This window comes from Procambarus clarkii, chromosome 18 (assembly GCF_040958095.1).
Source record: "Procambarus clarkii isolate CNS0578487 chromosome 18, FALCON_Pclarkii_2.0, whole genome shotgun sequence".
NCBI classification, from domain to species: Eukaryota; Metazoa; Arthropoda; class Malacostraca; order Decapoda; family Cambaridae; genus Procambarus; species Procambarus clarkii.
In genome coordinates, this window is record NC_091167.1 from 31,090,664 (window position 1) to 31,162,752 (window position 72,089).

The window sequence follows — 72,089 nt, forward strand, 5'->3', positions numbered from 1 at the left end:
TAATATATTATAATATTAAATTATATTTGAGAAAAATTCATATTTTGATTGAACAACATGTTAAAATTTATAATTCTTAAATTTTAAATTCTTTGGGTCGAACCCAAAGACTTATGTCTTTGGGTTCGACCGCTGGATGGAATAAACTTGATCTGAGGACGGGTTACCCAGGAACTACAAATACAAATAGTCACCAACAGGACCAGAACGATTAACCTAACCTACGCCTTACTATACATAACATTTTAATGCATAATAATAATATTAATTTACAAATGAGAACAAAAATAATTGTACCGTCCAGCATGTTGAAATTGTTGAATGAATCTTGGTGGAGGGGGGGGGGAGCAGCCGCCGCACTAATAAACCTGACCTGAGAATAAGTTCTATTGCAATTACAAATAATCGCCAACAGAACCAAAATACGTAACCTAACCTGACCTACTCCTAACTGTACATGGAACTGTAATATCTAATAGTTTAAATTGTAATAATAATTGCAATAACATTTGTAATGTTATATGTTATATATGAGGAAAACCTATTTTTAAAACACAATACGCTAAAATTCATGGTTGCGTCTTAGGAAGGGGATGGGGGGGGGGAACGATTAACACTTTAACGAGAATATTCTGAGGTCATGTTCAACTATTATATATCCTATTCACATTTGTATTAATAACCTATATAGAAGAAAATGTTGATTGATGATTACAAACAGCAATAAAATAGACAAATGAGGCACTTCGATGAGCACTATCATTAATCCCTCAGTGCTTTAGAAGCAGCCAGGGGGAAGTATTCAATTCCAGCTGGGTTAGTTACTTCTGGAATCTTTCCTCATGAAGGCTGTTCATAGCATAGTGGTTTAAGAGAGAGAGAAATAGAGACAGATAGACGTGCAGACCTACAATGACAAAAAAAACGTGTTTACACGGCAAAATCCTCCTAATCACAAACATAACAAATTAAAAAATACGATAAAAGCAATTCAACACACAATCCTAGTGCTGTGCTGTAATGAGAACTCTGCATCCCACATTCCCATTAATTATCCCCCTTTCTCTCTCTCTCTCTCTTCCCCATCCCCATTACCCCCCCTCCCCCCTTCCGTAACGCCTCTCTGCTCGAGTGGTAGTAACGCATAAACACAAACTGGAATTGGGGGGGTGTCCTGGTAATTAAAACTGGTCCTGCTAATTGCTGTCAAATTTGATTAACAACAATAAAGGCCCCAATGGGAACAATCCAATTAATCCCTCCGGTAATGGACTCTAGGACCACTGCAGGTCTCATGGTACAGTGGGGGGAGGGTAGGAAGAAGTATGGATTAAGTTATTTAATTGATTTACATTGTTCAAGATATCCTAAAATTAATCAACTCTTCTTTTTCACTTTATATTCAAATTTTGGACTCGAAAATTATATATATATATATATATATATATATATATATATATATATATATATATATATATATATATATATATATATATATATATATATATATATATATATATATATATATATATATATATATATATAAACCGTCCATTTTAGTAATTGTACGACAACCAATTTCATCTTATTTTCTCTTGAAAAACAGATACATCACTGACATAATCAAACGTGCATGATCTTTTAACTTATTCAGTACATTCTGAATATCTAAATCACAAATTTACACGTTCAGCCAAATCTTCTTCATTCTGATTCATTATCAGATTCAACACCGAGTTCTAAACATATTTATCACTACACTGGCATAACTAAACCTCACATTTATCTCGAATATCTGTTTCCAGTGCCGGTGTGCAACTGCTCCTTCGTGTGTATGCTCAAGCCTTGCATATCTATGAATATATAACAGTAGTTTGTTATGATAAACAACACAGAATTAATATCAGACTGAACGCTAGTCATATAAATCCCCAAGTGAAATGCAAACGTCCGGTGTGTGTGTGTGTGTGTGTGTGTGTGTGTGTGTGTGTGTGTGTGTGTGTGTGTGTGTGTGTGTGTGTGTGTGTGTGTGTGTGTGTGTGTGTGTGTGTGTGTGTGTGAGTATGTATGTGTTTGTGTGTGAGTGAGTCGCTGGCGTAATGCATTTCCCTTTCCAAAGGATATTTCGATTAGATCAACGGAGAAAATTGTTACGTGAAATAAGTAATTGTTACTGTCAAAGCTGTAGCATTTCAGGAACTGTAAGAATGGGTGAAACAGTGGAACTGATGAGATGAAAGGCTCGAGTTTGTTTGTGTTGGAGTCAGTTTTAAGAGAGGGAGAGACAAGCAGACAGGTAGAGAGATGGACAGAAAGACATAGACAAAGAGAAAAACTGACAGGCAGTCTAGAAGTGAGGGACATACGTCCAGAATCATCAGACTCATATTATGATGGTCGTCTATACCTTAATGAGGCGTCATGACAGGCTGAGGCAGCAAGAGATAGGTGCAGTTTCAATAAATATGATAACGCAGAATTAACTGATGAGGTCATCCTTGTTTTATCTCGAAATTAGCTGATCAAAACTTAAATTCCATATATTCATTCTGGTTTGTGCAATAGATTGATCTCAATGTCAGGGTGCTTACAAAAGTAAATTCCCAACAGAAAATCCTCATTCCCTACTGATGTAATTTCGAACTCACCGTAATTGTGAAGACCTTAACCAGCACCTCACACAAAGGGGGATTTGATGAACTCTTAAAATAGTTTTGGACCTTGAAATTTGTGTTACCATCCCTTTATCTCTATTCTGCTATGTACAACTCTCCTCTACTGTACGCTCCCCTCAGCACCCATCTCTCCTCAGCTACACTTCTTCACTCACCTCTCTTCTTCTGCACGCTCCTGCACGCTTCTTTCCTCTCCTGCACGCACCTCTCTTCTCCCGCACGCTTCTCCCCAAAATTGCTGCTCCGGTAAAAACATCCCCACACTTTACTCCACTCAATGAGACTTAATGAGAACGTAATTTAGAAACTTGGAATGTATCTCTTCTCTTTTTTGCCAGGTGCACCTTGAAGCTAATTAGAAATTCCCTCGCCCGCCTCAACGTGTTAATTGCAGGTGAAACTCTGCAGTGATTAATAAGGAGCGCGAGTTTGTTGGTCGTGATTAATTCACCAATAAGGAGAGTGACTCGAGTTTCAATAGGTTGGTGATGCGGATGGCATGAGAGGGACCCCTGTTGCTTGTAGTGATGATGGGGCGATTGTTGTGAGGGGATTGTGGCTGTGATAGGGCTGTTGTGCTGGATTGTTGAAGAGAGAGATTGGTGTGAGGGTCATTGTGGTGGTGATTGCCGGTTTTGAGGATTTTTTTTTAAATGACAGGTTGCTGTGAGGGGGTTTTGGCAGTGATAGAGTAGTTGTGATGATGTGTGGCATTAATATGTAGTTGTTTGGAATTGTGGCAGTGGTGAAGAGTTTCTTACCCAGTTGTGCTCATCTAATTGTGCCTCGTAGCTAATGAGCTTGATGATCATTTTCAAATTCATTTGTTGCAATACTTTGTTCAATTTGCCTCTGAAACTCTGAAAACTTCGATGATTCCAGTACCTCTCGTTCAAGGTCATTCCACTTGTTTGTCACATTCACTGCAAACATATACTTTCTTACTTTTCTTTGACACATCTATGTTTTCAAGTTCTAATTGAGTTTATTCGTTCTGTTGTCTCTAAACTGGAGGAGACTGTCACTCTTAACTTTGTCCATTTACCTCTGTATTTTTTTTTAAGTTGTGATAATATCGCTTTTTGTCTTGTCTCTCTTAATATCCTGAGTTTCGCTTATTTCTATATTGTTGTAAATTTTTTAACCTTCTCCATTTTTTCCTTCAACATTACCTGGTGAGGGAACCATGCTGGTGATGAATTCTCCTTCTAGTTCTCGTCTGACATAAACCGTGTTTAATAATATAAACGATTCATAGATCAGGTTCTTGGGAACGTTATCTTGAGGTTATCTTGAGATGATTTCGAGGCTTTAGTGTCCCCGCGGCCCGGTCCTCGACCAGGCCTCCACCCCCAGGAAGCAGCCCGTGACAGCTGACTAACACCCAGGTACCTATTTTACTGCTAGGTAACAGGGGCATAGGGTGAAAGAAACTTTGCCCATTGTTTCTCGCCGACACCTGGGATCGAACCCAGGACCACAGGATCACAAGTCCAGTGTGCTGTCCGCTCGGCCGACCGGCTCCCTACGTAGATTCATTTTCTCTTGAAAACCATCATAATAATTTCTTGTATTGCATATGCAGCTGATGATATTCCGTTACTGTGTGCAGCAACGGAATATCATCAGCTGCATGTAATGCAGTGAGTTGAATTTAGCGTTACATTTACTTTCATTTAGTATCTTGACTCCTACTTTGCAGACTGTACTTTCTTACAGATATCTTCACCTAAGCTTCATTACTTTATAATATGGGGGGATGAAATTCCAATAGTCATTTTGTCTACACATTCCTGCAGCTTCTCCAGGTTCTCCATCAGCTTTATGGAGTCCTCTTGGTTCTAGCCTGTCTTATCTGCATACATTAACACTCATGATTCCAACCCCACCAAGAAGTCATATATGAAAATAAGTAACAAAAGTGACCTGAGAATCAAGTAACAACTCCTTAGCCACGATATTGTGACTCGTCGTCTGCATGCGAGAATCGAATATTGCCATTTACTTCCAAACGAAGAATTTTGGTTATTGTGCTGTGGGTGTGATGTTTTTTAAATAGCTAAACACGCTTATAGGGAGATTCTTATTTTTCTGTATTGCAATAAGATGTCGAAGCAGAAGCATGTGATGACATGGAAAGAAAACCTACGACTCAATTAATCAAACCAAAAGCGAGACAAATATAATTAACTGTATGAGGAAACAGGTACGTGGATCTGAGTGCGTGAGGAACTAACCGATTGTTGTAGAGGAACTTACCTTGTGGAGGTGCTGACGACGAGTTTGTATTGATCTCTTATGATTCGTGACCCAATAAGTGCAATATGCTTGTATTTTAGATATAGTTCGAGTGTTTTATAATATACTGACACGATAGATACGTGAATTCCAGAGGAAATTTCTTTGTCGATAAATGTGAGTTGACTTAATAAAAAGTGGTATCAATATGTTTATAAAAAAGAAAAATCTGTTAACATCTCGCCACTCTGATGTCTTCCCCCCCCCCCCCCCCCCCCTTAAAGTTACTCGCTGTTTCCTGTTGCTTAGATACTTCCTTATCCACTGGAGCACCTTACCTTTTACTACAGCCTGCTGCTCCAACTTTTGTAGCGGCTTTTTATGGGGACTGTGTCAAAGGCTTTCTGACTGTCTAAGAATATGCAGTCTATCCACCCTTCTCTTTCAATAATAATTTTTGTCGCCTAGTCATAGATTTCTATTAAGCCCGTGGGGCACGATTTACCATCCCTGAACCCATGCTGGTGGTGTGTTTCAAAGGAAGGGAATACATGAATTGTATTCCCTCGAGATGTTGTACGAGCCTTTTCCTCGCGATCTTTTCCATCACCTTGCATGGTATACAAGTTAGGAAAACTGGCCTGTAGTTCAGCGCCTTTTGCCTGTCACCCTTTTTGTATATTGGGACTACATTAGCTGTCTTCCAGGTATCCGGTTTCCAACGAGCTGCTATACACCATAGAGAATGGCACACTTAGTGCTTCTGCACACTCTTTTAGTATTCACGGTGAGATTGTGCCAGCAGCCGTTGTCACGTTCAGCTCCAACAGATTCCTTTTGACCTCATCACTGGTCAGCTGAAATTCCTCTAAAATTACACACAGAAATCACAATAGCGTGATGCACCAAATGAACAACTCCACAAGGGCCGTGACAAGGATTCGAACCTACGTCCGAGAGCATCCCAGACGCTGACTTAATCTACTGACCACGACACCAGATACTCAAGATACTCAAATGTCAATACACTGTGGTCACTCATTCCCAGGGGGGGGGGCTTCAAATTTGATTTCCCTGATTTCTGACTTATTCAAGGAGAATAGTGTATGTGTGTGTGTGTGTGTGTGTGTGTGTGTGTGTGTGTGTGTGTGTGTGTGTGTGTGTGTGTGTGTGTGTGTGTGTGTGTGTGTGTGTGTGTGTGTATGTTTGCATTAATATTTTTCCTGCTCATGTCTTTGTGTTTGTAATATCGATATTTACCAATGTTTCAGCGCGAAACACGTTTATTTTCCTGCAACTGTGTTAGAAATATTGTTAGAACGCTTGGAAAAACGTCGAGTCTGATATCAAGAGAAAAAAAACACTATTTTTAAGCCTTTTTGAACGCCGGAAATCGTGTTGTGATGGACGACCATTCAGAGCCCGGCATTTCAATTTCATTATCACATAGGAGCATTAGTTACGGAACATCGTTACGCCTTAACAACAACGTCACGTTACTAGAGCAACCACGTCTTCTCGTCGGATATGACGCATTTTAAACGCAATCGACTAATCCGTTATAGAAGCAACGAATTAAACTAAAGCACCGTAATATTGACGTATCCTATGCATCGGCCTCGATTGGTTAGGATGGTTAGACGCTTCTGGTTAGGACAATCGAAAAGACGGCCATTGTTAGAGATCCCTCAGTGACTGAGCTTATACGTGAGTGATCACAGCATACCATCCGACACTGTGGTGATTTAACATCAATTACACAATGTAAACCTCAATAACGAGATATATCTGTTAGAGTATCTATGGTGCAGGACGTCGTGCGTCTGAGGCGACGCAGGACGCTGGTTCATGCCACCGTCCTCATCCAAACATTTTGTCTTAACATAAATTCCATTACATTATTGTTGTGATGCTCTATGATAAGTTAATAATTCTTTGCCTATTCTTATTACAAAAAACAACGGACACATGAACCTTCTTGAAGCTGCGGTGATTGGGTCACGTGAATATCTTAGCCAATCTGGAACACGTGGTTATGTGATTTGTTTTAATGGGATGGAAAGTAACAAATTAGGCGAGGTAGCCCATCATAGATGCATACGCTGCGCTCAAATTACCAGGATTGGTTTAGAAACACCGAGGGGTCTATTCGAATCTCAGATTGGAATAGATTGGGAAATGGGTAGTAGTCCATCACAAGAACACTGATTGTTACATAAGAGTATTCACTTGGACAGCAGCACAGAGGCACTTGGAATTGATAGGGTAGATAAGGACATGCTATTTAACACAAGGGGCACACGCACAAGGGGACACAGGTGGAAACTGAGTGCCCAAATGAGCCACAGAGATATTAGAAAGAAATTTTTAATTGTCAGAGTGGTTGACAAATGGAATGCATTAGGCAGTGATGTGGTGGAGGCTGACTCCATACACAGTTTCAAGTGTAGATATGATAGAGCCTAATAGACTCAGTAACCTGTACACAAGTTGATTGACAGTTGAGAGGCAGAACCAAAGAGCCAGAACTCAACCCCCGCAAGCACAAATAGATGAGTACTTAGGAGACAGAGATAATAACTCGCCAGAGAGAAATATGTGGTTCCGTGAGACTGTTGAGAGTGCAAAGTGCATAACAGCCAGAGGAAAGGGGAAGATACGCCTCCTCCTCCTACTCCTCCTTGAGGAAAGGCCGTTTCTCTACCTTTATATCATCTGAGGAAGAGAGTATGAATAAGACTTTGCAGACATTTATCTTACAGACCAAGGCATATATATATAAATGTTTGTTGTTGACTCCTATCCTTTCCTAAAGTCCTTACAACACTAAAGGCCGAAGGAAATTATTACAAAACTCTTTCTCATCTTCCTCAAGGAGATGGGAATTTCGATGCCCTCACCGCAATGAGAAATGGTCTAGCACACAATTCTTGCAACGCAGCCGGCCCCGAAATATCATTTTCCACAACTGTGGGCAACTGTCACCCTAAAGCTGTACATTATTACACCCTCATAAGCACTGCATACACACACACACACACACACACACACACACACACACACACACACACACACACACACACACACACACACACACACACACACACACACACACACACACACACACACACACACACACACACACACACACACACACACACACACACACACACACACACACACACACACACAAAAACACACATGCACACACACACACACACACACATCACAAGCAGTGATGGCCGAGTGGTTAAGGCGTCTGACTAGAAATCAGATGGGATCTTCCCGCGTAGGTTCGAATCCTACTCACTGCGAAAACGTATTTTTTTTTTTCAAAGTGTTATATGACAGAGTGTTGGGAAGACGGGACACCACGAGCGTAGCTCTCATCCTGTAACTACACTTAGGTAATTACTCTTAGGTAATTACACACACACACACACACACACACACACACACACACACACAGGTCCGAGCAGACACCGTTGGGGAGTCTAAGTACAAAGGGTCCGGGTTTGATTCCTGGCCATTGCTGAAACAAATGGGTAGAGTTTCTTTCACCTGACAACTATGTTCATCTAGCAGTAAAGAGATATCTGGGCAGCTGGTAATGGCTGAAGACTAGATGAACAGACGCATCGGGTGAATATAAACTATCCAATTATTTTTGCCTCGACTGGGAATCAAACCCGGTCCCATTGAATTACGAATCCCGAGCGCCGTCTGCTCGGCGCGATGACCTGTGTGTATATGTATGTGTATGTGTGAGAAGTGTATATATAGTAGATATGATAGTCACAATTTGATCGATATTCATTACTAGAAAGGCGGGGTCCAAGAGCTAACAGCTTGATCTTGTACGCACAAACAGTAAATACAAATAGAAAAACTCATCACAGTTGCTCAATAAGCAAATTATTTACTCCAATGGAAGAAAAATGTAATTCCATAGAATCATGTTTTGCTTTAATACTCGATGGCCAAGTTTATCTCCGACAATAAGCTCAAGAAGATAATAAATATTGTTTGCCAAATAGAACTGACAATTTCCGGCAACAACTGTAACCCGGGAAGGCAACACTTACAACACAGGCAACACAACACGTATTTTATTTATCTAACCGGTTTGAAAATATTTACAAAATAGGCACCTGGTAGTTAGCTTATTTAATTGAAATAAAATTTTCTTACAAGCACAACTTATAGTGGGTTTATTTCAACGTTAAATCTTGTTGCGATGAAAAGTAAATGAGTCTACTTGTCACCTCGTCAGCCGCTGCTTCACTACTGGAGTATACCTGGAGTGTACCTGGAGTGTGCCTGGAGTGTGCCTGGGGTGTATACCTCGAGAGTGTACCCAGAGTGGTTTCTGGGAGTTCTTCTACTCTACAAGCCTGGCCTAGTGGCAAGCTTCATATGCTAGTCCAGCAGACTGTTGCGAGCACCCTGCCGCAGCCTCAACATATCAACAGCAACCCAGTTGGGAAGATTTTGTCTTGAAGACGTCACCTTTGGTTTGTGCAATCACCAGTTGAAAGCTGATATGACATTACCCTCCACCGACAGGTATAGGCGACCCCGCTGGCATATTGTATAAAGTCTGCAGACTGTATAGAATATACAAGAATTGTCGACCCTTCTTGTGTGCCCTGATGTTAGTAAATATTAGTTGCAGCCAGGATAAAATATAATTTCACTTTGTCAGGGTCATTGTAGTTTTAAAAGTTAAGTATCGTTGGAACTTCGTTAAGTATGGGACTTGCTTTTACACGTTTTCATCACACACACGTGGGGGCCTCGTAGCCTGGTGTGGGGGCCTCGTAGCCTGGTGGATAGCGCGCAGGATTCGTAATTCTGTGGCGCGGGTTCGATTCCCGCACGAGGCAGAAACAAATGGGCAAAGTTTCTTTCACCCTGAATGCCCCTGTTACCTAGCAGTAAATAGGTACCTGGGAGTTAGTCAGCTGTCACGGGCTGTTTCCTGGGGTGTGTGTGTGTGGTGTGGGGAAAAAAAAAAAAAAGTAGTTAGTAAACAGTTGATTGACAGTTGAGAGGCGGGCCGAAAGAGCAAAGCTCAACCCCCGTAAAAACACAACTAGTAAACACACACACACATACACACACACACACACACACAATTACAAGTACAAATAAAAAACCTAGGTGTGTATAGGTGTGTGTGTGTGAGTGTTAGATAGAGAGAGATAAAAAAATCGTTGTAGTAGATATGGTTGAGAAAAAATAAAATAGATCTAGAGTCAGTATATTACACAACCGACGGTGAGAAAACTTGATTCATGCCACTTTAAATACTCTGTCTTTCTTTAATTGCTCTGGCTTTATAGCACAGCGAAAATTTTAATCCTAATATGATGCCTATGCCTTCGCTAAACAGCAAAAAAACCTCACTGAGTCTTAGTAAGTCTCTCCTCATGACACAGCGATTAAATCATCTATTTTCTATACTTCTGGCTACGTTTTCTCCATAACTCTGTCTTCATAACACAGTGAATCTTGCATCATAACTCATAACTCATCACTCTGCCTTTATGACGTAGTGAGCACACCATCCTGCCTTCTTTGTCTCAAAAATATTATCAGTTGCATATTCCCCAGCAACGTCTTTAGTGCAATTCAAGATGTAATTAGAATAGGTCGTAATTATGCAAGGGATTCAAGCCGCTGGCTTGAAACACCAAGAGAAGTTTGAACCATTTTTTCAAGATTTTCAGTGACGATCGTCACAGCTTTTATTATTTTTCTAATTTTTCGTTGTGACGAATAATGAGAGAGAGAGAGAGAGAGAGAGAGAGAGAGAGAGAGAGAGAGAGAGAGAGAGAGAGAGAGAGAGAGAGAGAGAGAGAGAGAGAGAGAGAGAGAGAGAGAGAGACAGAGAGAGACAGAGAGAGAGAGAGAGAGAGAGAGAGAGAGAGGAGACGACACGAGAAGAGACTGAATGGAGACAGTATTAGAGGTTGAAGTAGGGAGAGGTAGGAGAATGAAGAGCTTCAAAACATTGGGGGACACTAGAGAACAAATTTTAAATAATGATTGCAATAAAACTACGAACGATCAAAGTATTTCAGAACCGTCGTCATGGGCTATCAATTATTTTAATATCTTGTTCAAACTGATATTCTGTTACATAAAAAGAATTCAGAGTTGCAATAAAACAAATGAAAGTTGCAAATATATATATATCAAATTATTATTCTCCTTTCAAATAAAATCCAATCAATGTAATTTAATTGTTTTGCAATAACAAATTGGGTGCAACAACCTGTGCACTTTTATCCATTCTGTGTCTTCACAGTGACGGATAACTGTTTATAAACAAACCTGAAACCATCTAACTCCGAGAAGAAAAACAGAAGAACCTGAGTAAGTACAAAATCGGACCCCCCTCCCCCCTCTCCCATCCAGAGGAGTTCATTTCTAATTTCATAGATGAATATTAACACTCTCTAAGTTGCTATATCTTTCCAGAGAAGGTTTTCCCAATTACTACAGTCGTCGATTCCTGGTCCATGAACTCCTTAGCGATTTCTTTATCACTAATTAGTCAGGAGAGTATAGTGTAAATTTATCATTCAATATATTATGAAGGAACAGTTTATGTGTCTTTCAATCAGTCTGCTGACTTTGGTACAGAATCTTTCGATTTTGTCTTCTCTTACTATGACTCTTTGCTTTCTTCCTGAAAGGTATTCTTTCGCCCACTTTGCTACTTTTCCCGATACAACAACCTATTTTTTCGAGTTTGCATACGAATTGCATGTGAGGAAAAGCGTCAAAAGCTCTCTGACAATCCAAGAAAATGAAGTCTGCCTAGACCTATCTGTCCTGTATGAGTTTTGTAATTTTGCTATGGAACTCTGATAAGTTGGTAAATCAAGATTTTTCTTTGCTGAGTCCATGTTGATTCTTGGAAACACTTTTTTAAATAATTGGTGACCCTTCTTTTAATTAGTCTTCTGCCAATGCAATTCTTTATATTCAGCTCCATCTGAGCTGAATCACTTCGGTTGGTTCGACTAGATCCAACCTTCCTTTCTTACAAGGGGTTTGATCTCACCCTTCCCCTATTGCTTAATCCTTATCCTGCCTCAGTTGTGTGGACATGATTATAACCTGCCTCTGTTGTTGAGCCTGAGTCAGGACTTTATCTACATTGCATCCACTTTTTAGGTGCAGATTAACAGATAATTACATAATCAGCATCCTCACAACGTTTAATTGCTATCTCAATATCGCGTAATTAAGCACTAATTTGCATGCATATTGACCCCCCCTTGCGTTCTCCGATAATTAGTACTAATGGGTGTAAATCGGACACCAATGTATGCAGGACACTAGGGACCCACAAGTACACTGGTCGCCAATACGCCAACGAGGTCTGTTTGCGTATTGGCGCAAATATATATATATATATATATATATATATATATATATATATATATATATATATATATATATATATATATATATATATATATATATATATATATATATATATATATATATATATATATATGTCGTACCTAGTAGCCAGAACGCACTTCTCAGCCTACTATGCAAGGTAACGGATATGTATATGCGTTACAGGCATATATATATATATATATATATATATATATATATATATATATATATATATATATATATATATATATATATATATATATATGACTGTAACGAGTTTCTCTCAGTGTCCAACGACAGACCTTCACCAAGGATACCACCCCACAACAGTGGCGGTGATATCTATTTACTTCTAGTTGAACAGGCACATTAGATGAAAAGAGTCGAACCAAACCATTTCTGTCCCGTCAAGGACAGAACCTGCGATCCCCAATTGTGATAGATGGGGAGTCAGACCATTAGCCATCCAACGACTAGAAAGACTGGATTCAGAGTTACCAACTGTATCCTGCTGGCGCGAGAAGCAAAAAAACTTGTAGTGACAAATAGTGGTCAGCATCAGCTGTATCAATGGAAAGATAATTTAGAATTGACAGGTTCTTACTTCTGGGAGCCCTCGGACGGAAGAGAATGTTGCAATATATAGTTTGTATAAGGGTTCCTATCGGGCCTTCCACCTGGCGAGTGCTCGCCCACACAATCTTGCAAGACTTGCATCTCAGGCAATGGAGTTAGTCGAGTTTTTTAGTAGTGGTGACGATGAATGAGTCGAGTGTGCGAACTAGTTTGTCTCTCCTGCACTCACAAATCAACAAAAATATTAAAAAAACAAAAATATCCAACCTATACTGAACAAAAATTATGTTAGTTATTGCAAATGTTGGTTAAGGTTTACAGCAGGCAGATGTAATTTGTTGAGCTTGTACCTAATAAGAGGTCAAGGTTTGTACTAATGGAATATTCCAAATAACTTACCCAAACCAGGAACAGTAACTATACAAGCAAACCACGTCTTTTCCAGGACAAAATAAGCAATGCTAGGCCTAATATATGCCATCATAAATCGAATTTAGTCCACATATATGCTATACTTGACCAATTAAAATTTAGGTCCGCCTATTTCCTTCTTTGACGTACCCTCGACAAAATTAAAAGTATGAAACTTAAACCTTCATTGGATGTTTTAGTCTATATTTCAAGGTCCAGGCAGTACTGGATATAAATGCTATAAATTTTGGATGGCAAATTGAATTTCCAAATTGAAATCGGTACGGTTAGCCGCTGCCTTTCAGATTATCTCGTGGTCTGCCACATGCGCTTAAAAAGAGAATCGTCACTTTGTCGCCGCATTAAAAAAGTTGTTCTGTCTTCCAGCGACGCGAGGTGCAGTTCATGCATCCTTTCCTCATAACTCATGGCTCTTAGTTATGCCCACACACACACACACACACACACACACACACACACACACACACACACACACACACACACACACACACACACACACACACACAAACACACACACACAACACACACACAGGAAGCAGCCCGTAACAGGTGTCTAACTCCCAGGTACCTATTAACTGCTAGGTAACAGGTGCATCAGGGTGAAAGAAACTGCCCCTCTCTTTCCGCCGGCGCTGGGAATCAAATCCCGGTCCACATGACTACGTATCCAGCGTGCTGTCCACTCAGCCACCAGCGCCCATACACACCAGTGTGTGTAGGGGTGTGTGTGTGTGTGGTGTGTGTGACGAGAAAGAGATATAAGTTTATTTATATTCCAATCTCTTGTATATGTGTAATTTATTAACAAATTATACATACAGTAACAAAGCTATTTATCCTTTTTTTCCCCTGTTTTGCATATTAGGCAAATGCTATGCGCGCTTTCCCGTGATTACTGGAACATATTAACCACACAGCTCCCTCACACATTGAAAAATGTAGTACCCGGAGAGATCCTATAAAGTTTTATTGGATTTGTAAAAAAAGGATTATTCTGAGAGCAAAAATAAAACACTTTCCCAATATTTTTGAATTTATCGATAAAATTGAGATATAATGTTTGAGGAAACACCTCTGCAACAAGAGTACATGCGCTGTAAGCAGACTATGATGGTTAGTTACATAGATAAGAGGACATGATTCTTGACTCGGAAATCTTTAAAAAACAGGCGTCACAAGTCACATATTATCTAGTAGGCAGTGCATTAGACGACCGAAAGCTGGAAATGCGAGATCCATAAGCTAATTTAATTAAGGAAAAATTTTTCTCTACGTGGTTATAGGATTTCTCCAACAAAGTTTACTAAAATCGAGCAAGGGACAGAAGGATGGCCAGCTCTATCATTCCTACATTGTCAGAAGCCATTTGATACTGACTCACACTAGACTCTTGCTAGAGAAAACTTTTGGTGTCTAAAAAAGTGCTAAATTTTGTAAGAGAAGACTGACTACAATTAAATCAAAGAGTTAAGGTGATAGTGAAGTAATTTGAGAAGAGGTAACTAGCTTTTTTGTATTAATATTATTTTCTTCCACAGACGTGGCTCACACATTTACAATGCTAACCAGCATACGTACATTTTCTTCTGGCCTCCGTGGACTGGGTTAGAGATCTGTTAAACATATAGCAGTTATCACGAGAGAACAACTCATCCTTGACACAATATATGTATACTAGAGGAACTGACATGCCCCTCAAATATATCTTGACTCACTCTGACGGTGGTCTGAAAATGGTTACAAGAATGTAAAATTAGTCAAATGCAAATCTGTGAAGATAGCAACAAGAGAAGACATGTCCAGTGGAATAGGATGAAGTGAAGAAAGATTATTGAATAAGAAAAGGAAAAATACCCGATACGTCTAAAAGCACTCAATAGTAGAATAACATAAGCAGAATATGGCAAAGTTACTAGATTCCATGTGGGTTCTCAAGTGGGACAATGATTCATTCAGGGCCCCTATTTACACACTGCATGAGATCCTCTCGTTAGCATGCAGTCCCAATTTGGAACCATGTCCTTCACGTATCTTAGCACATATAGCGACTGTTGAGTATATCAAACCAATAAACACTGGACTGTTGTACACATAAAAGGTCGACATAGAGTTAATAGAGTTAATAGACTCTATTTTATACATAGAGCTTCAGAGTTAATAAAGAGCCAGACAAGGAGACATAACCATGCGGAGTTTTATACATGTATATACTTAATTAGGCTTAAGAATACGTGTATTATTTTTTATTATTTAAACCAAGGAAAGGATAGAATTGGCTATATGTTAGGTGGTTACAGCTTTTGTAAGGCCTCTCAGAACTCTAATGGTAAAAAAATGGTTGCGTAACATGAGACCATATTTTATACATATACTCCACAGTCGCCAGAGGTATTGTAATTTTCGCAGGATGAGTAGGAAAAGGATGAGGACAAAACTACAATAAGTCCAGAGATATGCAAGAAGGTTCGTTCCCTGAGCTGAGAGAAGTTAACAAATTAGACAAGCGGTGCTCGAGCCAAGAACAGCAGAAAGATGGGCCATAGACGATAGCAAGAGAAAGAGAAGGAGCAAAAAGAAGTAGAAGGAAAGAGAGAGAGAGAGAGAGAGAGAGAGAGAGAGAGAGAGAGAGAGAGAGAGAGAGAGAGAGAGAGAGAGAGAGAGAGAGAGAGAGAGAGAGAGAGAGAGAGAGAGAGAGACATCAGGGTGGGGAAGAGGGAGAGACAGGCTCTCTCGCTCTGTTGAGTACGAATGCGGTCCATCTCCTTAAAGCTGAGTTGTCTTTTGCACAAATAAGCAATGAGAATTTACCTTCAACTCCACATATTTTAATATATATATATATATATATATATATATATATATATATATATATATATATATATATATATATATATATATATATATATATATATATATAATCCTCGCTATGTTCTCTAATAGCAAAGGATGCATGTTGCCTAAGAGGCAGACCTGTCCAGCAAGACATCCCTATATGCTCACAGAAGCGGTGTTTTGGGTTTCGTGAATTATTTCCCGCATTTCTAACGTTTCACTTCGAACACTTACACATATAAACAACCTCAGATCTGAGTTCAAAGGTTCGTGGATCTTTACGTTTTAAGTAATTTCCAATAGTGTCATTGTTAGTAAACATGAACTGGAAACTTACTTGTGGATAGGTATGACCTTACCTTGAGGTTACCTTGAGGTGCTTCCGGGGCTTAGCGGCCCGGTCGTCGACCAGGCCTCCTGGTTGCCGGACTGATCAACCAGGCTCTTGGACGCGGCTGCTCGCAACTTGACGTATGAGTCACAGTCTGGTTGATCAGGTAACCATGACGTAGAATATTCATAAGTTCTTTTCAAATATAATAACTTATTGTACCTAAAATATGGACATTTGACATACTGTATGTCTTCAAGGACTGTGTGAACCTCAATAGTTTGTCTAAATTTGGTAGTTAAGGATCTCCTCAAAATTCTATAAAATATCTTGCTAGGAAACTCATTGCAAAAAAGAATTAATGCAAAAACTTAATTTCAATATCAAAAAATTTATATTCTGAACAAAGATTAAATAGTCTATTTATTAGAGTCTTAATTGTATTCACTTTACTTAGTTCTGGACAAAAACTACGATAATGTACACCCAATCCTGTGAATGTTGGTTTAAGTTAAATTGGCGTAACAAATTGACCTCCAGTATTAGTAACTAATGTACCTAGAAAAGAAATTCGAGAGTTATCCTCGATTTCGTAAGTAAATGTCAAGTTGGAATGTTTAGAATTCAAATACGCAACAAATCTTTCAACATGTGAACGATCATTACAAATAAGAAAGGAATCATCATCATACTGAGGGTAAAAAAATTGATTTGAACTCCACTGGATAACTATCTGTCCACATTTGCTCGAAATTACATAAAAAAAGCATTAGCCTAAGTTAGGCCCAGTGTTGACCCCATTATGACCCTGTCTATTTGTTTAAATACTTTACCATCAAAAAAAAGAAAACATAATCCTATGTTGGAATATCTAGTAACTTACTAAGTTGCCTCTCGTTTAATCTAACATAACATGAATCTTCTCATGATAAATAATAAAGAATCAATTGAGAAGTTTCTCCAAGTGGAACATTTGTAAATAACGACTCGACGTCCACATCCGCCATGACGACAGACTTATTAAACTCAAGTGTCCCAAACTCCCTAACAAACCGAGACGCATTCACAATCATATAAATATTTGTAGTAGAAAATAATATAATTGGCACTAAACATTTGGCTAATTTATAAATAAACGTGCCAATAGAAGAGACTATAGATCTAACTGGACAGCCCTGTCTATGAATTTTCCATCTCCCTCACCCATCCCACATTCACCGATCCCACACTCACCCATCCAACCCTCACCCATTCCACACTCACCCATCCAACCCTCACCCATTCCACACCCACCCATCCAACCCTCACCCATTCCACATTCACAAGTCTTGCACGCATTTAATACATACGAGGCGCCCGCAGTGATCATTTGCGGTGCGTTTAGCAGGCCACACCAGGACCCAGGAGCGTCTCCCTCGAGCACTTGAGGTCGTCGTCAGGAGAAGAGCGTGCCTCATGAGGCCGCCAGGGAACACGCCTGTCATCCTCTGCCAAGATCTATGAGCCTAATGACCTTCATTTATCAAACACCGCGCGGAGAGGGATAGAAGGAAGGAAGGGAGAAGGATGTTAGAGGTGGAGGGGTAAGAGAGAGAGAGAGAGAGAGAGAGAGAGAGAGAGAGAGAGAGAGAGAGAGAGAGAGAGAGAGAGAGAGAGAGAGAGAGAGAGAGAGAGAGAGGGAGAGAGGGAGAGAGGGAAAGAGCGAGAGAGAGAGAGAGAGAGAGAGAGAGAGAGAGAGAGAGAGAGAGAGAGAGAGAGAGAGAGAGAGAGAGAGAGAGAGAGAGAGAGAGAGAGAGAGAGAGAGAGAGAGAGAGAGAGGGAGAGGGAGAGAGAGAGAGAGAGAGAGAGAGAGAGAGAGAGAGAGAGAGAGAGAGAGAGAGAGAGAGAGAGAGAGAGAGAGAGAGAGAGAGAGAGAGAGAGAGAGCGAGAGAGAGAGAGAGAGAGAGAGAGAGAGAGAGAGAGAGAGAGAGAGAGAGAGAGAGAGAGAGAGAGAGAGAGAGAGAGAGAGAGAGAGAGAGAGAGGAGTGGCTGGTTTTGTTAATCTTGTGTTATTAACTTGGTATTATCTAGGGCTCAGATAAGGCGTCGTTCGCTTAATTAATCATCTCGCTCACATCGCTTGCTTCTCTCAAGAATGTTGCAACCGGAAACAGCTGCCAGCGACGAAGTGCAGTATTTTAGTGAACGTGACACCTTTCCCTTCGTGAAAGTGACATCTTCATCTATGTAAAAGTGACACCATTATTTACATGAAAGTGACTCCATTCTCCACTTGAATGTGGAATCCTTTGCCAAGTACGTGGCATTCTTATCTATGTGAAAATGACATCATTATCCAAGTGGAAGGTGTATCTTCACCCATGTGAAAGTGGTTCTCGCTTTCTGGAGAAAATGGCATTGCTGGTCATAATTAGGTCATTTTCTCTTTTATCTTTATGTTTGCGAATGACTTTTTACAAATTACTCACACGCCTAAACACAAGTATTAAATATTAGTATATGTATCAGCACACATGTATAGTCGCTTTTAATCATTTCAGTGAAAACACTCAGACGGTAGTATTATAGAGATTGTTGAAATTTTCAGAGATTTTCAGAGAACAGAGATATTCTCTTCTTTAAACCAAATAATCAAGTCAGCAAAATTATACTTGATCGATGACGTTTGCCATTTTGTTTATAACGGCAGTCCTTCTCACTTCAAAGGTTCTCTCAGCCCCTCACAATTACCCAAAAGCTTCAAAGATGAATGAGGTTGATCACCGTTCTTAAGTAAATACGAGTTAAGTGAGTTTCAGTATCATTCCAGCAGTAAATCCGTGCTAAGCGAGCTTCAATATCGCTCCTTCCGTGTATGAATTTTGTCAATCAGCCGTGTCTGGCCAATACGTCAGTTATCCTACACACAGGCGGCTTCATGACGCCCATCTGAGAACTGAAGTTATGACGTTTGGACAGAAAAGTTTGATTCATTTATCTCCTGGTCTTACGGTCGATTGCTATTATTAGAGAGTAAAAACTTAAACATAAACAAACATACAGGAAACGAGAAGATTTTTGGATTCATAGTTAGGCAAGGTCAAGTAATTATCAGGAGAAAGTGCTAAGCCATTACGAATGGATATATAGCAATTGGAAGGGACATGAGGAAAAGGATTTTGGATAGGACGAACTGGGGGGCAAGGATGGGTGTCCAACAACTTTTATGATCGGTGATTTGAACTCCGACCAGCAAGAAGCGAGACCTTCGTTGTACCATTATAATCCAACATTAAGGCGAATGATGATGAGGGCGTTGAAGGAGGTTGAAGATAGGTAGAATGCTCCCATGGAGATATTGTAAGGCCCCTAGGGCACTCATTTGAACTTTGGAGTGACTCTTGGATAATTCTGGGATCTTTAGAGGAGTAGCGTGAACATTCCTGGGGAACTTTTGAACGGACTCCAGGACACTCATGGAATCTTTGAAAAGCCGACTCATAGATTCTCCCTGGTAACCTTGGCGCGACTCATGAAGACTCACAAGAAAGTTTGGAGGGTGATATGGACATCCCAGGTAATGATTTCTTTGGAATGATTCAAGAAGACTTCAAAAAACTTTGCAGAAACACTAGTTCACTCACAGGAAGTTTGGAGGTACTTCCAGGGAACCTTGGAGGGACTCATGAACACTCCCACAGACATATTTGAGGTACTATGGGACATTCTTTCAAGAAAATCGTCTTCCGGAAAATTAAACATCAATTTCAGGCAGACGATTGATTACCAAAAGTTCAAAATGTAATATTTCCCCGCCGGTGTTTGTAGCACCGGCATAAATGAACGACCGAGAAAAACAACTCGAACGTAATGTCAGCAGGAGAGGGAGGAGAGGGAGAGGAAGAAAGATGAGGAGAATTTGTAGGAAGAAGAAGAGGAGGAGGAGATAGAGGAGCAGGAGGCAGAGGAAGAGGAATAGAATAATGAAATTATCATTATTTGTTGATACTTCTCGCCTACGATCATCTAGTATGGGAACATTCAGCGTTGGGATGACAGTAGGGCAGACGACCAGAGATGAAAAATATATACCTTCAAAATAATGTATATTTTTTTAATTTTCCTTTTCCGCAGCTATTGTTTGGGCGTGTGAGGCGGTGAACACCGGGGAGCATCCCTCCATTAGTCAGGCAATTTAATCAAGGGCGGCATTAAATCTCATTTCAGGCTTTGGACGGAAAATAGATCAGAGAATCCCTGTTACAGCGTCACGCTCAGAGCCGCTCCACCAGCCTCCTCCGAGCACTTTTATGCTACCTCCCTATGACGCTCTCCTGCTGAGCGACCAGCTGCGAGGGGTCTTCTCATCTCCCGCATGCTCACACACGCTCATTAATGCTTTTCGCGGAGCTTCGTCGCTTCCCCCGCGCTCTTGATACGTGAAATTAATTGACGCGTTTCTTCCAAACGCGATTATTATGGAGTCAGTTATGTACGCTAGGGTATAGATGAGCCGGAAGAGCCACAGCCAGTACCATCACAATCACTATAATTAGCCCTAATTACGAATCAATACCACGACTGCCTCGAGCTACCACTACCACCACTATTTCTACCACCACCACTACCATCAACTCGTAATTCCAACGACCACTACTCCTACCACCAACATCACCAACATATTTCCAGCTGTTATATCGACTTCCACTATCCCCATTGGAAATGCTACTAGCCCCCCTCCAACCACCATACCAACCACAACAATTACATACGTCACCCTACAACCATCACTCTCTTCATCAGAACAAAACGGATTAAGCTAAGATGATAGCTTCAGGAAACTAGATCTCAGAACACTAGAGGACAGAAGAAACATATTGGACATGCTCACAACATACAACATATCATATATGCAATTAGACTTACTTTAAGGTAATAGAAAAAGCAGCCACAGTGACAATGGGGACGAGCTAGGATTCTGATACTTGATGATGATGATCAATCATAAAGAAATTGACTGGATGATGAGACTCCATGTCTTCTCACCCTCACAAGGGCGATGAGACGTGGAGAGCAAAACTATTGGACACAGCGGATAAGCACTTCTTAAAACAGCATATCGCAAAGCAAACAATAGTAAGAGCTAAGAAGACTAAGGGAAGAGGATCCTCAAGCCACACTAGACTTGTGTACAAAAGATGAGGTAGATACTGAGAGGATAGGTCATGAGGTTTGACTAGAAGCTAGTGAATACTGAATTATCGCGCTCGAATACCTAATAGTCATTAAACAGACCAGGACACATGCTCAGGAAGATGAGAGACGACAGACGCGAGGACTACAGTAAGGGCAGGAGTTTTCGAAGTAAGATCGAATGAGGATGAGAACTGAAGGGCAAGACAACAAATGGAAACTATTTCTCATGAATGTGCAGATGAAATGGAGCTGTGGTCATCCCTCACTATAGAAGGAGGTAGACGAGAAAAGTAGTTTACTATGCAGTACAGATAAACAAAAGAGAGGGGCAAAAAAGCACGGCAAAATTACAGAAAACATAAAAGAGAGGAAAATAGATATGCACTATTGAGAGTCAGAAATGAATGCACCAGAGTCAGGAGGGAAGGTGAGAGACAATTCGAAAATGACATTGCAGCAAAACCTAAGGACCAACCAAAGTCGTTTTACAGCCAAATAAAGAGAAAAACTACGGTAAGACGCCATGCCATCAGGTTCAAGGCGGAAAATGACAGTGAAGTGTGTGAGGACCTGAACAAAACATTTCAAGATGTCTTTACAAAGGAATCAACGTGGAGACCAGAGCTGAGGGATGGTAAACCAAAGGAAACACTGGATTACACAGAAGTAACTGTAGAAGAGATTAAAAATCACCTGAAGAAACCAGATGCAACAAAATCAATTGGGCCAGACTTAATATATCTCTGGATGCTGAAGGAGGCTGTAGAAGTGGAGCTATGTCAACCTCTAACTGCAGCTTTCAATAAAACATTCGAAACAGGATTTCTCCTAGAATTTCGGAAGCAGGCAAATGGAAGAGCCTGACATTCAAGAAGGGTCAGGCAGAATGCAGTAAATTACAGCCCTGTGTCTTCTGACAAGAGAAATCCCGCCATCAGGTTAAAGGCGGAAAATGAAAATAACTTTCTCTAGCACATGCAAAGTGCTGGAGAAAGTAATCAGGTCAAGAATAATGACCTCGAGAGAGAAAACTTTGTAACAAATCCTCATCGTGGTTTTGGAAGAGGCAGGTTGTGCTTGACAAACTTAATTGAGGTCTATAACAAGGTTACTAATATAAGGTTACTAAGACAAGGTTACTATGACATGGTTACCTATAGAGCGTCGGTCTCACACGCCTGTGATCCATGGTTCGAGTCCCACACAGCCCAGGTGAATGGAATGTATTTCCACGGAAGTGTGCGTGAAGGTTACGAAAATTAGACAAGAAAAAGAAGACTGAGTAGATTGCATTTTCCTAGACTGTCAAGAAGTATTTGATACTGTTCCTCATGAGAGATATCTGTACAAGATGGAGATTCGAGTTTGGATAAATGGGAAGACCGTAAACTGGATAAGTGAGTACCTGAGGGTTAAAAAGCAAAAAATCAGTCAGAGGTGAGGTCTCCAGCAGGAAGATAGTTAGAAGTGAGGTCCCCATATCTCGGTTCTGGGATCACTACTTTTTCTAATTTATGTTCGTGATCTACCCGAGGGTGTGAACTCCTATATGACAATGTTTGCAGATGATGCAAAGATAAATATGAATGCAGACGATGAGTCACAATAACGTGGCTGAAGATATGATAACCAAACCACACTCCAAAAGATGAGAAGACGACTCCTCATCTTCTGGTGTGTGGTTTGGTCATGATAAATAGGAATGTAAAAACCGAAGAAGGCTGCAGAATGTTACCGGAGGGCCTTGCCAAACTCAAGGGATGAACAAAATATGGTTGCTGGACTTAAACCCCAATAAGTGTAAGGTGATAAGGATGAGGATGGAAGGAAAGAGACTAGACGGTGCCTGCACCATAAATGCAAGACAACTACAGGAATCGGAGGGATAACCAGATTTGTAAATGGATAAAATTCCAGCACTAACAGCCAGAGGCATACATGCAGGGTGACCTCAGAAGCATACAGAACGCTGGAGAACATTAGAATATTAGCCAGATACGACAGAGAATCCGAACGTCAAGTGAGTTAAATTACAAGACAACAGTTTCAACAACGGTTCTTTGAAAGGTATAAAGAGCTAGACCTCACTTCTCCTTTGTCATTGTTTGGTAAGTACCACCACTACCACCCTTCACAGCCACAACCACCTATACCATCACCCCTCCACTACAGCCCCCTCCACTTCTATCAAACTTAATACTAATTTAGATAGTAATTATTCTTGATATTTTATCAGCTGGAACGGAAGTTAAGTGTTCGAATACCTTCCGAATGTAAACAATATTAAATAATGATGTTGGGTAGATTTGAACTGGTAGTCCACATGAATTATTAAATAATTACCTTTTCACTTCCCACCCGTGACCACCAATCGAGCTGTCGCTTCCAATACCCAGATAATATTTTTGTATCAACCCTTTATATCCACCTATACTCCTCATATTATCCTCATTACTCTCTCTCTCTCTCTCTCTCTCTCTCTCTCTCTCTCTCTCTCTCTCTCTCTCTCTCTCTCTCTCTCTCTCTCTCTCTCTCTCTCTCTCTCTCTCTCTCTCTCTCTCTCTCTCCCTTCCTTCTTCCCTCCCTCTTGTTCTCTCTCATCTCTTTTCACTACCCAACTGCGTCTGTTAAGGTTAAAAACGCTAGCTGAGCTGAAGGAGGTTGTGTGTGTGTGCGGCCGCATGGTACATCAGAGACAAGGAGAGTGTTATTCGAGTCCTTCCTCTCCTGTCTCATAACCCCCACACAGCTGAAGAAGGAGCAGGCAGACAGTGCACACGAGGAGGGGACACGTGGAGGAGGACGATGATGAAGCAGAGAAGTAGGGGAACGGTAAGAAAGATCGAAGGAGGGAATAGACACAAAATGAGGGAGATAATCAAGAACAAAGCAGAATGGTGTTAAGGAAAAAATGAAATATGATATGTAAATGCCACTGAAGACTGCCAGAGGCGCCGATGTAAATTATTAATTAAAACAATACAGCAAGATACAGAAATATAGAAGGGTGCATTGGAGACATAAATAAAAAATATTGTGGATGAATTATTGTAACAAAGACACTGTTTACTGACAGTAATTATGAGTCCTACTGAAGTCAGATCAATGTTGCATGAATTGTATGTTTGGAGAGATTTTGGTCCTGAATAACACAAGTATCTATTGATGTAGAATCCTGATGGTGTGTACATTTCCATAACTTCAAGGTATGAATAGTTAATTATACCTTGGTTCTTCATCCAATGGTCTTCTCATTATTCAAATTTTGTGATAAAAACTGTGCTAATATCTGTCTCGCCACTATAATTGTAAACTTTACGTCGTTTCTCCAAAATATTATGACCTTTGAGTTGGTAAACTAAATGCTACTCACTTTATGCCAAAAATACAAATTTTACGTACGCCTGCTTTACTCCAGTCAGTAGTGTAATGATTTGTATAAAATATTACGAATAAAGTTTCTGATTCGGATTCGGATTTGGAAAACTAGAAAAGAAAACGGGATGTAGAGTGAAAACAGGGAAAACTGAAGCAGAATATCACGAGCCATTAATTATGGCGCAAAAAAAAAAAGTACAGTGCTTGAAACATAGACCAGCTATATAAACACGAGGACGATATGACATAGAAATAGATAGAAATACGTGTAAGTATATGACTCCTTGCGTCCTTGCAAGGGTGCAAGGAAGCCATCTGAGCAGACAGTCCGAGGAGTCCGTATTGGCACAGCTCTCACAGCAAATCCAATTTGTTACGGTTGTTCTCAGGAGCCATCTGAGAGGCAACGAGAGCCTCACAGATGGCTCAGGTGGGATCAGCAAGGTTAATGGGGCTTCACAGCTGGCGCTGATGGCTCCGAATGTCTCCACGTGAAGCAATGTATTCCGAGCTGCCTCTTACAAACCCATAGTGGGACTTGTGCGGGAGAATAAACTGTTGTAGTGTGTCTTCCTCACCACTGGAAGAAGGTAATGCTTCATCCACCACGCCTGGAAGAGGGTGAGGCTTCATCCACCACGCCTGGAAGAGGGTGAGGCTTCATCCACCTCGCCTGGAAGAGGGTGAAGCCTTAGCTACCACAAGTGAAAGAAGGTAAGGCTTCATCCAATACGATTGGAAGAAGATTATATATAATACGATTATAAATATTTATAATGCGATTATATATTTTCCAGCTTCATTCACCACAGCTGGAAAGAGTTAGGCTTCAACCACCACGGATGCAATACGATTTATTCACCATTAATGGAAAAAGTGAGCCTTTATCTTCCACTGTTTCATCCTCGACAGCAGTCGTTTGTATATTTCAACATACTGACTGCCTGTACAATACTTGTGGCTGGTATTACGTTACAGGTGGCTGACTGGATGAACATTATACCTGGCTGACTGTCCATTTCAGCTGGTTAGGTTATTGTACATTTCAACTGGCGGGCAGTACATTACAATTGGCAAGGTGACTGTATTACAACTAGCTGGCAATAAGTTACAACTGTCTCATTGATTGTAAATTGCAACTGGTTTACAGTGCATTACAACTGGTTAGGTAACAGTACATTACAACTCGCTGGTTCGCTGTTTATTACTACTGGTTATAGGTGACTGTCCACTGGGTGTTATTTATTACAAATGTCTGCCAGTATTACAATTGAGTGGTTGAGTGTATATTAGAACTGTCTTCCTGACTCTTCACATCAACTGGTCTTATATTACTGTCATACCTGGCCTGGCTGCCTCGCGGCTGCGTGCCATAAAACAAGATGCAACGCGAATTGCAAGGGACGCGTCAGTCGTTTACCAGAATACGACAGCGAACAGACTGCAAAATTAGGCCAAACCCTTGGAAAAATTAAGAGAAAAAATTCGACTGATATTACAGTAATTGTGTGGTATTATATTTTTACAAGTTAGGTGCAGTTGAAATAGTAGAAGGCCTAAACGAGCCAGAGTAAAGATACTACCGAGCTCAAACTCGTAGAGCCTTCCAACAGTTTAAAATCGAAACGATGGAAGAAAATCCATCCAGAAATAAAACGTTCGGATGTTTATATTTCTCATGGGAACACTGGCCTCAAAATTGGATTGCCACCCTCCCCCACCCTCCGCTACAACGAAAAAAATTAATATTGAAAAAAAAATTCAAACCAATTTGAAACTATAAAAATAGAGAACACGAATTTACTTCTGGGTCGAGAGAAGTCGTCAGAAGACGTAGAAATACCTGTTGCAAGTTTGTTATACATTGCAACCATTGTTCATGCTTTATTGTTCTTCTCTAGTAAATATGACCGAAAAAGTAAGATTAATAATTCTAATACGAATTTTCTCAATATTTCTTATGTTTCTTTTTACTGTCGATGGTAATTGAAAAATCAATTCTCCAAAATTCATATTTATTTCTAGTCTGACGACACTTGAACGCGTTTCGTAATAACTTATTACATTTTCAAAGACTTTAGTTTACACACACAACTTTAACCTGCAAACACTAAACAGAGTTTTACTATGCTATCATTTAAACAGCTTTCGTCATATATACTCGCATTTGGGTGAGGTGATATATATATATATATATATATATATATATATATATATATATATATATATATATATATATATATATATATATATATATATATATATATATATATATATATATATATATATATATGTTGTTGAATATGACCGAAAAGGTAAGATTAATAATTCTAACGCGAGGTGTTCTTTATTCTTAACGAATAAATTCATATTTTACACGAGAAATAATTCTAACACAAACATTAGGTGTTTGTCTCCTCACCCAAAACTTTTGTACCATGTTACCTCATCCAATAGAATATAAATACGAATAATTTGTGTGTAAATTAAGTCTTTGAAAATGTAATACGAATTACGAAACGCGTTCAGGCGTCAGAGAATTAAAAAATGAGTTTCGGAGATTTGTTATTTTTATTACCATCGACAGTGAAGAAAAACATAAGAAATATTGAGAAGATTCGTGTTAGAATTATTAATCTTACCTTTTCGGTCATATTCAACAACATATGTGTCAACCACAATAGATAGATAGATAGATAGATAGATAGATAGAGAGATAGATAGATAGATAGATAGATAGATAGATAGATAGATAGATAGATAGATAGATAGATAGATAGATAGATAGATAGATAGATAGATAGATAGATAAAGCCACAAAAATCGATATAGAGATAACAACAAAATATAAAAAAGATATTCTAAGATACAATTTTACCCTGAAAGAGGTCGCAGCAACTTCATCCTTGTTTGACTTGTCTTGGTTCAGCCTAATTACAAGTTGGTAGCTTTAATCAGTGCTCCATCCCCGCCTCTTGAACACACCGAACCTCTCAGCAACAAGAATACTGTACACGTCGAGAGACATACGGCGGCGTCAGTGTTTTATCTTAATACTAGATGGGGTACCCGGCCGTACCCGGGTAGCACCCGGTGAGCTGGATCGACCCGGAACCATTCCACCAGAAACAGATCTAAGAAAAATATGAAATCCATGATCCAAGAAAATTCCCATACCAATAATCAATGGGAACATATGTGGCATTCCGACAGATGTAAACACAGCCCTTTCTTTAATTCTCAGTGGCTCTCTGTCATTGTGTATTTCTGTCTGTCTCTGTCTATCTGTCTGTCTCTCTCTCTCTCTCTCTCTCTCTCTCTCTCTCTCTCTCTCTCTCTCTCTCTCTCTCTCTCTGTCTATCTGTCTGTCTCTCTCTCTCTCTCTCTCTCTCTCTCTCTCTCTCTCTCTCTCTCTCTCTCTCTCTCTCTCTCTCTCTCTCTCTCTCTCTCTCTCTCTCTCTTTCTCTCTCTCTCTCTCTCTCTCTCTCTTTCTCTCTCAACTCTATCCGTATCTCTGTCTTTGTTTTTGTCTCCATTCAATTCTCTCTCTCTGTCTATAATTCTATCTGTCTGTGTACATATCTTTCACTCTGTATTTCTCTCTGTTTCTGTGTCTCTCTCTGCCTCTGAATGTGCTAAATGTGTCTCTATGTCTCTGTCTTTCCCACTGGAGGCACCAAAGTCGATCAAAGTAGGATGACGACATCATGTTCACATTTTTACAACATTTTAGAGGTAAAATATGATAGTCAAAAATATCAAATTTTGCTGACATCATTATATGATGTGTTTACACTATTCTAGATCGAAGTAAAAGAAAAAACAAAATCAAGTAATGATACACCACAAATGTGGTGTATCATTACAGTTAAAGATAGTTAGAGTATTACAAATTTTCCAATGCAAAACACATCACAAAGATAAATCGATTTCTATATATTCTTTCACGCTAATTCACTCAAATATAACATGTAATAAAAATAACTGAACGCTTCACTGTCAATTCCAATACATAATTCATCTCTCCGAGTAGTGTGACTTTTTCAACAGTATCTTGGAAGTGAGGTGAATTTCGCGCGTTCAAAGGATTTTTTACCAGCTAGGGAAAAAACTATTACTTTGTTCTTGATGCGTTTGGTATCCACTGGGGATAGTTAAATGGGTTTTCATTATAAAACCCACACAACTTCGTTTTCATTTGAGTTAATTTGTTAGATTAGGCAATATATAAAAATAATATTCAAAGAGGATACAACTTATGTTATTCTGAAAAAAAGATAAATGAACTGAACAATTGAATTCTAGAGGATAAGGAAAGATATCACTACCTTAATGAAAAGTATGTAAACATATTGGTTAATTCTGATAATGTTAAAAGTCTGAAATTTACCTGTCGACTGCTATCGGCGAGTACAGGCCTGGATATTAGAGTATTATCCAGTTTCTCAATGAAAAATAAATGAACTTATGTGTTGGATTGTCATGTCCCACAAACTTGCAAAACTTATTCATTTGATCGTCAGCCAGATAGCCATCCGGTACCTGGGTGCGGTTAAGGCACTCACAGATGGCTCAGATGGGAACAGTTAGGTTAATGGGACCTCACAGCTGGAGGTGATGGCTCCGAGTGTCTATGAGTCATATGGGGACCACTATGAGTCATATGTCATATCGGGACCACTCAACTCACTGCGGTCTCATTGAAGAAGTTTTGACTTGCAGAAAAGGTAAGTCTATCTCACACGCCGAGTGTGAGATTGACTCATATTGAGTCGGTGTTCACCACCATGCCAGTTTATGAGACTAATGAAATGATAATGGACTTCACTCGCCACCAGTTTGTACTTCTGTTGTTATCGCAGGGAACTGCTTGAAGCATGTACCTAAGAGCCACCTTTCTTGAGGCCTAGCAGCCTCATAAACAAATAAGTTGATGGTGTCGCTATGGGTTTACATTTCACTGTCCTATTTGTGTAATATCAGTGGTTACTTGTAGACAGAATTCTTTGTTAATCTCACCCTTAGGAAGGATGTCTTACTGTTTGTCTTTTATTGAAATCTTCTTGCAGTTACCTGCTATGTAATGGAAGGTTATTGCCAGATGGATGACTCCATCCTGGATACCAGGATCACGTCAGCCCAGAGCAACGACGGGATGTTGACAATATTCACCAGGCTGGACAGCCTGGGTTTTGTCTGGGTCTTGGAGGATCTCTGACCAAGCAATCATGGGAGACGAAGAAAGAAGAGAAATGATGCGGTCCTTTTTGATGCGGCCAGTGAAACATTTGTTCGTTAGGGTGTTCAGAGTAGTGCCTTATGTGGACAGTACAGGGCAGGATGTAAATTTTGTTTATGAAATTGTTATTGAGGATGAATACCCTTAGATTTATATTTTTTTGTAAACATTAACGACAAGTGTCTTATATGATTTGGTGCCAGCATTCTTAGTACATGTTATCTTTGTTGTCGACTGCGTATTTGCGTGTTTTATGTTAGCAGTTTATATATATTTGCATTGTGAGGTCAAAATATATTACAGATTATGTTATCTATGCTATGAGACGGATTTAATGTAATATGAGGTATAGGTGTGGTGAATCATGTCAGAGAAATTGTGTAACATAATTTGAAATTTTTTCATCATGAACGTCGTGAACCGGCAATATGCATTTGGAGTAGTACATATATAGTGGGGGTGTTCTCCAGGTCCTTGCGCTAATGAAACCTTTGCAATGATACATTTCGGGACCTATGCGAGTTTAAGGAGGGGAAGTAGTGTTGTAATCCACAAGTAAGGAGTAAATATTAGCTAGTGAATCAAGCCCTAAAACACTTAACAGATGATGGTCGAAAGTACATGTTAAGTATTCAGCCTGGTCACACGTCAAAGGGATTAAGGCAACCGTTGCCCACCCAAGCGAAGTACCAGCCAAGAGGACAAAAGGTGACCTCTAAGTTCCTGGGAACAAGGAGATTTACAGTTAATCGGATTATATCCTCCTTGGGATGCTGGGTGCAATGGTTGAGGCTAAGACCGGCTGGAGGGCAGTCTCGTGGTACGAGTGGTTCTAGCAGGTTGTTCTTATCTCCGTCTGTGGCAGCAACGAAGTGAAACCGACCAAATGTGGGGATCCGATGTGATCTTGGTGACCGAGTCGAGTCTGCAGTGTGGGGGTATTGTAAGGAAGACTAACTAGGTGTGGAGAGTTGTAGTGATAATTCGGAATTAGGGATTTAGGCGGAGGTTACATTCAGGTGGTGCCGGGAGGTACAATGGGGTTATTTGTATGGATAGCTGATTTAACAAAAGTTGTTTAAGGTGTTAATTAATATCAGAGTATATTTTGGAAATTAAATTGGAAATACCCGACGGGCTTTAATACCTTTACATATGTTCTTTCATTGAGTTCCTGTATAAATTTAGTGGTACGCCTCAAGGGTTCTGGTGTAGAGAGAGGGAAAGAGAGAGAGAGAGAGAGAGAGAGAGAGAGAGAGAGAGAGAGAGAGAGAGAGAGAGAGAGAGAGAGAGAGAGAGAGAGAGAGAGAGAGAGAGAGAGAGAGAGAGAGAGAGAGAGAGAGAGAGAGAGAGACAAACAGACAGAGAGACAGAGACAGAGAGAGAGACAGAGAGAGAGAGAGAGAGAGAGAGAGAGAGAGAGAGAGAGAGAGAGAGAGAGAGAGAGAGAGAGAGAGAGAGAGAGAGAGAGAGAGAGAGAGAAAAGAGAAACAGACAGAGAGAGAGAGAGAGAGAGAGAGAGAGAGAGAGAGAGAGAGAGAGAGAGAGAGAGAGAGAGAGAGAGAGAGAGAGAGAGAGAGAGAGAGAGAGAGAGAGAGAGAGAGAGAGAGAGACAGACAGACAGACAGACAGACAGACAGACAGACAGACAGACAGACAGACAGACAGACAGACAGACAGACAGACAGACAGACAGACAGACAAACAGACAGACAGACAGAGAGAGAACTGGGGAATCAGTAAGGGGAAGGCAAGAAGGTGAATCGTCGGATTTGCTCTGCACTGACGAAACATTTACATATCAAGGGAAATAATACTATTCATATGAATAATTATAATTTATGAGGCAGAAGACGTGTTGGTGTTGATGGGTGAAGTAACTTCCTGAAAAGAAAGTGGGAATAACTTAGCTGAATGAAGAGGGAAAAGAGAAGGGAGATAGAGAGATGGGAGGTTAGAAAAGAGGGAACTCACGAATGTAGAGACAAAGAAAATTAATGAAGAGAAATGGTGGATATGAATGACAACAGATGGGGCAAGATGGAACAAAAGAAGACGTGAAGACTAAAGGGATGAGGAGTAGCATATGAATGTAAACTTCACTAAATTTCCAGTGACCCCAAGTTTGTGGTTTAAACCCGATCTTGTCCATACCTTTTTTTCTCCCTTCTTTTGGCCCTCCCCCTCACTACCCCCCCCCCCCCCTCACTATACTCCCCGCACCCAACCTTTAAAGTAACGTTGACAGCGATAAGGCCATTTTAAACTTACTCTACCATGTCCCAGCATCAGGGTTTTGAAGCAGGAAGCTGCTGGACGATGGGAATGTGCGGTGTGATACTTAGATCTCTAGCAACCACAGTTATTATGTTAACATGTGTTTCTGCGAGCTATGATACTTAACAGGAGGGAGGAATGGCTGTCTGTGTTGTTCCCTTTTATCTAGAGGAGAGTCCTGAGCCCTTTTCTGTGAAAGAAGGGTTCAGGATTTCTCTGTCTTGTGGATCAGAGGAGAAGAAGAGAACTGTGCTAATCTCTATGTTGTAAACCATAGAAGAGAAGAAGAGTTTTGGACCAGAGAAGGAGACAGATGTGGTCCCGTCTATGTTGGGGATCAGTGGAGTTATGGTACTAAAAACCCACATGAATCATTAGAGTGTAAGAAAGCTCTTCTCCAGTGTAGTAGTAATGAGCAGGTGGAATTAGGTAATCATGGGAAATATATACCTAATTCACTTACAATCACATGTCACGAATATGGCCAGGTATTAACAGAACAGGACCACAAAAACAGAGAGACAGGCAAGAAGTGACACACAGAAAACCCAGAGAGAGACAGACTTCAATCACGGATTCATAAGTTCATTTCCAGAGAGTTAAGCTTCTTGGGAACCTGGATTCCATTGGAATGAAGTCTGAAAGGCGGAGCCAAATAACTAAGGCCCCCACCCCCGCCCACACTCGCTACTGGGGAGTGATCATACAATCACGTGCACGTTAAACCAACTCCATTCCAACCCACCAACGCACGAAAATACACACAGATATACATAGAGAGCGATACAGGAAAGGTGCTGTAGTGAATTATGGAGTACTTAGGTTACAAAAAACAGAGAGTCCGGTTCAGGAAAGAGTTATGTGAGTAGTTGTATTCACAATAGCTGGGTGACATAGTCATAAATATTTGCCGTTTTTAATTATATGTAGGATCCCCGTTGTTAGATAAATCAATTAGCGCTAAATGATGACGCAAATATCTCCAAGACTTGGCTAATAACTAAAGTTATTGTGGTAGTGAGTGTATTCCATTACGAGTGAAATAATATGAACATTGAAGTGTTAGTAATGATCAATCAATATCTGGCCTGAGTGATACATGAGGATTTTGTTGAGAAACTCAAAGAAGTAGAGCGGCCGGGGCAATGAAAGGTTTGCTAGACAAAATTAAGTCGGAATAAATAGGACCAGAGATCTGCGTGAAGGAGTGCTGGTGCCGCCTCTTAGATGCACTAGACAGACAATGATTGTTCTGTTGTGATTGCAAATTATCAGGGGAAAAATGAGCAGAAAATAAATCAGATACCCGAGACGCATGCATGGTGTTAGGAGAGCCTGCAGGTCGCGTGCAGGGGTGAGCTGCTCTTGTGGATAACCACTGAGGTGATTGATTGATGAAGATAATGCCACCCCAAGAGGTGGCACGGGCATGAATAGCCAGTAAAGGACTCGTGTGTGGTTTTGTACGAGGAGCACTTTACGCCTGGTCGCATAAAGCGGTGGGATGGTCCTGCGGATAACCGCTGGAGTGAGGTAGTGCGCAGTTCCTGACACTGAAAATCATGATAATAGCAATTGATCACATGATATTTGTTACTAATTTTTATTAATATTTTTTACCCTTCTTTGACTACTGTATTCATCATTTTCCTCCAGATTGATACAGTCTCCCCATCGCTGTTTAAGCGAAAACCAGGAAATAATATTTATTTATTTTGAATGTGTATTATTCATGATGATAATAATAATAATAAGAAAAAACGTAGAATATAAATGGGATAAATTAGATAAATAATATGTGGCAACACCGAGGTCAGCCACATGTCCTTGTGTGACGCCACTCTCACAGGAGTATGAGCCTACTGGACAGAGGCAATAGAGTCTGGTTTTGGGAGCTCTCGTGTCGAAAGAGAGAAAAACAGTGTTAGATGAGGAGGGAAGGCAGAGGGGGAGTGATGGAGGTTGAGGGAGGAGTGTTGGAGGGTGAGGGAGGGTGAGGGAGGAGTGTTGGAGGGTGAGGCAGGAAGGTGTTTGTGGAAAGAGGGGAGGGAAGCTGTCGTGAATAAAGCAGTGTATACAAAGGAGAAGGAAATCATCAGCTTCTCTGAGCAGGTCATGAATTTTCCGAACGTCGCACTTTAAACACACACACACACACACACACACACACACACACACACACACACACACACACACACACACACACACACACACACACACACACACACACACACACACACACACACACACACACACATGCAAATGATAAATGGTATGTAATAGGATGTGATGTGGTGGAGGCTGACTCATACACAGTTTCAAGTGTAGATATGATAGAGCCCAATAGGCTCAGGAACCTGTACACCTGTTGATTGACGGTTGAGAAACGGGAACAATGAGCCATAGCTCAACCCCCGCAAACACAACTAGGTGAGTACAACTAGGTGAGTACACACACACACACACACACACACACACACACACACACACACACACACATACACACACACACACACACACACACACACACACACACACACACACACACACACACACACACACACACACACACACACACCATAGTGTATAGTAGGTCACTGGAGACGCGAGACCTACCAGAAGTATGGAAGACGGCGAATGTGGTCCCAATATACAAAAAGGGCGACAGGCAAGAGGCACTGAACTACAGGCCAGTGTCCTTGACTTGTATACCATGCAAGGTGATGGAGAAGATCGTGAGAAAAAAACTGGTAACACATCTGGAGAGAAGGGACTTCGTGACAAATCGCCAACATGGGTTCAGGGAGGGTAAATCTTGCCTGACTGGCTTAATAGAATTCTACGACCAGGGAGCAGGAGACCAGATACATGATATCAATTGGGAGAGGAAATTCTTCAAGAGTCAGAAAGAAAGAAAGACCTGTCTCCTGAAAGAAACACACGCAGGTGAAGTAAGTTGAAAGATAACATTCAGGTGGCGTCAGCTGAAAGGTATCAGACTCAGATGAAGTCAGCAGAAAGGTATCAGACTCAAATGAAGTCAGCTGACAGTTATTTTGTGATAAATACTTACAAAATTTATTTACATAAATTTATATAAATGAGGGCAAGTACATAATATAAAATATAGACTCTTCAGATAACGATCTTTGTAATCACGATACCAAGAAAAATACCGCACGAGTACATATTTGTTAAATCTCAGAGGTAAAAAATACATAAATATTGAATGGGATATTTAATATTGCATACGATTTGCAGTTAATTATTTGCAAGTTGTGCAGACTTTACAAGCCAAATTTTAACTCTCTCTGACTTTAACATTTCACGGACAGCTGAGTATAATGTGAACAAGTTTAATGGGAGCATTATAAGGTGACAATGAAAATTTAATCTTTTATTTACGGTTGATTGATCCGATATATTGGAATTACAAAACACAGCTGAATTTTTGTTTTATTTTACCAGTCTTTTATGTAACAAAAGGTTCGCGAGTCGTGCAGAAATGCTAAAGGTTTTTTTTCGAGTTATTTTGTATTAGCTAGAGTAATTTGTGACTAATTAGTTACAGAGCGAGTCAAAGAAAATATTTATTTCATGAGCAGACAAAATCCAGGAGAAAGCCAACGAGAAGTCTGTGATTAACGAGCATATCTGCCCCAAACTCTGCAGGTCTGTGGTGAGCGTGGTGTTTGGTCACTACGATTGCCTATATGATTCCTAATAGCTGCAAGGAAAGTCAATAAAAATACATCGTTCGACTATGCCATGTATACGCTGAATATAAATCCACCTATGGTCGGATTTACGTACTGGGAGAGATGTGTTGAGGGAGTGTTGGAGTAGGTCTTCACTAGATGCCAGGAAGGCTTTGAATGAGTAGAAATGGAATGGACTGCTTCAAGGGGGAAATTTGTGTGGGTGAACTAGATGTTGACTGCTTCAGGGTAAATTTGGGTGGATGGAAATGGTGTTGATTGCTTGCAATCTGGTTGCAGGACGAGCGGAGGAGTACGTACTCTGGAGGAATATGATGAAGGGTATGGTGAGAGCAGGAGAGACATGAAGGACGGGCTGTGTGAAAGGGGGGAGAGGAGGTGGAAGGAAGAGGAAGAGGAGAAGAGGAGAGGTGTCTGTGTAATAGTGAGAGCTGTGTGAAGTCATAGGGGTAGAGACGTGATTAAGCCAATCAAGTTAATGGTCGTCTTCTTCTCGTTATGTCGCTAGGACAGCGTCATGCACCGTATCACAGCGTCACGCACCGTATCACAGCGTCACGCACCGTATCACAGCGTCACGCACCGTATCACAGCGTCACGCACCGTATCACAGCGTCATGCACCGTATCACAGCGTCACGCACCGTATCCCAGCGTCACGCACCGTATCCCAGCGTCACGCACCGTATCCCAGCGTCACGCACCGTATCCTATCGTCACGTACCGTATCCTAGCGTCTCGCACCGTATCCCAGCGTCACGCACCATATCCCAGTGTCACGCACCGTATCCTAGCGTCACGCACAGTATCCTAGCGTCTCGCACCGTATCCCAGCGTCACGCACCGTATCCTAGCGTCACGCACCGTATCCTAGCGTCACGCACCGTATCCCAGCGTCATGCACCGTATCACAGCGTCACGCACCGTATCCCAGCGTCACGCACCGTATCACAGCGTCACGCACCGTATCCCAGCGTCACGCACCGTATCACAGCGTCACACACCGTATCACAGCGTCACGCACCGTATCACAGCGTCACGCACCGTATCCCAGCGTCACGCACCGTATCACAGCGTCACACACCGTATCACAGCGTCACGCACCGTATCACAGCGTCACGCACCGTATCACAGCGTCACGCACCGTATCACAGCGTCACACACCGTATCACAGCGTCACGCACCGTATCACAGCGTCACGCACCGTATCCTAGCGTCACGCACCGTATCCTAGCGTCACGCACCGTATCCCAGCGTCACACACCGTATCCCAGCGTCACGCACCGTGTCAAGCAACCACTCTGGGAAGGTGTCTGGCAGCAGAATTTTTTGTTATGGTCCTCAGAGCTCACCTTCATTCCTGGCATTTGAATATCCCTGATTTTCCATGTTGTGCAACATCAGAGGATTCATTGCTGTTCAACATCCAAGGATTCAGTGTTGTGCAACATCAGGGGATTCAGTGTTGTTCAACCTCAGAGGATTCAGTGTTGTGCAACATCAGAGGATTCACTTTTGTGCAACATCAAAGGATTCAGTGTTATGCAACATCAGAGGATTTAGTGTTGTGCAACATCAAAAAGATTTGATTAAATGTGTTTAATTTGTTGCTATCCATTTGCCTGTTGTTGTGTTTATATTGTTGATTGGTTATTCCTTGGCAGAGAGGGACTTGTAAACGAGGAACTTAAGTCTTCATAGACCAGTCTTGTAGGTAGCAATATACTGATCAAGGTTCTCGGGGTTTTAATGACATTATAATTTTTCTTGGGGATTCTTACTCCTTTTTCTCAGCAACCTGTTCATTCTATCCTTATTCACACGTTACTCTATTCTGATTATGCAACCTACCCTTGCTCAAGCTCCACTCAGTGTTTATTGTGCGTGGCAATATATATATATATATATATATATATATATATATATATATATATATATATATATATATATATATATATATATATATATATATATATATATATATATATATATATATATATATATATATACATTCGTACATATACACACACACACAGTTGGGAAACGAAATAGAATTTTTGTCCTCAAATCTACTGGAGAGCAAAAGCATTTCAAAAGTCAATTTCCTGAAGAACTCTCGCGAACACCATCTGGGCCACAAATGATGCAACGTGAAGCCTTGACCAAGTCCTGGGCGACGCCTCCTTGGCCACAAGTCCTGGGCGACGCCTCCTTGGCCACAAGTCCTGGGCGACGCCTCCTTGGCCACAAGTCCAGGGTGACGCCTCCTTGGCCACAAGTCCTGGGCGACGCCTCCTTGGCCACAAGTCCTGGGCGACGCCTCCTTGGCCACAAGTCCTGGGCGACGCCTCCTTGGCCACAAGTCCTGGGCGACGCCTCCTTGGCCACAAGTCCAGGGCCTCTCTCTCTCTCTCTCTCTCTCTCTCTCTCTCTCTCTCTCTCTCTCTCTCTCTCTCTCTCTCTCTCTCTCTCTCTCTCTCTCTCTCTCTCTCTCTCTCTCTCTCTCTTTCTCTCTCTCTCCTTTCTGAACCCTTCCTACGTCCTCTGCCTTAACCGAATTCCACGTCTAAAGTTCTCCACTGATGCACTTCAGGATTCCTTATCAAGCAAGTTACCTTCCTCGACTATTACCAGTTGCCTCACTCCTCTGCGTCCTGGGAGCTATTTTCACTTCAGCTTCCAACTTTTTTCTTCCTTCTTGCGTTTATATGCCTTGGGACGAATTTATATTTATGTTATTATTATTAGTTTCTCAAATTACAGAGCGTCCATTTTTCTCAATGTTCTTATGGGGTGATTTTTTTTTAGTTTAGATGTTCGTTATTATTTTTATATTATATTATATTATATTATACATTCTAATGTATAATATTCTATATTATATTATATAATATTTATATATTATATTATATAATATTTATATATTATATTATATAATACAATATTATATATTATATTATATAATAATATATATATTATAATATATTTTACAGTTTAGATATTCGTTATTAGGTGTTACCTATTGCATTATAACTTTTCTAGCGACCCTTTTGTGCTAAACCTTCCTGAACGTAGCAAGGTGTGCTAAACCTTCCTGAACGTAGCAAGGTGTGCTAAACCTTCCTGAGCGTAGCAAGGTGTGCTAAACCTTCCTGAGCGTAGCAAGGTGTGCTAAACCTTCCTGAGCGTAGCAATGTGTGCTAACCCTTCCTGAGCGTAGCAAGGTGTGCTAAACCTTCCTGAGCGTAGCAAGGTGTGCTAACCCTTCCTGAGCGTAGCAAGGTGTGCTAACCCTTCCTGAGCGTAGCAAGGTGTGCTAAACCTTCCTGAGCGTAGCAAGGTGTGCTAAACCTTCCCGAGCGTAGCAAGGTGTGCTAAACCGAGCGCCTGATGCCCCTCTCTACTCTTCCTTTCTGCTTTCCTTTGTTCTCATTCAAATGTCGATGTCCCCTTCCTGTCCTATTTTCAATTCCCTCTCATCCTTTTACTCTCTCTCGTTTCCCCTCTCTCTCTCCCCCTTCTTCATCTCTCATCTCTTCCATTCAATTCATTACAGCAACCAACCTCCTTATGTAAATCCCAGCAGCCAAGTCACGAAGGGAACACAGGTGTAACTTAGTGTTCCTCCACCGGGCCATGGAGAGCCTGAATTATTCGTATGAACCATTTATAAACTTATGAGCACATTACCATATACAGGGACCATTCCCCGCTGGTCGTACCGTCGGAATCTGGTCAGTCATCTGCGCCAGTCTTGGTTTTCCCTTGCAAGAAGTCTCCTGCATTTTGTGGATGCTGCTTTCGGCCTTGAGACATTGCTGCATGTCTCAAGGGTATATGTGGCCCTGTTATGGTTCGACTGTGAACTTGTCTTGACATTGCTATTGGGACGTGCTGGGGGGCAATGACATCGCTTTAGATATGTGATGTCATGAAACTGTTGTGGCTGCTTCGTGGCATGGTAGTAGAACTCTGAAAGGTTTACTAGTATATGAACAACCCCTTCTCCTCCCCCCTCCCGACCCCATTAAGATAAACAGAGATGGCATAACCTCGTTAGGAGAGCGAGACATTATAAAGTACTTAATATTTACTCGATCTGCCGGAAGCAGTCACGCTCTCTTTCAACTCTCCGTTATACACTCCCCTCCTGTTATCAACAGCTCCTCCACACACCACGATACACTTTCACTGTCAATAAATATCAGCATCCTCCATCTTGAGTGCTCCAGGGGTCTCCACGGGAGCAGCCAGTTGTGTAAGTGTGGCAGATGAAGTAACTTTAACATAATCACTGTGCACAGTATTATCCACAGACAGGCGCAGTGTTTCCACAACGATAAAGTATAAGGCTTTAATGCAAAATTTGTAAGGGAAACTTGATAAGTTTCAAGAGAGAAAATTTGGCGAGACTTTCTATGTTTGATAACGATGTTATCGAGAAACACGGAAAAATAGATTATATATTCACATAATTCGCATATCGGCCTATTAATATAGGCCGATATGCGGCCTATATTAATAGGCCGCATATCCTATTGTATATATTGTATTAGCAAAATAATAATATATTCAAGTGAGCAAATTCATTCTGTCACAGCGGAAAATAGCTGTGCTATGCGTTGATTCAAATCAGTTTCAGGAAAATGCCAGCGGGTTCATGAGGTTTTCCAAGAGACCTGGATCGTCGTTCAGTTAATATAGAAGAAAACTTCTGTATTAAGACAACTAGGAATCATCATTGTCGTCTAACCAACTCAAGAAGTCAGCAAGGCAGTCCACCCGAATCTAGGAGTCAGCAAAGTTGTCTCCAACATAACAGGTGACAGCTATTTCCCTCCTCCAACATGTATATTAAAATTCGGAAAACAAATATTTGTGGCGAAGGAGCAATGCACATTACCAAAAACTTAATTTTTATATTAAGAATGACCACAAACTTTCCATCAATTAACAAATATCTTCAACTAATTATGTTTGAGGAGTAATGTATATTTTCAATGAACATCCTAAAAAAAATATGCTCTTATTATTTTACAATGAGATGTTATATAAAGTTTTGTAATTGTCCAATGCAAACATTTAAGTGAATCATTAATATGGGGCCACTTGCACTATACGTCAAATTTATTGAATATTTTCATCAAGATTTCTGTGCCAAAACTATTTTCCAGCTATGGTGACCTCGTACCTGGAAACACAAACTGTAACTGTCTCGATTTTCCGCTTGTTACAACTTGTAATGAAGTTGTTACCTCTTGGCTTAACATGTTTATGACGTATTATAACGTTATTACAACTTGTTATAACTGGTTAGGAGGTGTTAAAACTTGTTTGAACGTTGTAGTAACGTCCTAGTTTCGGTGTGTGTTTGGTGGGTTCCTGTCTTTCTCCATTTGCGAACTCCCTCCTCATTTAACTCTCTACCTCTCTCCCACCTTCTTATTCCTTATCCTCTTCTTCGCCACCAGATGGAAAGCTCGCGAGGCAGGTGAGGACGTAAACACGTCCATTAACCAACCTGACACACTCAACCACCATCTATCCTTCAATCACACTCTTCTGTCTCGTAAAGGTTCTTACATTTATATCTACCAACGCCCTGCACATAGCATGATCAGTTTATCAATGTTTAAGCAAACATTTCCTCCGGCTGATACGATCTGTCTCACAAAATAGAAGCAAACGGAATGAAGCATCTATCCCTCATCTTAGTTTATAAGTTGTAAAACGCAGCTTAGTTTATTAGCTGCGTTAGTAATAACTAATATCATCTGAAATCTTCATTGATTGATGGATGGAATTAAACGGTGCGCCGCGTGCTCTGTCATTTAGCAAAGCTTCTGACGTTAAAACAGATAATACAGGAAATAAATTGGACAGAATGCAACCCTCGACATAATTGATTTCCATGAAAGCCTGTTTTTTGAAGTTTTGTCATCCAGGAGATGATAAACGATGAATCCACTTTTTATATGGGATACGTGACAAGATTTTTTACCTAAATTTCTTTCAACGTAAAAAATAATAATTGTGATTTTTAATGCAAAATTTACGCTGTAACAAGTACTTTACCCGCATAATACCAGTTAGTTACAAACACAAAACCACTTTCATTTGGCCATGGCAAATGTTGAATTGTGTTTCCCAATGGGTAACTTGAATATGATTATTTAACCAATTAATTGCGTTATTTTTTTATTTTAGGTTAAGCTGTTAAACTTTATACAAACGACGAGCTGTGATACTCAAGCTCTCAACATAGTCCAGGACTGAAGTAATCTCTTGGAGTATTTACACTCAGAGGCAACGGCAACGGCTACACTTCTTAATGTATATATTGAGGTAAAGTATGTGGCTTATATATATATATATATATATATATATATATATATATATATATATATATATATATACATATATATATATATATATATATATATATATATATATATATATATATATATATATATATATATATATATATATATATATATATATATATATATATATATATATATATATATATACAGACACAGAGACACACCACTGATATCCAACAGAGACTTTCAATCTCTCCTGGGATATCACTAGAGTCTGGAGGCAGTAGGTGATCCACATGCCAGTCATATAAATAGCAAACCTTAGTAGAGGTGGAAATAAAATTCCATTCCCATACACCACATTCACATGTGAATGTTCCAGGTTCATTCCTGATTATTCATTCATTAATTCACCACACTTCGCCACTGTCTCGGTAAAGTTTGTTTTAACTCTTCACTAATTTCGTCTAATTATAGACATATTAACCCCTGGTATGTTGTTCAAGCGGTTTCTCAATAAACAAACAAAATACCGTGATTTATTTAACCGAACACGAAATCCGTTACCTAATTCCGCGGTCTCCCTCGCTGTCCCGAACCTTTTCAGAGTTAATGCAAGAGCGAGGAAGTAAAATTAAATGCAAATAATATTCATAGCTGGCAAGGGAGAAACCTTGCAGAAGTCTCCTCGGTAACATTTAAGTTGGATGCCCGGGAGAGGCCCTGGAAGTGGCCCCAAGTGGGTTTGCCTTGGAGTAAGTCCAGGTATAGCTCTGGGTCGGTGATTGGGTGGGAACCTGCACGATGCCAATGTGGGTATCTGAGAAGGTCCCCGGAGCTGGGTGCTGTATTGGGCAGGCTAGTTAGTGTGGTGGTAAGGGGATGGATGAATGAGACTTTCCTTAAGATTCGAGGTAGAATCTAATCGAAGTATGTACACGCTAAGACAAAATTACAAACACACGCGAACACTAACTTACAAACACGTGCTGAAAATAGAATAAGCAAAATTGTGAAAGGTGGAAATGAGTTCTTATTTGTAAATTTTTTTTTGAAGGATTAGAAGTGATGGAGATTAATCCTTGCAAATGTCACGTGCTAGAAATGAAAAATGGTTTGACAGCAGTTCAAAGGACTTATAGATTGAGTTGGAAGATTACAAAGTAATTAAACAATGATCAAAGTTTGGTTATATTATATTATTGCTGTTGTCTTCTAATAGGAAAACTGTAGAATCTTCCATATCTGTTTATTATTTACTACCAATGTTTATATATACAGAATAAATTAAATGTGATATTGATATTTATTTCTAAAAACAACAGCAGTAAGTCACTAAATGATATTCTTCAATTTAATTCTGCATTTTGGAGACCGTTTTAAAATATGCAGTTCAGTTTTGGTCTCCGTATTATAGAAAAGACATAAATTCACTTAAACGTATACAAATAATAATGACAAAGTTAGTCACAGGAAGTAGGAACCCTTCTCATGAATAGAGATTAACAAATCTTAATGCACGTTTTCTTCAAAGACAAACAGTATGGGAGAAATTAGTGAAGTATTTAAATTTATGGAAGGGGTATAACAAAGTGAATATAAATAAGATTATAAATATATCAACACAAATTAGAAAACAAAGCAAAGGATATAAATTGGATAACTTTTGAGTCGGTAAAGACCTGGGAGAATACTTGTTTTGAAACAGAGGTATGGAGCAAATGAAGCAGTATGCCTTTATGAAGCAAATTACCCGGTAACATACTAGAAGTAGGATCACTGGATTGTTTCAAGAGTAGGTTAGACGTACATATGAATGAGTTTGCGGGGGATAAAAAGAGACTCTGTCACGTATGTGCCAAAAGACCTCTAGTTTGCGTTATATTAATATTCTAATCTTAAATTATTGAAGCGTATGTAGGGGAATAAACTGGAATGCAGTGAACCACTGCGAAATAAAGTGCGTCATTGTGACATTCCTATTGGAAGAAATCCACATAAAATAGTGTACACAAACATTCAAAGTTACTAGTGTCAGAGCTAAAGAGTCACACTGTGAAGCAAGAAGAAAATTATTGACAAAATAGAAGCACAGACAGATGGAACTAACTAGATCTTGGAAATATTACAGATTTACATATGAAAGTAAGAACCGGGTTCGAGGTATGGGCAGGCAGAGAAGGGTTTTCTTGTAATCCAGCAGTAATTGGAGACCTGCTTGTAAACCGAATTAGGAGGGGGGGGGAAGATCTTGTTCCAGGAGAAAATTAATAGTATAAGGCTAATGCAGAACTATGGGAAGGAAATCCTTTAAGCCTGCTATCCGTGTAAAAAAAAAATATAATTAGACCTCACTAGAGCAGTTATGTTGGCAAATATTATGAAGAACTCTTTTTAAACAATTTCCTCTCACGCATGTATCCTACCTAACTTCTTCTTGAAACTAATTTACTTGGTCGTTTCAACAATTCTCTCTGACAATGAATTCCAATCATTAACAACCCCATTTCTAAACTAGTATTTCTCTGTATCTCTTCAGGCGTTATTCAGCACCTTATGTTATACACAAATTATCCTCAGCTTTCATGGAATTGGGCAAGTTACCGCTGCACGCTCACAGGGAGTTAGCTGCACAATTAATGAGAGACTTTTGGAAAAGACTGATGTTGTTCCTTAGTCCACGAAGTGACATTTAATATATTCAATGAAAGCAACATCCTCGTGCCTCTTTCAGGAGGTAATCAAACTATCTTCCAGAAACTCTGAACGGCATTGGATGCGGACCAAACTCGCTGGGCTGGGAAAACTTACATTTGCACCGAAAGAATCTGCCTCCACTATGACCCGAGACCCAGCAGCCATAACTTGAATTATATATAAATTTCCTTTTTAGAAGAAAAATAATTTTCTTTATAAAAGAACTTAAATACATAGTGATGATGATATTTGCAGAGAGAGGGGAAGAGATCATAAAAAAAGGGAGATAGAGAGAAGCAGAACTTTAATAAGATATATCCTGATTCAAAAGAAAACAAATCACTATTGTGCATGGTAATGTGACTCTTACACAAATATAATATTTGCAAGCAACAAATACAAATGTAATCATTTTAATGGCTTGTTGATATAATTTTCTAAATTAATTATTAAACATTTAAATACTGTATGTTTAATTACTGAGAGTACGAATGGTATGTTTATGATCTCGTTGTTTTCCCCTTGCATGATAGAACTGCATTCATAAAATCCTAATTATTCCAAATGTTATTATCATATTTTTGTTCTGGAAGCACTAGACTTTATTGCTGTTATTATGCCTGGTATCGTCATATTAAAATATTAGAGGTTCTCTATATCAGTTGACTGCTCCCTTACAGGTGCTTGTAAATAATATAGATTTCCTGCATGAAAAACCTGCTTTCTTCTCAAAGAATTTCCTCCTGTCTCTCAAAATAAAATAAACGAAGACATATCCCTACGTGAGGTCTATTGACCCCCGTCACATCATGGGGTATATAGCTATTGTCTCTGTTAGGGCTTCCTCCAGCAAAGCAGTACAAACCTTCTCCTCTCACTGAGGGGCTCAAAGGGCTATATAGTCGTAATGACTTGGCACTTTCTCCTGATCATTCTCTCTCTCTCTCTCTCTCTCTCTCTCTCTCTCTCTCTCTCTCTCTCTCTCTCTCTCTCTCTCTCTCTCTCTCTCTCTCTCTCTCTCTCTCTCTCTCTCTCTCTCTCTCTCTCTCTCTCTCTCTCTCTCTCTCTCTCTCTCTCTCTCTCTCTCTCTCTCTCTCTTTCTCTCTCTCTCTAAAATGTATAAGTGAAAAAGGAAAAGATTAAAGAAGGAGGGGGAAAAACGAAGGTGATGGAAGACATAGAGAAAGGGATGGAGTAGTGAGAGGTGTGGAGCGTTAAATGGCTCACATCTGCGCGGTAATGGGAAACTACTCAGGCGTCTGCAAGACTGCAGCTACACACCTGGCTGGCTTGGCCTGTACTGCACCTGGCTGGCTTAGTCTGTAATACACCTGGCTGGCTTGGTCTGTAACGTACCTGGCTGGCTTGGTCTGTACTGCACCTGGCTGGCTTGGTCTGTAATACACCTGGCTGACTTGGTCTGTACTGTCCCTGGCTGACTTGGTCTGTACTGTACCTGGCTGACTTGGTCTGTATTGTACCTGGCTGACTTGGTCTGTATTGTACCTGGCTGACTTGGTCTGTATTGTACCTGGCTGACTTGGTCTGTACTGCACCTGGCTGGCTTGGTGTGCACTGCACCTGGTTGACTTGGTCTGTACTGCACCTGGCTGGCATGGTCTGTAATACACCTGGCTGACTTGGTCTGTATTGTACCTGGCTGGCTTGGTCAGTACTGCACCTGGCTAGCTTGGTCTGTAATACACCTGGCTGGCTTGGTCTGTACTGTACCTGGCTGGCTTGGTCTGTACTGTACCTGGCTGACTTGGTCAGTACTGCACCTGGCTAGCTTGGTGTGTACTGTACCTGGCTGACTTGGTCAGTACTGCACCTGGCTAGCTTGGTGTGTACTGCACCTGGCTGGCTTGGTGTGCACTGCACCTGGTTGACTTGGTCTGTACTGTACCTGGCTGGCTTGATCTGTACTGTACCTGGCTGGGTTGATCTGTACTGTACCTGGCTGGCTTGATCTGTACTGTTCCTGGCTGGCTTGATCTGTACTGTACCTGGCTGGCTTGGTCTGTACTGTACCTGGCTGGCTTGGTCTGTACAACACATGGTTTGCTTAGCTCATATTACGTTTGTATGGTTTAGTTCAAACAATGCCTATCTGGCTTGGCGTAAATTACACCTGGTTGGCTTTATTCATGCTATATTTACAAGGCTTAGTCCAAGTTCAAATTTTATGAAAAAAACAGTGGAAATAATTACCACCATTTTGAATTTTGGAGCAGTAGCTAAAGGTAAAAGACTCAACGTCTCTCTAAACTGGATCCCATCTCATGTTGGAATCCCATTAAATGAGAAAGCTGATGAAATTGCTAAATTGGACAACTCGTCATCCAGTGATCCACAAAACAATCCAACCCAGCCTAGAGTACTTCAAAAAAACACCATCACCAAAAAACTCTCACACCTCAACAAAGCCCATCTACACCAGAGAGTAGCTGAAGGTTCGCCCTCTGCAATATTGTATCTTCAGGTCACCAAGTTAGATAGGTTAAATTTCATTACACACAAAAATCACAATAACGTGATGCATCAAATGAACACCATGTCGTAGCTCAGTCGATTAAGGCAGCGTCTGGGATACTCTTGGACGCAGGTTCGAATCCTCGTCACGGCCCTCGTAGATTTGTTTAGAAAGGTTAAATATCCCAAAGAGAATCCACAGGGAAATAGCAGTTCGATTATATAGAATACGTCTAGGGGTTACAGATGCAACTTGGAGATTGGTGAACCCAGAAAGAGAGAAGCATCTTCTGCCAAACAATCACAGAAAAGCCACTACTTCACTATTTCCTGGAATGTGAAGCAACCACCGACCATAGAAGAGTTTTAGGTCTCTGAATCTTCCAGTAACCACAATGAAGCCATCAACACTGGCAGTCATCGGGTCAAAAAAGGTGTCCAGCAGCTGGACACCCTCATAAATACTGTCAAGCAGTATCCTCCCTCGTGACAGTAGCCTGACGATTTAAATGCGACCACGGTAAACAGTATACAATCACTCCAAATCAAAATCTATCACTTACGGGCCCATGCCACCTCTTGGGCGGCTTAGTCTTCACCAATCAATCTAGATCCAATTTACATCTGGCTGGCTTAGGTAATAATACACCTGACTTGAATTATCCATACAACAAATAGTTGGCTTATCACAAAATGCACCTGACTGACATCACAAAATTTTCTAATACTATATATCTCTGCCTTAGGCCATACTATGCCTTAGCTGGCTTAACCCATAGTGAAGTTGGTTGGCTTTACCCACACAACACCTGTACATCTGGGGATTGGGCTTAGCCGGTACTATATTCGGCGGCTAAGTCCATTCTACACCTGGCACGCGTATAGTTCCTACTACACCTGGCTAGATTAGCCCATACTACACGATACTAGCATTACCATGATACAGGCCACATAATGTTAGGGTCACAGAAGAAGATAAGGGTCACACAAGAAGGTTTGGAGGCCACAGAAGAAGGTTTGGAGGCCACAGAAGAAGGTTTGGAGGCCACAGAAGAAGGTTTGGAGGCCACAGAAGAAGGTTTGGAGGCCACAGAAGAAGGTTTGTGGGCCACAGAAGAAGGTTTGGAGGCCACAGAAGATGGTATAGAGGGCCTCAAAAGTTGATCGAGTGCTACCAAAGGAAGGTGGAACACCCAGGCCCAGCAAGCACAACACAGGGACAGGGAACGAAACAATAATCTTATTCACAGACAACTAACATGAGAACACATCACGAGGGGATATTAAGGCACTGACACTCGCGACAAAAGCTTCCCAATTACTGTATACTCTTAAACTTTACCTAAGCTACATTCAGCTCTCGTGCGTCTGGTTTGGACAGTCGTATGAAGATCATAAAGCGAGCCAAGTTGGCACAGTCCTCGAGACACACAAAGCTACTGAATTCAGCCCAATTGTTATCAACTCTGCTATTGTGTATTGGTGCTGTTCAACGTTAGTGGCACACGACATGTATATAGAATGATCTTCCAGTTATTATTATTATTATTATTATTATTATTATTATTATTATTATTATTATTATTATTATTATTATTTTAATATCATTGGAACAATCATTGCCAAAAGCAGTGTTTAGTTATCAAAAATATGAAACTTAAACATTACGAAACCTTACCTCCTATACCATAGGCACACACACACACACACACACACACACACACGCAAATTAAGACTACTCAATAGCCCAGTCGATTCAGCTTCAGCCTCACACACGTGGGGGTCCGTGGTTCGAGTCTAATAGAGCCCTGACAAATGATATGAAACACACACAAACACGCACACATAGCTAACGTTAAGCAACGGGGGCTGACTCCTCTTAAAGCTGAGTGATGGAGCCGACCCGAACCGTCGGTGACAGTCCTCTCTCTCCCACCAGTCACCCTGAAAAAATTAATGAGACTAGCTCCAAATATCTGGCCACTAGCCTTTCTCAGACAAACAAATTTCACAAATAAGATCGACATATAGACTGATATTACATTGAATGATGAAATTCAATCAAATGAATGATTATATTGTATAAAATAAGATGCAATCCTGCCCTCCATTTTGGGCCAAACCAATAAAAAGATAACTTTTAAAAAAGGCCATTCAATTGTGGCCATTTTGAGCATATGGCTGTCATAGAGTTTCTCGCCCACACTTTCGCGATGGTCGTCGGGGCAAAAGCTCTAATTTAACCTTCATACAACACATATTCTCTGAGAAACGAACCTTCGCTTTCAACGGTCACGGAAGTACTGAAAATGACCGAACTAACCTAGAATCAACTGCGACTCGTTATCCTGATATATATTACATGGTGGATTAAAATGGCGTTCAAGAGACTCGTTTGGCCAACACCGATATCAACCGGATACTGATTTTCTGAGGGTCGCTATTGGAACCGACCACATTTTAATTGTAGAAATAGGGCCAAAAGTAACCAGCCGATGTTTTTAATCCTAGACATGTAGGTCTCTCATACCTCTCTCTTCCTCTCTTCCCCCCTCCTCTCTCTTCCTCTCTTCCTCCTTCTCTCTCTCTCCCTTCTCTCACTTCTCCCATCTTCCCTCTCCTTGCCTTGCAAACTTCTGGAAGGCTACCTTCCCCTCCCCCCGACTCAAGTGTCTGACCTTTAACCTTGGCTACTATGTTATATTATATAATGTTATATTATATTACATTAAGAACCTGAATTATTAGCTTAGTTAAGTTTCGTTAGGTTTGATAGAATTTCTACGTTAACTTTTCCTCAAATTAAAAAATAGATCATATCATATATAATGTAATTGAAAAACTTTATTATTCCGTAAGAGAAAACAAAATTTTAAAAATATATATAAATAAAAAAATTCAGAAAAATTCTGTGAGTATAACGAGACGACATTTAACGAGGGGTTACACAAGGCCCCAGAGGTCAAGAGTTTATTAATACGCTGCATTAAAATTCTCATTATATCATCACCTCAGACGGAAACATTCGACGCTGAACTTTCGAGTATTGCCTATGAATTGGCGATGAATTATAAAGCGGATCAATGTAAAAATCCGTGTGATGTCCTTTCATCTAATGAACGAGAGTTCATATTTATTAATCTTTCAAATTACCTTCTGAGATTGCAACTGGATTTTAGAGTTCAGAAATTTATATAATTTCCTCAGTCTGCATATAAATGTGTCATAAAAAATCGCATATGCAATTTATACGACAGAAAACAAAGCAATTTTTTTTGTTTCCTTTTGCTGGATTATGTGATAATATACATACAGATGTGGCTAAGAAAACCATGATCACTTACTGGCATTGTCAGTAGCTACATTATGTCATGCCTGCTGTTATGATGCTGTTTTGTTCTATTCTTTCAACCACTCAAAAAAAAAAAGGTCAATCCCATTCCCATCCCAATCTCTCTCTCTCTCTCTCCCTCCCTCTCTCTCTCTCTCTCTCTCTCTCTCTCTCTCTCTCTCTCCCTCCCTCTCTCTCTCTCTCTCTCTCTCTCTCTCTCTCTCTCTCTCTCTCTCTCTCTCTCTCTCTCTCTCTCTCTCTCTCTCTCTCTCTCTCTCTCTCTCTCTCTCTCTCTCTCTCTCTCTCCCTCTCTCTCTCCCTGCTACAAAAATCTCGCTGGAGTGTTTGTTTATGAACATCGGGTCGCGTCTCCAAAGGACATAAGTTCCTCGCAACACCATTAAGTTAAGAAAAGAGTAGGACTCTCGGGTTGATCTTCTTAAGTCACAAGAAACTTGCTCTTCCTCCGCAAGTTTAACTTACCTCCAACTTAGTCAAGGGTCTGCCCGAGGGAGAGTTGATTAATAAATCACGGGAAATCTCAACTCATTTCAAATTCCACAGGAAGACAGGTCAGGTCGTTGGAAACGTATTTATTTGCATTTTTACTCTGAGATACCTGCTGGCCTTGCAGAGGACCTCTACAGGTTATGAGGTCAGAGACGTCTTTAAAATCTAACACCTTTTGAGTACTGTGTGTTCGAATCATCCTGAGAAACGTCAAGCTGTGTTGGACTGCTCATGAATGCTCATGAATGCTCATGAATTCGTAATGCTTCTTTCTTAAAATTTCTTAAGATTATTCGAACTTTTACTAGTTTAGTATTTGGTACTGACATTAGTCTGTTAATATGCGTCTCTTATTAGATATGGAGTTATATCTTCGATATTTTTCACTTTTAAATGAAGGAATGTACCTTGCCTTTCTTCTGAACAGCTTTTTGGGTCTACTCACTCCTAGTTCGTTCCTCAAAACATAGCAATTATCTTCCAGTGATGCAACTGGGTTCGTTCTTGACTCACAATCGGGATTCCTGGTTCGTATAGTGTGTGGGACAGAAATGATTGGGCGCGTTTCCTATCACTTAATGGCCCCTGTTCAACTAGCAGTAAATATGTACCCAGGAGTTAGTCAACTTATTGTGGGGTTGTATCCTGGAGAGGGTCAGTAGTTCGACTATCGGGTCGATATAAACCTAACATGTATATATACACTGGCTGCCTGTCCTCAACACAATGATTTTTTTTATTATTAATTATTATTAAAGACCAATACCTATTCTTCATACCCGTTCTGGGGTGTTTATTTTATTTAGCGAAATATTGGTTATATTTTTTTTATTATTGTTCATTAGTTTTTCATTGCCAAACATATGTAGAAGCCTGTTTCCTCAGTCACATCGCTGACATAGATTAGAGAGAGCCTTGGCTTAACACTTACCCTTGTGGAACCTAATACATTACCTCTCTCTCGTTGATATCAGATCATTCTCTTTGACCTTTAACCTCGTCCCCCAGACGCAACCCAAGCGAGAGCTGTTGTACCCGAGGGTTGGTGTCATGTAAGTTGTATATAAAGTTAAGAGGAATTTCTAATTTAGGCTCCTCACGGCTACCCAAACATCTGCCGGGTGCGTATAAAATGGAAATAACATTTTCTTAATACGGCCCTTTAGTCTCAGGCTTAAAGTTATGTGTAATTTTAAACGTCAAATTTACATCATTCATGAACGAGGATAATGATTTATCAGATTACTTTTTGAAAGCACTTGGCACACAGAGTGTTCTATAAGCCAGAAACAATCACCAGTTGTTGACTGGATTCATCCCCTGCGTTTGTGTATTAGTCATAACGGTGAACACATTTTGCACAGTTTTCCAAAATACAAAGAACAACAAATCCAGTTTCAGCAGCGATACAGAGTGCGTGGGATTGGTAGAAGCAACTTCAAGAATAATGAAACACTGTATGTAGGGAAGCGAGAATAAGGAATGGTGACATATTGTGTATGTGAGGGGATGGAACTCTTATTAGTGATGGTGAAAAATTATAAGATTGAGAGTGGTTAGGGATTTTGGGTTGAAGTGGGGATAATTTAAGGGATGATAAGGTAATAATATACCGGTAGAAGTAGAATTAATGATGAATTTTGATGACGATAAAGAACTATAAAAAAAGGATTGTGACTATATTGGGACGGTGAATGAGGGATTGTGGTGATGGTAAGAATTTGCGTGATAAATTGTGGTGATAATGAGGGGAGAAAGTTCTGTGACTTGAGGAGATTTATGATGGAAAGTAGCGATGAGTTGTATATTTTATGAGGGATTTAGGAGATGTAGTGAGGGTATATGATGAGTTGAAGTGATGATGTGTATAGAGGCCTACAATTAAACAATGAAAATTGTTAAACAATTTGGCGGGGATATATATATATATATATATATATATATATATATATATATATATATATATATATATATATATATATATATATATATATATATATATATGAAGCAGCGCATGAGTGACACGCGATAGTGGTCGATGCATCTGTCAGATCATCCACAAATATTAATACCAATCAGAAGAGTTTAGGAAATGAAAAAGAACAGCAGCCAAACAGAAAGTAAATTCAATCACTCAACAAGAGAAAGAAATCTGCAATAGAAGCGAAAGAACTAATCGGAAATTGGAAGAAGTCGATCAGGAATCATAAAGGGAATATTTACACAAGCGCAAAACAGTTTTTTACAAACTCCAGGTGAGAATTAGACAGGTGCAAGACAGGTGCTAGACAGGTGCCAGACAGGTGCCAGACAGGTGCCAGACAGGTGCTAGAGAGGTTTCACATAAATGACTCACAAGTGAGAGCCATGAGCGATAGAATTGATTAGTTGATAAAATTGATACCGGAATTGATCATCATCAACTCTTCACACACACACACACACACACACACACACACACACACACACACACACACACACACACACACACACACACACACACACACACACACACACACACACACTGAGATCATCTGAGCATGCTTTCGGGATAAATTCCTATTGTCAGAGATGGAAGAGAACTAACAGTGAGAAGGAAAGATGGCGAGATTTAAGGCATAGGAAAGAGGAAAAGAGCCATAAACGAGGAACAGGGGCTGGGATGGGCAGGGCGACGTGAGCACCATATACAGGAAAGGCAGTGTGGGAACGCTGAGGAGAAAATGGAAAGTTTCGAATCTTATGTCAAGAATTGGTGATCTTGAGGTTATCTTGAGATGATTTCGGGGCTTTTTAGTGTCCCCGCGGCCCGGTCCTCGACCAGGCCTCCACCCCCAGGAAGCAGCCCGTGACAGCTGACTAACACCCAGGTACCTATTTTACTGCTAGGTAACAGGGGCATAGGGTGAAAGAAACTCCCATTGTTTCTCGCCGGCGCCTGGGATCGAACCCAGGACCACAGGATCACAAGTCCAGTGTGCTGTCCACTCGGCCGACAGGCTCCCCATAATAGGGAATAATATTAAACAATAGAATGAGGGGGCTGAAGAGTGTCGAAGAAACCATATGAAGCACTAAACAAATGCAAAATGGAGAAAGTGACAACACAGGGGAAGTGAAAGAAAGAAAACTGACACATATGATAAACTAACCAATTCAGAACGATGATAACGAATTAAATAGAGTGAAAATTAAACCGTTCTCTCATTTCCTTCCTTCTCCCCCGCCCCTCTAGCCCCAATCTTTCTCCCCCTCCCCCCCTTCCACAGCCTCGAAGAGATAGATATTTATATTTACTTATATGGAAAGTGTACCAGCTGCACCTGGGCCTATTCCACCCTTTCTTCCTCTATTGACCCCTGTTCTCCCACTTAATCCATTCGTTCCCACCCCTTGATCCTGCCCCTTCGTCCCTCCTCTCGATAAAAACATTGTTAGCCTAAATCTCTGCTGAATTATTTACTAAACAAACGATATTGCAGTGAGAGTCTTACTCTCAGCGCGAAACTGAGAGCCTCAAGGGCACACGAGTGCTTCCTGCCACGGTAATCCTCATATCCTTCAAGCCATTCAGTTCGCCTCATTAAGAGTTGAAGGACTCGATCACGACCAGCCAAGCCATATTTCTAAGACCTCTTCTTGTGTGTGTGTATTTGTGGATATTTTCCCAGCTCCTCATTGGCTTACATTGAACACAATTCTTGGAAATATGTTGATATACAAATTGATGTCACTGCGGTGGGTAATGAGGTACTTCAGCTGCCTACGCTTGTTGTTTGGGTGTCACTTTATGTACCCTTTAACCTTCCAAACCTGCTGACTGCCTCTATGATACGAAAACTACACAGATACTAATGAGTCGCTGACACTTCTTTCCTTCCCTCAGAATACTGATAAATCTTGCTCATTTACGATGTCATTCTGTACGCTATAGTCAGAGTGTGTGCTCCCACCTCATTCAGCTAGAGGTGTGCATTGCATTCCCTGAAATAGGTATCACCAGAAGTATTTGAAATTCCAACTGGTTACCATTAATTAAACGGCAACTAAATGTTGCACCACATGATCTGAAATTATTATTATTTGTGTTTTCCGCGTGTATATCGACAAATGACATCAAAGTTGGTTGGAATAATAATTACAAGGGGAAGCCATATTTCCATTCCTGAATTTTGGTTTAAGATTTACAAGTTTCTTGGTGACTGGCTGAGCAGGTGGACTGTACATAACGCCAAGGATTATTTTGAGAAAATAAGTTAGATCAATAAGGGGGATTCGAACCTAAATAGTTTCGGTACTCTCATTTTTTCTCATTGATTCGGATTTTCTCACTGATACATCATATTAACTTGATTTCATTGTGCAATGAGTATTTTATCATTATCATTAACTTTAATTTCTGTGAATATTGAGTCGATATTCACAATAGCAGATACATAGTATATTGTAGATCTTTGTCATTATTTATTAAAGAAAACACTACTATATTCCAGTTGTAATTTCTCTATCAAAGTTATTACTAAGATTTTAAGATGAGCCCATAATGTGTTTCATCATTGATTCCGAGAATGATCACACTGGCTGCTTCTTATCCACCACCTTATCTTGAGAAAACTGCTTCTTTCTTTTCATCATACCTAGTCTGAAGTTACTCATCTAGCATCACCAAGGCTCAACCCTGCATCGCAATTACCGGGTAACCTAAAAGACGTGGTAACGATGGAGTGTTTCAAGCGCTGGTTAGACATTTATATGAAGGATTTTAGGAGGGAATATTTTAGACATGACTCTAATAAGCCAATAAGCCTTCTTCACTTCCGTTATTTCTTATATTCCTATGTTGTCCAGCTACAGTAGGGGTATACCCAGTTAATGGTACCCAGTTAGGGATACCATGTTAAGGATACTCAGTTAGTGATACCCAGTTAGGGGTAACCAGTTAGGGATACCCAGTTAGTGGGTACCCAGTTATTGGGTACCCAGTTAGTGGGTACCCAGTTAGTGGGTACCCAGTTAGTGGGTACCCAGTTAGTGGGTACCCAGTTAGTGGGTACCCAGTTAGTGGGTACCCAGTTAGTGGGTACCCAGTTAGTGGGTACCCAGTTAGTGGGTACCCAGTTAGGGGCAGCCCTCAGTGGTGTCCAGTTACTTTATCCTGTGCATCAATCACAATGTAATCAACAACAATAACGTTTCAGCTTCATTTTCTTGAACAATGTATATATTGTTTGGTGAAGATAAAATGATCAGTGACAAATAAAGGCCAGAGTAAAAGACAGAGGAAGAGTAAGTGATAAAGAAAGGACGAGAAACTAGGGAGAGAGAGGGGAAAAAAAGAGAAAGAAAAGAGTAGAGGTAAGAGTAAAAGTGAGTGAGAGAAGCAGTTGTGCAAACAAGTTCCAAACGCGAATTGGACTAACAATGAATGATCGCTCATGGAATGATGTTCTTGAGAAAAGAATTACCAGCAAGTGGATGCTTTGGGCTGAGTGCCTTGTTTTACGAGTGCCAACTTCCAGTTCTCTCTCTGTCTCTCTCTCTCTTTCTCTCTCTCTCTCTCTCTCTCTCTCTCTCTCTCTCTCTCTCTCTCTCTCTCTCTCTCTCTCTCTCTCTCTCTCTCTCTCTCTCTCTCTCTCTCTCTCTCTCTCTCTCTCTCTCTCTCTCTCTCTCTCTATCTCTCTCTCTCTCATATAAGTGGCTCCATAGTTCGTGTGGTTCTTCAAAGCATTTCGCTGCCTCCTGGTATATATAATTGCATAATTGCATTTGCGTAATTCCAGTGCAATCTTGTAATGTCACTATCTCGTTATTGCAGGATTCTAATTAGCAGTTTGTTGCCTGAGCACTCTCGTGAGTTTAGCTAAAGAAGGTCATCAGAGTTTAAGGAAACATAACCCTTGACAAAATACTCCTCTGTTAAATGCAGAAAAAGGCCTGTTATACTATATCTTCGCGTTTATGGTAACGCGCGCGCGCACACACACACACACATACACACACACACACGCACGCACACACACACCAAAGAGCCCAAAGGTCCCCACACGGGACCAAAGAGCCAAAGCTCAACCCCCGCAAGCACAATTAGGTGAGCACACACACGCACACACACACACACACACACACAAACACACACACACACACACAAACACACACACACACACACACACACACACACACACACACACACACACACACACACACACACACACACACACACACACACACACACACACACACACCGAGGCACATAACTCATATTCCCCACTAGTCCTTTTCTTGATATACATTTAACCACCAAAGACACTATTAGTCATTTTTCTCTGCACCTGACATCTCTCTCCAACGGGGAGCCTCTAAAAACTTCTCTTTAATACACACACACAGAACACTAGCGGCGCCGGCCTCTTCTCTCTCATAGTGAAGCAGTGGCTAGCCCGGTAAGACCACCACCACTACTTCCCCACACACAATATAAACTGAACTTTGCGAGCTTTAAATTTATGATTATAACGAAGGTAATATTGTTCAGAAATAAAATTTGACGCAGGGGTATATGTGATTGTTATGGTGTGATTGTTTTGGAGGAGTATACGAGCTGTGTGGGACGGAAAATATATCTTAAATTGTGTGGGTGTTTGGGAGGGCGGGGTGCTGAACGAAGGTGCTGGATAACGTTAGGAAGCCTGGATGTTCAACGTGTGCCTTGGATTTATGTGATTGATGATTGATGAAGATTAAGCCACCCAAAAAGGTGGCACGGGCATGAATAGCCCGTAAACAATGGATTTATGTGAAGGAGAGCAGGGAGTTCAATCGTGTGTCAAGGAGAGGTGTATCTAGGAGAGGATTTCGGGGCTTAGCGTCCCACCGGCCCGGTCCTCGACCAGGCCTCCTTTTTGTTACACACCCACCAGCAAGCAGCCCGAAGGAGCTGTCTAACTCCCAGGTAACTATTTTGCTGCTAGGTGAACAAGCGCATCAGGGTGAAAGGAAGTGTGCCCATTTGTTTCCGCCTCCACCGGAGATCAAACCCGGAACTATATGACTACGAATCCCGAGCGCTGTCCACTCAGCTGTCAGGCCCCTGACAGCAACACCAGAGATTATAGAGTAGCAGAGTGTGTTCATCTTGAGTGTTTGGAATTTTGGCAAATGGAAAGATATTCAAAGTCTGCCCAGGGGTGTCGTAGGGCCTGGGAGAACGTATTCGGAGCCGATAGGTTGTTCCTGAGCGAGGGGAGGATGTGTCTGGGAGCAGGGGGGTGCTGGGGCAGGGGTGCTGGGGCAGGAGGGGGGGGGTATCGATGATGTAACAGGAGATGTTTCCCCACCGTTACATCTCCAGCATCTCCTGTTCCCTCGGGAGATGAGGGAGCTCGAGATGGTGAGGCTGGGGAGGGTGTGTTGAGACAAGATGTGTGTAAAGCCCTTGATTGATGAAGATTAAGCCACCCAAGAGGTGGCACAGGCATGAATAACCCGTAAACGAAAGCCCTTCACATTCCAGGCGAGGAAGTATCCGCTAAACAACACCTGAGAACTTACAACGAAAACTAAAGGTGTCTCAGTAAACTGTCGTGTGCTTGCGCCCATCTTCAGCAGAATATATAAACTCCAACACGTGTTGCAGTAAATAAACTGTTTGAATCACCATTAAAGACTTTCGGGAATGGGAATAATAACATACTCCCATATTCTCGATCTTTCAGACCCTCAGACTCACAGAATGGATGGATATTCAGTGAGTCTATTCTATTTCATTCCATTTCAGTCAAATAGAATGTAAAGAGTAATAGTCATTAAAAAATACCTAATTCCAAGTACTAATAACCATGCATCACTGCCGATTTTCATTCTAATGTCGGATACAAACAAAAATACAAGTCACATCTTTGCAAACGATACAAATTTCAGGATAAAAGTTACCTTTGTAGAAGATATCGAAACAATATCGCCAATATTAATGAAGCAGTTGACCGGGACTCAGAAAATAACAAAGTTTTTAAAATGAATAAATTTCAGATATTTAGACGGTAAAACTGAAGAGCTTAAAAGAAATGCATAATACAAGACGCAGTTGGATCACCCGCATAGATAAAAAAAAACTACATGTAAAGGATTTGCGAATAATTTTGCCAGACATCGTAACTCTAGTAAGCATTATTTGGCAAATACGACATTGCCTAGAACGGTTAGCGTATCAGTTATGCTAGGTGCGTAAACACCTGTGCTTTCTTGAGTTCGAGTCACCTTGCAGGGTGTGTTTCTAAGTTGTGTTTACCTCTCACTTGTGGTCTAGGCAAGTATAAGTGTATATATATATATATGCTCACCAACATGACAGCACATTGTAAAAGATAATATGTTTATTTATTTCTACCCTTTTTATCTCGTATTGGCATTTTGAGTGATATTTAAGCGTCTTTGGAATATCCAGTGACATAGTTGGTTTTACATCGTTCTCCCGGCATGACGACTTCTTTACATAATTTACATAATTACTTCTTCTACGTGCTTACCGCCCAATCACCGTTCATTTACGATACGTCAACATGATTATCAGTAAAACGTTCTTTATCAGCCGAACCTAGATGCTGAATAAAACTCTCTTCTTGTAGGCTTGACGGTCGATTCTCGATTTCCTGAGCGGTTAGACACAGCGCTATTTCTGGTTATTGTCACTATAGCCTATAGTTACTAGGTAAGTGATCCCGGCTCCTTGTTCCCATATCCCCGCTCCTTGTCCCCATATCCCAGCTCTTTGCCCCCATATCCCAGCTCCCTGTCACCATATCCCTTCCAAATACTGAACATTATGCCGGCTAGACGTTTCAAAATTTCATTTCCATTTCTTTGATGAACTCCAGAGAGAGAGGGAGTGAGAAACTATTAGTGACTGAGCGAACTAGTAAGTAAGCGAGATCTCATGTTGTGCTTCACCTGAGTGCTTCGGTTGCTGCTAGTGACATTGTTGCAAGTAACCAGGCAGATGATGAGTGACCAAGTAACCAGGCAGATGATGAGTGACCAAGTAACCAGGCAGATGATGAGTGACCAAGTAACCAGGCAGATGATGAGTGACCAAGTAACCAGGCAGATGATGAGTGACCAAGTAACCAGGCAGATGATGAGTGACCAAGTAACCAGGCAGATGATGAGTGACCAAGTAACCAGGCAGATGATGAGTGACCAAGTAACCAGAGATGATGATATGTATGTTAACATTGGGATCAACATGTTCTAACATTACGACATTAGCTGCGCTATATCGCGAGAACACAAACCATTTAACTAATAACCTATAATTACTACAATTAATGAATATTTACCGAACAACCATTTCTGTTGAGCATAAATCAGTTACTATGAGTTTTATCTTTCTGTTGGGGAAGTCATTATAATAACACTAAAAATTATAATTAAAATGAACCAAGAAATCCCATTAATGTGATGTATCATTAACGAGCCATGATGTATCAATGAGAAAATCAGTAGGAGCCATGAAGGGGATTCGAACCTGAACACTAGGGTGCCCCCCAAGTATACGGCTTGCTGATTGTATTAATCATACATTACAGGAGCTGATTCAGTTGAATGTAACTTGGGATTCTGTTGAATCCCAAGTTAAATTACTTAATTCATATCGTGGTCCAGTGGTTTAAGGCTTGTGCTTTGGAGAACCCAGTGTGCAGACTATCATGATGACTTAGACTGATATTCTCAACAATATCAATAATAATAATAATAATAATAATAATAATTTGATATAAAACTTATATACTTTCCCGCTACAAGCACGCGACAAACGCGCTTGTAGCGGGAGAGAGAGAGTCAGTGTAGTGATGGTGAGGTACCTATTACGATAGAGGGTCATGAAGACAGCACTAGTGGTAGTGATAGTGAAGGGAGCAGAGGGTGTCGAGGCCGCAGACCTTGTTGTGTTGGGAAGAGAAGCAGCAGAAGCGGTAGCCACCGTGAGGGCGGGAGGAGCCAGCAGACAAGATGAGGCAATGTTCAGTAAATTTCACAACATAAAGAGAATGTACCCGTTGTGAAATTTACGAAATGGTATAACTATCTCATCATTAAATTAACAAGTGGAAGCTTTTATCAGACATCTTCAGGGTTCACATAATAGGCTCCTGCCATCTTCGTTTTCTCCTATCGTGGAACAGACCGAGAGAGAACCATAACTATGTCACTACCTCCACCCGTCCTGGAGGTATACGTTACACACTTTTTAACTTCGTCAATAAGTATGGAATCTAATTTTCAGATATTTTTAGAGAGAGAGAGAGAGAGAGAGAGAGAGAGAGAGAGAGAGAGAGAGAGAGAGAGAGAGAGAGAGAGAGAGAGAGAGAGAGAGAGAGAGAGAGAGAGAGAGAGACAGACAGACAGACAGACAGACAGACAGACAGACAGACAGACAGACAGACAGACAGACAGACAGACAGACAGACAGACAGACAGACAGACAGACACATTAAGAGAGAGAGAGACAGACAGACAGACACATTAAGAGAGAGAGACAGACAGACAGACACATTAAGAGAGACAGACAGACAGACAGACACATTAAGAGAGACAGACAGACAGACAGACAGAGAGATTAAGAGAGAGAGAGAAAGAGAGAGAGAGAGAGAGACAGAGAGAGAGAGAGAGAGAGAGAGAGAGAGAGAGAGAGAGAGAGAGAGAGAGAGAGAGAGAGAGAGAGAGAGAGAGAGAGAGAGAGAGAGAGAGAGAGAGAGAGAGAGAGAGAGAGAGAGAGAGAGAGAGAGAGAGAGAGAGAGAGAAAAGTCAAGAGGCTGATGTCAAACCTTTAGTGTGTGTGCCTTTGTAGGTTTCTTCATCCACTGAGCATTCAATAACTAATGGCAACTGCCAACAGTTAGAAGCAGTGTCCACACCACATTGACAGAAATTAATACTGAATTGACTCGGTGTGTGTGTGTGTAAAGGGAGTAAAGATGTGTGTGGGAGTAAAGATGTGTGTGGGAGTAAAGGTAAGTGGCATAGGTCAATAACCTATATCTACAGAGATTAGTCAGGTGTAGTGGGCATGTAGTTTGAAGGTATAGTTTATTGACATAAGACTCTTATCTTTACTCCTCACACCACATCTATTTTTATGTACTTAACCTTCCGGCAGTATAAAGGTTCTCTCCTGTCTCCATTACGTTCTTATGGGCACACCATAGCCCTTGCTACTTGGAACTTTTTGTTCTGAGTAGCTGAATCTAAAACAACAACAACTCCTTTACGCCAGTTGAAATTCACTCAAGAAATTTAATATCTTTGGATTTAACCAGAAACTCAGCTTTGCTCCTCCTGACAAGTCTTAGAGATGGTCCATCTCTACCAGTACTCAAAATGTCTTACGTTCAAGCAGTTAGGTCACTCATTGGCTAAAATTAATATAATTTTTATATATGAAAGTTTTATGAATTAACAAATAAATACATTTATTTATTTATTTATTTATTTATTTATTTATTTATTTATTTATTTACTAGTCTCTATCTTTCAGACAACCAGAGGTGGTATAAGAGCAGAAACATTGATGCTGTCCGGCTAACTTGGTGAGGGGCAGAAGCCATGAAGTCCCTGAAGCCTTCTGGCGGGTTTGGAACATAACTTCCCAAGACCTGCCTTCGAGGCCGTAATCTGAGGTATGACAAGTTGTCTTTGACCTCAGAACTCAGTCGAAGGAACTGGTTTGGGGAGGAAGGAGGATGAGATAAAAATACAGCTCTGTTTTCCAGGTGTGAGGAGGGGGGACAAAATAGGGCTGAATAGGAAAAGCCAACTGTTCACTACGAAAAAATAAAACCATTTTTATTGTTTTTGTTGAAAAGACCATTGTTATCGTTATTCCCCTGGTTACTGGGTGAGCAAAAAATGACAAAAATGTTTATCTTTCCAATGTCAAGTCGTGAGAATAAATTGTTCAGCGAAAATGGAATGTAGAACATTCCCACTTTTAAGTTTGTTTTTTCATTTCCCACTCAAGCAAAAGTTTCTTCAATAAACTTTTCAATTCTTTTCATCCCGAAGCCTTATGCACTTATATCAAGTTAGATTCGTTCTCTCTCGTTCATGCATCTCGCCCACATTTATCATTTATTTATCCTGCCACGTTTCTCTCTCTTAATTTTCATTGCTGATATCCTAATAAACATTCTATCTTGTGCATCTCTTGTCTGGTTTACTCCTGCCTGCGGTGCATAGGACCAATGTGAACGAGTTGTGTAGTGCCAGCAGGAGTCTCTTCCTGGGGTCTTCCTCGTTCAGGATGTTTCTCACCCCTGTCATTTACCGTACCTGTAACAGGCAGGCAGTCGACAGGCCTAACTCTGTCTCATTCTCACCCCCTCCCCCCCCCCCTCATCACACTCGCACACAAACACACACACACAAAGAGTAGTCGGTTATACTACTAGCGAACCAGGTAGTAGTCATAAGATCTATCACCCACTCCAAACCGCCCCCCCCCCCCCTCCCTCACTACGACATCTCAGACATACCTTGTACAACCCTCCACTCCCTCAAAGCCTCAACATTTGAGGATTTTCTAATCATTGTGTTCGCTATGGAATTTTCATCTAAACCACCCACATCCACTAAATTAAGTGTTGATCCCAAAATATGTGATATATGAGAGACAGACAGAAAGATAAAGACAATGAGAGGGGGGAGAAGGAGAGAGATAGACACACGGAGGAAGAGTGAGAGTGAGAGAGAAAAAAACCATCCAGAGAGAAACTTATCACAGTTTCATGATAGGTCTGATGCAGGCGATGAGTCACAATAACGTGGCTGAAGTATGTTGACCAATCCACACACTAGAAACGGAAGGGACGACGACGTTTCGGTCCGTCCTGGACCATTTTCAAGTCGATTGTGAGAATGGTCCAGGACGGACCGAAACGTCGTCGTTCCTTCATTTTCTAGGATGTGGATTGGTCAACATAGGTCTGATCTTTTCGGGTTGTGTCGTCGGAATACATACACTTTACTTCACCGACAAAATTCCTACATACGGTGTCCTATTCCTAAAATCTTTGCGTATAAACCCGCTTGAAAATACTTCCGCATCAGAGGGCTCTTCAATTGAATGTTTTTGATCTGGAATGTAACATCAGTTTCTTAGGCGTACGAGGACAGTTCATCAACATTGCTCACAACTCTTGAAAGACTACTGGCACCATTGCTCCTTAGCTCTCGGACAGAAAACATATCTAGGAAGTGTTCTTACACCCACTTCCCCCATTTATTATACTGTCTTTTGTCGTTCCTTTCTCATTTTCACCTTTTCCGTTATTATCCTCCTTTCCCTTTCCTCTCTTCCCTCCATGCACCCAAACACATTTTCCCTGTTTTTTTTTTCCACACACCTCCTACAGCCGGCTACAACATCACATTACCTTGGAATACATATTGCTCTATATTCCCCCATGATCTCTATGTCCTGGAAATATTCCAGGGACTTGTGATCCATTTGTAAAATTATGGCCTTATTATCATACACGGGGGATAATCCCCGGCTGGAATTATTGCTTTGGGAGCCTTGTGTGTCCACATCAACCTGCGGGTTGTATGCAGACCTCGTCCCCATGTTCTGAGCTTTATTGTCGACGTTGCCAGCCCTGGAGGTCATTTGTCATATATATGGCACACTTACTCCGGTGCAAAGGTTTGTGCTTGGAGACTACGCTTGCTGATACACTAGTTGCTATGGGGGCTACCTCTGTTGGTACAGTGGTTGCTGGGTTGGTTCACCTGTTGGTACAGTGGTTGCTGGGAAGGTTCACCTGTTGGTACACTGGTTGTTGGGATGGTTCACCTGTTGGTACACTGGTCGCTGGGATGGTTCACCTGTTGGTACACTGGTTGCTGGGATGGTTCACATGTTGGTACAGTGGTCGTTGGGTTGGTTCACCTGTTGGTACAGTGGTTGTTGGGTTGGTTCACCTGTTGGTACAGTGGTCGTTGGGTTGGTTCACCTGTTGGTACACTGGTTGCTGGGATGGTTCACCTGTTGGTACTCTTGTTGCTGGGATGGTTCACCTGTTGGTACTCTGGTTGCTGGGATGGTTCACCTGTTGGTACTCTGGTTGCTGGGATGGTTCACCTGTTGGTACACTGGTTGCTGGGATGGTTCACCTGTTGGTACTCTGGTTGCTGGGATGGTTCACCTGTTGGTACACTGGTTGCTGGGATGGCTCACCTGTTGGTACAGTGGTTGCTGGGATGGTTCACCTGTTGGTACATTGGTTGCTGGGTTGGTTCACCTGTTGGTACACTGACTGCTGGGATGGTTCACCTGTTGGTACATTGGTTGCTGGGTGGGTTCACCTGTTGGTACACCGGCCGCTGGGAAGGTTCACCTGTTGGTACACTGACTGCTGGGATGGTTCACCTGTTGGTACATTGGTTGCTGGGATGGTTCACCTGTTGGTACACCGGCCGCTGGGAAGGTTCACCTGTTGGTACACTGACTGCTGGGATGGTTCACCTGTTGGTACATTGGTTGCTGGGATGGTTCACCTGTTGGTACACTGACTGCTGGGATGGTACACCTGCCATTACATTAATCACTGGAATGCTAATTCCCGGTAACGCTACTTCTGCTTGTACAATGGTTACTCGAACACTAAGATTAATGATTCACTAGTTGCCCTCGGAGTGAGGTGCTGCATAGATTAAAGGAGAATGGAACTTGGATGAGATCAATATTGAGGATACCAATAATACCAACTATGTCGAAGGAATTAATATATTGAAAGGAGGAAAAGTGGTTACAGCTGTGATTAATAATCCCATAAAAACACATAAGACCCAGAAATGAATACGAGAATATTAGGATAGTTTGCACATAGGATAGTTTGCACATAGGATAGTTTGCACATAGGATAGTTTGCACAAATATCATCCAAAGTGAAAGGTGGGTGAAATATCCGCGAGATTAAAAAAACATAGTTGCTGGTAATGAAATAAGTCAATCGTGGGAAAATGGACTAGGAATCAATGGATCTGAAGAGATGAAGAGACATGGAGAGCGAAATTGTTAAAAGTAGAAAAAAAGGAACTTCCTAACACACGATCCTGTTCAGGAAACACGGGAAAGAGGGGAAGACAAGCTGACACGTATAGGCCTGGTGTTCACGCAGACCTAAATGAACATTGAGAGTATCGAGCATAAAAATCTTTGTAGATGATGGAAAATTAATGAGAAAAGTTGTGACAGAAGAGGATTGTAAGATTTTCAAGGACGACTTAAACAAGTTGTTGAGTTGGTCCGAGAATTGGCCACTGGATTTCAACACCAGAAAGTGTAAGGTAATGGAAATGGGAAGAGTCGTCAGAAAACTAAATAGACAGTGAACAATGAAGGGGAAACTACCCCACAATAACGAAAAAAAAGACCAAGGAGTGGACATAACACCAAACCTGATTCCTGAGGCTCAAATAAATAGAATACCGACAGCCGCATGCTCTACACTAGCGAAAGTCAGAACATTTTTCAGGGCCCCTAAATAAAGAGGCATTTACACAGACTACGTGAAGCCAGTTTTGGAGTATGCAGCCTAAACATGAAGCCCCATCAAAAGAATCACATAAGGAAACTCGAAAAGGATCAGAGGTTTGCAACAAGGCTCGTCCCAGTATTGTGAGGAATGAAGCATGAACAGAGACTGAATGAATGAAACCTGACGACGTAAGCAAAGAGGAAAGAGAAGTGGGATGATGATAGAGACGCATAAAGTAATTAGGAGATTGGAAGAATGGAAGAAGAGGAAATTTTCTAAGCACTTATATCACAAGAGGACACGGATGAAACCTAGAGGTTTCAAGCTGGAAGACTAGCTGAGACAATTGGTGTTCTTGAAACCTCAGTCCTTGAACCACTTATGGTCTTGGCTTGTGTGAATAACCTACCCGAGAAAGTGAGCGCGTTCGTGTCAGCATTTGTTGACTACGCAGACCAAATGAGGAATGCCAAATCCGAGGAGGAATGCAGAAATACTGGAAAATGTAACACAAGCCTGAAATCGCCACCTTGCGAAGGACAGAACGAAAATATAAAATGAATAGAAGTTTGCAACAAGATTAGTGCCAGAACTATAGAAGAGTTAAGGTAAATAAATCACACAACCATTGAGGAGAGACAAAGCGGAAGACGTATAATCTCAAAAATGCACGATATTGCGAGAAAGCGACAAGATGGACAGGGATGGCCTATTTAAACTGAAAGAGAGTTAAAAAAGAGGAAATAGCTAGAAGCTTGAAAGTAAATAATTTAAAAATAAAGGAAATCTCTGAGTCTAGTGTGACATCATGCTAACTGACATTGATGCCTCTTTGTCACAACCTCCTGCTGACTGACAATTATGGCACTGTGACAGCCTCCGGGGCCAATGTGGCATCTTGTTGACTAACAGTTGTGACACCATGTTACCGTCCCCTTGGCTCGATGATGCAACATGCTGGCTGGTTGACGGAGGAGGCATTCCAGGCACAGCTCCATGCTCAATATGATCATCTGGCTGACCCATAGATGTGTCACTCTGAGTCACCTTCCAGGGGCCAGTGTGGCATCATGCTGGCTGGCCCCAGTGGCACTCTGCGGCAGTTACCACAGATTTATAGTGACGCATCATCCTGCGGCCCGCCAACCAGAGCCAGATACACTGGGTGTGGGGGGATAGGGGCCGGACATAGAGGAGTAGCCTGGGCCAACAGGATATATTTGTTCAGTTAATAGTGTGGGCAGGACAGGTGCCACGATTTCTTGGCAGGACGGCCAGTAACCCTGATTTACCCTTCTAAACTGCAGCAAAACGAAGCGACGCTGCCCGTCTTGAGCTATGTGCACTTTGCACAAACAGTTGTAATTTTCACTACTTCTTGACGGAGATGACTGAGAAACTATGAGTACTTACGCATGCAGTTTAGACGAGACACAGAGTGTGTGTCTTGCTCAGGCCACGAGTCCGTAACGCCGCGAGTGGAGTGGTGGAGGAGTAACTGGTCTGAACAATTCGACTGGTCTGATGTGCTTGTCGGGTGGCACCGGCTACGCTCGGGGAGTTCTGAAGTGAGAACAGCTGTTTGGTCTAAATATTCGACACACTGTCGGTTGCAGCACGGTAGTCGACACACTGTCGGTGGCAGCACGGTAGTCGACACACCGTCGGTTGCAGCACGGTAGTCGACACACTGTCGGTTGCAGCACGGTAGTCGACACACCGGGATGGAAGGATGGAGACACAGAAGGATGAATATAGAGGTATGGTTGGAGGGATGAAAGGATGAAAGCAGAGGAGAAAGGTGACGGTAAGCTAAATGATGAAGATAACTAGAAAGATGAAGGAAAGGGGATGGATAAATGGATATAGTGGAAGTAGTGAAGGGGTGAAGGAGGTGAGATATAATGGAGAGAAAAAAAACGAAGGATGAAATGATAGATTAAATGATGACGAGAAGGATAGAGGTACTTTGTGGATAGAAGGATGAAGGTAGGAGTAAGCAGAAGTGGTGACAGGTTCCAGCGAGGGGAGGAGAGGCTAGGAGGGGGATGGGGCTGAAGGAAGCGTTGAACCAGACGGAGATTATTCTCCACTGACGAATATATATATATATATATATATATATATATATATATATATATATATATATATATATATATATATATATATATATATATATATATATATATATATATATATATATATATATATATATATATATATATATATATGCGAACAAGCCTGAATGGTCCCCAGGACTATATGCGAATGAAAACTCACACCCCAGAAATTTTGCATAGTAATTGCTATGCCCAAGATTACCATCCGAGTTGCCGTCGGGGAAGTGGCTCAAATAGCCTCGGCTATCACTTCCTTTTGACGGCCGTGATGGTCAAGCGGATTAAGGCGCCCTGTAGTTACCAGTTGCGTTGCTTCTGGGAGTATGGGTTCGAGTCACTTCTGGGGTGTGAGTTTTCATTCATATATATATATATATATATATATATATATATATATATATATATATATATATATATATATATATATATATATATATATATATATATATATATATATATATATATATATATATATATATATATCTGAGTCTGTTGTCTCCTCTAGTCAGTTATTGTTCTCTCTCTCTCTCTCTCTCTCTCTCTTCTCCCTCATATACAATACTTGTATTTATAATCACCGACACTTTGTTCCCCACGGCGCTTCACACTTGCTGCTATCGTCTCTTCTTTCTTTACTCCCAAGTGCCTTACCTCCCTACCCCCCACGTGCCCTACCTCCCTTCCTCCCAAGTGCCTTACCTCCCTACCCCCCAAGTGCCCTACCTCCCTACCTCCCACGTGCCTTACCTCCCTACCTTCCTCGCACCTTCCCTTCACCCCTGACTCCCTCTATCAATCTATCAATAAAATTTTCTGCTTATTGATTTAATATGAAGGAAACAAAAGAGGAATTACGCGAAGAAAAACCGCTACGCCCCTGGAATTTGGGAGGGTTTTAATGTTGGTGGTGGTGGTGGTGTGGGGGTGATAGTGGTAGTGGTGGTGGTAGTGGTGGTGTGGACAGTGGTAGTGGTTGTCGTTGTGTCTGTGGTTGTGGTGGTGGTAGTGGTATGGTGGTGATAGTGGTGGTAGTGGTGGTGGTTATAGTGGTGATAGTGGTGATGGTGGTGGCCACAAGCCATGTCTTCCCAATCCTGGGGTCTTGTAATTTGCTGCTGTCAATGTCGGTTTTTACATTTCACATTTGGTTTGAATCATCTGCAAACATTGACTGGAACGAGCTCACTTTGCATAACATAGGAGCAATAATGGTCCAAGGATCGATCCTGGAGGCGCTCCACTACTCACATGCCTCCAGCTTGACACATTCCTGGCTGTGACCCTCTGTTTTGTGAACCCCAGGTACCTCCTTTACTATTTCACTGTTTCCTTAGCTACCCGAACTCCATACACATGTTTGTTTAAATGAGAATGTCATAAGGAACCATATGAAATGCTTTTCGACAATCTAGGATAATACACTCAGAGAAGCTGTTTTTTCCATGTCGCATTTTGGTGATAATGTCATAGGCCTTGATCTAGTTTGTCAGGCATTACTCTTCCTGTCAATATCATTGATACGGTATCTGGCGAATTGCAAGCAATACATGATCTACCTCTCTTCTATAATTTAGTACATCCTATCTGTTCATTTTACTTTTCTAATATTTCGACTACGTTTGTATTTTCAAGATTCCCGGGAGATCTCCTTGTATCTATGGTTTAATTTACAAATATACGTGTTGATAAAGTACAACTACAGCATCACACTGCAATGGTTATGATATCAAGTGTGATCTTATTGATTTTATTGCGAGTGTTTCGTTCAGATGTTGTTTACGAAAGCCTTTTCCAGCTGTCTTTTACAAATTTCACTGTAGTTATTCTGCATATCAATATATAAATATATATATCGTACTATCGTGGAAACAAACATTTTATTCACTTGGGCATTATAGGAGACTCGAACTCTGGGACTCCACGAGCGTGAGGCAAAGCTCTTCCTCTGACATAATGCAGATGGTTCCAATAGAGAACATTTCTGAGGCAGTAAACCTGCTGCCCATCTGAAATTGTATACTTCTCGCAGCCACAGCTTTCCAGACATTTAGTGAACCACACCAATGTCATATAATGTCCTAGTTGTCAACCTTGTCTACTTCCCTCACTATATTATATATATAGTTATAATATCACTTCCGCTACTTCTGTCAAACAACTTGCAGTGGACGGTAGAGTGACGGTCTCGCTTCATGCTGGTCGGTGTTCAATCCCCGACCGTCCAAGCAGTTGAGCAGCAATCCTTCCCCCTCGACCCATCCCAAATCCTTATCCTGACCCCTTGCCCAGTGCTATATTGTCGTAAATGCTTTACGCTTTCTGCTAATAGTTCCCTTCCCCTTCCGATACTTCGTTATTATAAGGCAATGAAACTGCAAATCCTCACCTGATTTTGAATTGGAGGAATTAAAAAACATTTAATTTTGGCTCGAATCTCAAATCCATAACTAAGCATTTACAAGTTTAATTTGACGCCAAATGAGGTGCGGATTCAAGGACCACTCACAGAAGCTGTATATGGAGTGTCAAGAGGGACCATATCTAGTTTACTTGGTAGTTTGGTGGTTGTGTTCTTATGGTGGTAGGGATTGTTTCGCTGGTGGCGTAAGTAAAGTCATGATAATAGTGATAGTAGGAGAGGTAGTGACGGTGATAGTGATGGTGGTGGTGGCAATAGTGGTTGTGATAGTGAAGGGGGTGGGTGGCAATGCACATCACTTTCCCTACTACTTTATGTGCTAACATACTTCCTATTGTATTGTGATATCCGGAGCTAATTATACTGACAAGTCGCAGTGGAAAAAATTGAA

At 41.0% G+C, this 72,089-nt stretch overlaps 1 protein-coding gene and 1 non-coding gene across 2 annotated transcripts; both read left to right on the forward strand.

The window, feature by feature from the left end:
* Nucleotides 1-8,145: 8,145 nt before the first annotated feature.
* Nucleotides 8,146-8,227, forward strand: TRNAS-AGA (transfer RNA serine (anticodon AGA)). The gene has a single exon. It is a non-coding gene; the product is annotated as a tRNA-Ser (tRNA).
* A 28,684-nt stretch (nucleotides 8,228-36,911) lies between these two features.
* LOC138366053 (uncharacterized) lies at nucleotides 36,912-37,664 on the forward strand. The gene has a single exon (XM_069326778.1). The coding sequence runs from the start codon at nucleotides 36,912-36,914 to the stop codon at nucleotides 37,662-37,664; it is 753 nt and encodes a 250-aa protein (XP_069182879.1).
* Nucleotides 37,665-72,089: the final 34,425 nt, after the last annotated feature.

Coding starts and splice junctions, on each gene's coding strand:
- LOC138366053 (XM_069326778.1), top strand. CDS start 36,912: ATGCACCGTATCACAGCGTCACGCACCGTATCCCAGCGTCACGCACCG.